The following is a 71,875-nucleotide window of genomic DNA, read 5'->3' on the forward strand; positions in this document are numbered from 1 at the left end:
TATAACTTCAATCATATCCCCGCTCAGACATCTCCTCTCCAAACTAAAGAGTCCCAAACGCTGCAGCCTCTCCTCATAAGGAAGGTGCTCCAATCCTTCAATCATCCTCGTTGCCCTTCTCTGCACTTTTTCTATCTCTTCGATATCTTTTTTGAGATGTGGCGACCAGAACTGAACACAGTACTCCAAGTGCGGTCGCACCACAGCTTTATATAAGGGCATGACAATCCTTGCAGTTTTATTATCAACTCCTTTCCTAATTATCCCCAGCATAGAGTTTGCCTTTTTCACATAGAGTTTGCCTTTTCTGTGCAACTCTTCAACTGTGTCCTTGAAAGTCTGTGATGCTTACTCAGATCAAGATATCAGCAGAACAAGTCAGTAGGGAAGACTACATGAGTACAATTATTCCTTTAAATATAGTTTGCTTTCTCATGGAGGTTTTGCTCTGGACAAGTGGGACATCTATGAAATACTTTCATCGCCAGTAATTACTTCCTTTGCTCTCCTGAGCATGTTTTCATTCATACATGAGACTTAAGTAGTCTTTTTGGAGCTATTTTTGAATATGTGATCCTTGTTAAGGCCTGAGAGCAAGTAGGGAGAAATGCTCCTGTAATACCGAGTCACACCCTGGCTTGCATGGTACTATAGCCACATTATGAACCAATTCCAGAGACGTTAGTTCACTGCAGTCAAAATATCAAAGAGTCTTGTAGCGCTGTACCTTAACAGCATTATGCTTAGGAATAGCAGGAATCCATGCAGGTCTCTCTCTGGGGGAAGAAAAACATGTAACGCTTCATCCAAAGCCCTCCATTGGTGCTGAATAAAGGAGAATGGCAGCCATGGAGGCTAATGGTCCCAGTGTAGGCACAACCTTTGAAAAGTGAACATCTTCCCATCCACCCAGTTTGCAACGGTGAATTACAATCCTTCCAGAAAGACTGGACCCCAAACCAAATTTGGGAAATATTGCAGCAAAACTGGGGAATATCTGAGAAGTGGACAAGCTCGTGTGGAGGCTTTACAAAATGTTCCAGTGTAGATGCCAAACGGGAGCAACACCTCCATGAGGAAGCAAACTATTTTTAAAGGGATAATTGTACTTGTGCAGTCTTCCCTGCTGACTTGTCCTGCTAATATCTTGATCTGAGTAGGCATCACAGACTTTCAAGGACAGTGTTGCACAGAACTCTTGCAGCACTGGCGCTAACTCATTCATTGTGGCGTCTGCCTTTGTGAGCCAGACCTTGCTATTCTCTGATTTACTCAACAACTTCTCCAAGCATCACAATGGAACTTGTCACAGTCTTTACAAGAGGCTCCACAGCTGAGAACGGGTGAGTGTTGTTTCAAATAAAGCTTTCGATACCATAATAGAAGAGTTAGCCTGGGCAAGGAAGGGGAGGGGCATGGATGAGAGATCCAGTTCCCTTCAGCAGAAGCACTACCTTGACAAAATACATCTGGATCCCTCAGAACAGCTGATAAAAACTGGGCCATTATTGTCCTGGAATAAATCTTCTGGAAAAAGCCTGCTGTGTGAAACTTTTCGTGGCCCCAAACAGCTGCCAAGCAGGGGTGGGGTACTTGAGAAATGAAGATTCTGGAGCAGATCTGGGTTTCTCTCTGCATAGTGTATGAGGTTGAAGCTTGTTCACGATGCTCTGCACTGGAACCTTTACATCAAATAAGGTACTTTGCCGTAAGCCCCACTATTGCAACTGAGTGTCAACAACTTCCACCTGAATTGCATCAGTTAATTGCAAGTTTGCAGAAGGCAATCTGGGTTGGAGTACATATACGTATATTTCAGAATTGGAACTCCTGACATATTGGGAACTCTCCCAAATGTTCAGATTAAATCTAGCTCAGAAAGTATAATTAAGAGAAGGAGTAAAATAACAGGTTGTAAGCACAGATGAAGATCAGTTCAGCTGCTGGAGTTATGCACAAGGAAACCACAGCCAGGGTTTGCCAACCCCAGGTAGGACCTGGAGATCCCATGGAATGACAACTAATTTCCAGACTTCAGAAATCAGTTACATCCTGCTAAGTCCCCTCCCATTCCCAAACCCTGCCACCAGGCTCAGCCTCCAAGTCTCCAAAAATTTCCCAACCCAGAGCTTGCCGCCTGCCAGGGCCCACCTTTGAAAATGGAGGTCCACAGACACCCACTTAAGATTGTGTTTCTCACTTGAATTTCATCAGTTGACTATGAGCTTGTGAAAATCAGCACTGGAATTTCAGAACTGGAACTACCCGCCGATTTGGATTTCCCCCAAATATTCATGCTAACATGCAGTAAGGAGGCATTTGACCTGGGTTTCAAAGTTGAAAAGGCCGGGGGGCTGGGGGAGGGAAGGGTTAGATTTAGACTCCTGGTCATTTTTTTTGGCATTTGGTACGTTTTGCATCTTGTTTTCGTGTTTTCATGTGTTGTCCTTTTTTAAACATTTGTCATGACCAGGGGCCTCAAATACTAGAAGGGACCTCTGGATCTCTGAGAAGTACCAAATACAATGTAGAGCCTCAGATTACGAGGATTCTGTAAAGACAAAAAATGACTAAATTTGTAAAGTTACTTTTTTGGGGGTGGGGGAATAATATAATCTCAGTTGAAGGTGTCAGTATATCTTAATCTATCTAGGTTTAACACCCTCCAGTTAACCTGGAGTTCTCCCAGAATTACAGTTGATCTCCAGACCATAATATTGGTTCCTCTTGAGAAAATGGCAGCTCTGGAAGTGGCGCTTTTTGTCAATATACCTGGCTAAGGTTCCTCCCCTCCTCAAAGCCCCCACTTCCCAATCTCCACCCCCAAACATTCCACAATTTCCCAACCTAGAAATAGTAACTCTAATTGTATGACATCATCTCATCTGAGTCCATTCATCTCCCTAAACTGTGCTCTACCACAAGTTCCACCTCTGGATTTGTAGGAATTTCCCAGTTTGTAGGCAACTGTACCTCTGATGAATTCCCAACTATCTGTCCCACTTCTCAACATTTTGTCACATTCCAGTTTGCCCAAGAAACGAGAATGTGGCGAGGCTACATAGATAGGAACAGGCTCAGTTCTCAGTGTTTGGTGATACTAGCGCCCCCCCCCCCCAGCATTCCCTGTCCTTACATGATTGGCATTGACTCAGGCGGAAAGTAAAATACTATCCCTTGGGGACAGCTGCAGTCAGACACAGTTGCAGTCTAACTGACCTGGTTCTCGCTGAAAGGGATATTGTAGGGCTGAGTCTTTTGGGTGTCTGCCTTTGTCCACACACATTCTGCCTGTCGTAATGCTGGAGATTGTCTTAATTCAAAAGACAGACAAAAGGCTTTCCCATGAACACCTTTAGAAAAACAGTCACCCAGCATACGTGCAATACAGAGACATTCTCCAAGCCATGCACACAGGCTAACTGAATGCATAACTTTATTAAATAAATGCTTTGTCATGAGAAAAGACAAAGATCAAAGAGTAACATAAATTATAAGTTGAATAAATAGTATACAGCAATCTTCACCTTTTAATAAAATGTGAGATTCTTTTTTTTCTTAAAGTACAAAAGGCTAAACAGAGCATTACACTCCTCATCCATTGTCAGTTTTTCACAAACTGCCTTTTCCCCCCACCGGTAAGAGTATGAATATTCTTGTTTACTGCAAGAGGAAAAGAAATATCCACAGAGCTACTGAATGTACGTAAAGCTATTAAAAGCTACTGTAAAATGTGTTGTGAGTATTTTGCGTAATGATAAAAAACCAGGCAGGAAACTCGGAATCTTGTTTGTCGTTAATTGTGCTAGCGTGGGTGGTCACTCCATTGCAGAAGAGCAGTCCCAGTGGTGGGGTGGGGCTTAGAGTGGGCGGAGTTGGAAATGGAGCGATGGGAGGCATCCTGGCCATTAGCCAAGATGCTCATACCGGGAAGGGTAACCTGGGACAGCAGTGGCCTGTCAACTGCGTAAATATAGACGCTCTGTTAAAAGAGGAGGGGAGAGGGAGAGAGAAACAGACAGGAGATGAAGTGGAGAAATAGTGCAATATGCTCTTGTACTAGTGGTTTCAAAATAAAACTGCCCACTGCGGCACTGCCAAGGAACATCTCAGCCTGGAAGGAGGTCTTTGCTTTTCAGGATACTGTTTTTCATAGGGAACATAAGCCACAGCGAGGCCCCCTTGAGATCTCCATATGCTCTTGATTCCCACCTGTGTCTCAAAACTTTGAAAAGCGAAAGCTGGGACAGAGAATGGAGCTCACTAATGCTTTCTTCAGCATTTTCCAACATGTCTCCTCTTTCTGCCCCAGATCCAGGCCCTGAAGGGAGTTTCCCCACTGCTTTGTCATCAGTTTTTTCCCCCTCGTTGCCCTCTACCGTGATTGACTACACTGGCAGAAAGGCTCCTGACTGGAAGGAAATAACCTGCCTCCAGTGAACCTTTGGGCAACAATGGAAAGACTCTCCTGAGCACTTTTGAACTTAGGCAATGGGCAGCCCAATCCAGATGCGGGGTGGGGGGGGGAGGTTGGGCTGTGGGAGCAGCAGAGGGCTGCACCAATGCATTTGCCTCCTTTGCTGGCGTTAGGGGCACATATGTCAGCAGAGAGAGCAAAAACACCAGCGTCAGGCTCCTTGGCGGGCTTCTACCACCATTCCAGCCCCAAAACACCACTCCCCAGTCCGGCAGACTTACGCTGCACAAAAATGTGGTGTAAGCCTATTTATTCTATGGGGTGATTTGGACAGCCAGAGGGATTTCAACTTTCCCTTATTTCCATCCCACCTGAAGCCCCCTGGGGAGGCAGCATGACCATCACCACGCTGTCCCCATCTGCCACAGTACCCCCACCCCCAAAACTGGATTGCACTCTTAGGTTCTCCTGGGGAGAACGGCAGCGCAGAAGGAATTTTAAGTGCCTGTTGGCCAACCAGAGGCAAAGAGGGAAGGCTGTTTGAACTAAAGCACATTTACAGTGCTGATGGCATTGAGTTTCAACATAATTTTTATATATAGCATTGAGTGACACAACAGGGACTAACATTGATATCTTTAAGAATGGATTGCTAGATGCTAATATATCAGAAGACATTCATGGACTTGGCGAAAAAGTACTGGTAGGTAGGTAAAGATTTTAAAAAGTCATTCTAATGTTTGATTTCCTCATGTGAGAAGTTTCAGAACTTTTACTTGCTTGAATTCAAGCATGATTATTCTCAATAGACTCTTACATTATTACTTCTAAAACTACATGTTAGGAAATGGGTCTCTCATGTAGTCATAAATACCTGGATAATTGCGATCAGAGCTCAAGTTCTGTTTTAGCAGGGCATCAAAATGGCCCAGCCGGGCCTCTGGGCCTTGATTCTGGACATTCCTGGCTGCAAGTGGCTGTCCAGGAAATTGGATCTGGACCTTCTGCAGGCAAAACAGAGGCTCCTTCACTAAGCCACTGCTTCTCCCCAACCCAGTCTGCCATCACTGATTTCTAGCTTGAGTTCTAGCTGTAATTGCATCTCCTGCAGCCTTTGCTCCCAGGATTCTCACAAGCCTTATTTCTAAACAGTCTGACGGTGATCACATTCTGCACAGGTCATGCCGGCGGTCCGCTTGAATCCTCTTAATGGCATCAAAGGCTGCTATCCTGTTTCACAACCTTTCTGCTGGCATGGTCCCTACTCTCCACTGGAAGCAAACAATTCTTAGGCTTTGAAAGATGGCATATGCTTTCCTGGTCAACTGTGCAAGAATGATCTTCTTGACAAGGGGATTTTTTTAAAAAAGCTCCAGAATCGTGGCAGTTTTTCAGGAGGTTTAGATAGGACAGGAGTCCTATCTTTCAGGTGAGACTTTTTAAGTGCTGATGTAAGCAATCTAGATGAGTTTGTTTTCTAATGGCCAAAGACTGTGGCCCTTTCCCCACTTTCCTTAAGCCCCGCGCTACTCTCCTAAAGTAGCGCGGGGTTCAGCTGCCCTCCCCACTTCAGGGGCGGCGAGAACACAGCCACCCCAAAGCTGCTTCTCTCGCGCCCCCTCGACGCGCGGAATTTCTGGCGCCTTTCGACGACACCGCGCAGAGCCTCGGGCAAAGGTGAGTGGGGAAAGGGCCACAGAGGTTTTGTCTGCATTGTCCCCAGAGGTTTTGAGCCTTTGAGAAAAACCCTTGCAAGCAAGCCTGCAAATGGGCTGCCAGATGGTAATATTCCCTTGCAGCCATTCCTCCTGATTACAATACCTAGACTCCACGTGCACCCCCAGGGATGGGAAGTCAAAGGGCTTTCCTTGTCCTGAAGGTCTCTTAACTTTCTATGCAGGGAAAAGTTTTCAAGTTTCAGGAAACAACAGCAACGACAAAAAGACACATAAAGAAAGAAAATGCATTTTGGGGAGGGGTGTGTGTGGAAATCAGGGAAAATGTTATTTAAAAAGGAAAGAAATGAATTCAAGATGGTTTTGATGAAACCAGTCCAAAAGTACCAAGATACTATCTCTATCATTTATGGGAAAAGGGGGCTTTTTAGCAGAAACTTTTAATTGCATGCAATTCAGGGCATAGCTACAGCAAAAACTAATAATGATTCCATAGTGACTTCCTGTTTCTAGAAATCCTGGAAACTGTCATTTTTTGAGGGGACCTAGGAGTGTCTACCATTAAATTCTCAGCACCTCACCAAAACGAAACCCCCAAGATTTTTTGGAGAAAGCATGTCAATTAAACTAGTATAAATCCATTAACTTGTGCCCTGTTTCTTTTCCCCATGTGTCCAGCATTGCTCCTGCCCTTTTGTATGCTATATAGATTTTATGTGCCTCTCCCTCTGCTTCTTCCTTTCAATCTATTTTGGACAATAGGGGTGTGCGGGCATGTGTTTGTTTCTGAAATCACAAGCTATGAAATTTCTCTGCCTCTCCCCAGTCCCAAATTATTCTGTCTTGGAAATGTCCCACATATCCTCTAGAGACAAAGCGTGCTACCAGCCCTTGAGTGAGCAAAGCAGTTCCAATCCTCTTTTTGGCAAACAAAGGACATGGGCGGGGGGGGGGGGGGGGGGGGGCTTGCCTCTCACTGTGCACTACCTGTTCCAAGGAGCTTAGCTTAGCTAAAAGGTTCTGGTTATTAGGACAGTTCATTTTTGGCATGCCCAAGCTACTCTAGTAGAAATTAGAGTAGCAATTTTGGTGGTCTCTCCTTCTCAGACTGGCCATTATCCCAGAATATAAGAGATATATGAATGCCATTTGAGGTGTCCCCATGATCCATGGGGAAGGAAAGAAGTATTTTTCCTAGTATCAATTTCTGGTCAAGTAATCTGTCCACTCACAGACATTAACTATGTTGAAAGTGGTGGGCAGAGATGAAATCCTTAAATGATTTTTCCCCCTTTAGTGGACTGTATGGATCGCCCAGATACTGGACATGGGTCACAGATGTCAGGATTATGGCAAAAACACATCTCAGATCCCCAACAGCAAAACCCCTTCCACCAGTGCTAAGAGTCCACACCTTTCCTCCACCTTTTAGTGGCAGAGAATCCCATTCAGAAACCTTTATAGTACAGAATCCCTAAAAGGGACAGTGATACCTACTCCTCCTGTCCTAAAAGCATTTTTGATTGACATAGGTGGTCATTATTGTTACCTTAGAAGATCTGTTAGGCATGAGTGGAGCAGGAGGGACTTGGCAAAGGTTGTTGTTCTGATTATATGAGCACAGTTTCCCCAAGGATTTTTCCAGAGGCATGGAAAGGCACTACTAAATAATCAAACCAACCTGCACCCAAATGCATGAAGTAAACAAAGCACTTTTCACCTTTCCATGTCCTAAATAGAATTGGGAACAAATCCAGCTGTTTTGGTATCAAACGTCTCACTCAAAGCTTAGTCCTGGCTTTGGACACAGATTTGCATATCCTGAATGGTCAGGAGGAAAGATAAATGTTCATCACTGCTGCTAAAGTCCCACTGAGGATGGGATATTGAATAGTGCTATACAAATTTCTTGAAATCCAAAAGCAAGCAGATATTATTGATTCCATTTGTAAGAGACAAATCAAAAGACAGAATAGGTTTTGTTTAGATTGCTGAAATTTGGGTTCAATCTACTCAAATTATTGAATTTGAAAAGAGTCCCCCCCCCCGTTCTTCACAAAAGGATGGTATTTGCACACCCAAATGTGGCAAAATCTCATCCCTTCTAAATTTTGATACAAATATCCAGATTTCCAGCCATGAACCCCTCACATCCCTTGGAAGTCCAGATATTGGTGGTTTTAACCTTATTTGGAGGCCAGTTGGACAGTATTAGTAGTGAAGGGGCAGGAGCAAAACCCACCAGTCATTTTCATACACAGCAACCATTCTGCCAGAAAGATTCCTTATTTCCCATTTAACTGTGCTATGGTGTTGTGTGTTGTGATTAACCTTCCGGTTCTGCTAACAGCTCTCTTTCCGCACGCTCAGCAGGCAGCAAGTCTTCTCTGTCCGCCTACAATGAAGAAACTCCCCCTCTCTCCATGCTTCTGATCAGCACGTTGTCTGGTAGTGCTTGCAGTCAGCCACACCAGTGCTCTTGAGTCCTTTGGAGTCCTTCTCCAGGAGGGAATGATCACCAAGGGTTTCATTTCTTTTTCACCCGCAGGTGGATTGCAATGTCCCGTGGCTGCCTCACGGCTACTATTTCACCAGTTCCTCCAACTCAAGGGACTTCAATGGGCAACATTCCTTTCGTGGTTTGTTTTCTTGTTTTCTCATTCATTGTTATGGGCATAAGAAAGACCCTTGTCATTAGCGTATCCATGGGCAAAACATTTTCACGAAAAGGCTTTTGTAGTCTGCCCAAGTTTGAATGTGAAAATTGTCAAATTAATGGTTTTGGCCACCTGTTTATTGAGAGTTATCACAGGGGTTTTTGTTTTTTTTCCCTGACAGAGGCAATGTTATAAGCACAACAGCCAGAAATTCAACAAGTAATTGTTTTTCCACAACACGGTAATGAGAAGCTCACATGCTAAATTTCTGTACACCATACAGATGCTGAAGAGAACCTCTGTCAGGAAAAATCTAGAGTGACAGCTCTACTTGCAATCAGTTACTCAAGTATACTCTCTCTACAGAGACTCTCAGATATTTTTAGATATCAGGTAGTTTTTTTTTTGTGGGACAGGTTTGCATCTACGTTTCAGGGGTACAATTAATTCTGAGCTATCTTCTTCAGATTTTCCTGAGCAGGGTACCTATTTAGGATACTTGAGAATGAAATATGGTTAGCATTTTTCATCCTTTTTCTTGCAGTAAAAAATAGATATGACAGAAATTTCTAACCCACTTGGGTGTAGTTGTCTACCAGTTCATTTTCAAAAACAATAATGTTTCATATATTTGCAGGGGACATAGGACTCCCTGTTGTTTCAGCCAGGGTCCCAATCCTGCAAATGGGTGATTTTGACCATCTTATACTAATAAATGCAAAGAGGTCTGAGGGATTTCTTGCAGAATTAAGGTCAAATGGCTCTGCTTGTACAAACTGGGCCATGTTCAACAAAAAAAAAATAAATGCATTTAGATCTGTATTTACATAGAACAGGGATGCACAATGACACCTCAATTACTCAAGTCAAACCTCTTGCCTACCGCCCAGGGAAAAAGTCCCAGTGGGAATGGAAAGCGTTTTGCTTCAATTTGTCCTGACTGCTGTACATTCTTTTGTGCTCTGACCCACTTGCTTTTTATTAAACAAAAATGTGAGTGAGTGAGAGACAGAGAGTAGCTAAAGTTCAGTCTGTGATGGGAGAGAGGGAACTAAACATGAATGCATCATTTAACCACCCCACCCGCTACCCAATGAAGCAGAATACCAAAAAGGACTGAATAGTGTCAGGCCTTCTTGTGCTAGGATTCTGTTTGCAAAACGACCTTGTGTGAAGTGACATGTAAATGTTTTATACCCACAACGTTAAAGAAACAATAAAACATAATTCAAGTGCATCTGAGAACTTCCCACATGGGTGCTGTCAGGGAGGCCTTGGTGTTGTTTGCAAGTAAGGTGGCCTGTGGGATTCTTGAGGGCCTTGTCCTAAGGGAGCTGGCTGGCTTGGCATCCTTGTCTTTATCTTTTCTTTTAGTTTTTGGCTTAACATGTCGTTTTTTCTTTTTTTAGTCTTTTTTCTTTTTTGCTGTTAAGAGGAGTAGATATGTGCTGTAGATTCCGAGGTCCTCAGATTCTTAAATGAGATTAAAGGAATCAGTCTCCTGGGCAGTCGTGAGGTGAAGGTTGGGGACAGAGAAAGGCTCTGGCAGAGAGAGGCAAGAGGGGCATTCACTCAGTGTTGCCGCTGTCAAAGCTGTGGCATTGGAGGTCTCCGGTGACATAATCACTTCCTGGCAGCTTCAGTCCATACTTGTCCACACACCAGCAGAGCCCACGTTTTCGACCCTTGGATGGTTTGCACTAGAGAGGGAATGAAAGTGACAACAGAGAGAAAAAGACAGCATAAACTTGAGCTGGGGACAGTGGTAGCATCTTCTTCCTTGGGAGAAGACATATAGTTCAGAAGAAATTAACCTGGGACATCTATAGACCTGGAGAATAATTCACCAAGTAAACATGTACCCATAATGAACAGGAGTGGCCTAAAGACCAGAAATGGCCTAGATTTCATGGAAATCTAACCAAAGTTACACTCTTCTAAGCCTTTGGAGTTCAATATACTTAGAAGAGGATAACTCTGTTTAGGATTGTATTGCTACTCCCTTACTGTTAAACAAGGATAACAATTCTTTCTGACTCTTAGGCCCCTTCCGCACACGCAGAATAATGCATTTTCAAACCACTTTCACAACTGTTTGCAAGTGGATTTTGCTATTCCACACAGCTTCAAAGAGCATTGAAAGCAGTTTGAAAGTGCATTATTCTGTATGTGCGGAAAGAGCCTTACATTCAGGCAGCAGATCTCAACTAAAGTAAATTCTATTGTACTGTCTTTAAACGGGCCTCCTGTGGTATTTCTTCAGAGAAAATGGTTAGAGGAACTCAAGTTGTGGGATTTTTCATATGTCACATTCCTAAAATAATATTGGCTATTTCTAGAGACATCCCACCACAGTAAAACACTTAAATATGTCCTAAAATCAATTTGCATATATTTAAAATTCTCAATGAGTTTGGACCATTGTGGGCACTGTTGCTTTTTCAAATGTATGGCAAGACTGCTATGAAATCATAGAATATGCCCCAAACACTGTATCTATTTCCTTGATAGTGTTGTATGCAGAGGCGTACCTAGGCAAACTGGAACCCTGGGCAAAACCTGAGTTTGATGCCCCCCCATGGTCAGCCGCCCTCCCCCAGCGTGACCAAGCAATGATTTTTTACACCAGATCATTTCAAAGTCACCATCACATTATAGAACATCCCCAAACTCACAAATCTGAACACAGCAATGGGCCATGCCACACAGCAGAAATAATTTTTGGAAAACATTTTCAGAATGCTTTCAAAATGTTTTATTACTACTATGAAAACATTTTTGGTGTTGCATCCAGTCCCTCTAATTTGGGGAAACAGCATCACTTTCAATGTTATTTAAACTGGGAACCCCAGATTCTCCCTTTAATTTCAGAGTATCTTTGTGATACCCTACTGATACCACCCAGGTTTGGTGAAGTTTGGTTCAGGGGGTCCAAAGTTATGGACCCTCAAAGGTGCAGCCCCCATCTCCTATTAGCTCCCATTGGAAAAATGGGGGATGGGGGCACTCCCTTTGGGAGTCCATAACTTTGGACTCCCTAAACCAAACCTCACCAAACATGGGTCATATCATCAGGAGAGTCTCCCAAAAAACCCTGAAATGTTGGTGCTGCTAGCCTAAAATATGCACCCCCTGCAGGCCAAAAATGGAAAAAACACTGAAAATACAAAATCCCCCACAAACGAACCTGCAATTTTGTCACCCACCACAAGGTGGCGCCCTGGGCAGCTGCCCACTTTGCCCAATGGGAGGAACGCCTCTGGTTGTATTTTAAAGCATTCTGGACAAGTGCAACCCCCCCTCCCCCCAGCTGCTTGATTGTGTCTGAAGTCTTCCTCCAGTTTTAGGGCCTTCCTGTAACGGAAGTGGCTCTTCCATCAGCAGAAGACGTCTCAGACTGGAAGAGGGTTCCCAGCGTTGCTCAGCAGAGTAGTAGGATACAAGGCACAGTCCTATTAGATGGTTGGGATCATTAATTCCAAAGTAAATGAAAGAAAAGACTTCCCATTACTTGTCCTCAGTTGGTAATGTGTATCTTGATTTAGATGGTGCTTATACCTGTTTTCTTTTGTAGAATCCTTTCCTGTCACAGTTGGGAAGGTGCACAGCTCGGGGGATCATTCGCTGGCTAGATTTCAACTCCTGCAGGGATGCTTCCATCTGTCTACGGCAAGGGCCCTGAAAATAAGGAGCAGAAAGAGAGAAGAGAAAAACAGTCAGGTACTGAAAGTAGATGGTATCCAGAGACCCTGTAATAAACAAGATGAAAGACTGAGTTCCCAAGAAGGTTAGGTGAAGCAGAATGTTAAATATACTGCTGAGCAGAGCACAGCCAATTGGGAATGTCCTAGTTTATCTGAGACAGTGAAGTATGCCTAGGCTAATGCCTGAGCTTACTGCTTCTAAAATTTCTCACAGTTAGTCACATGACAGGGAAGAAGCAGCCATGTTTCAGACCGATGAAGAAATGTTAAAATATTGGTAGTCTTCCTGTCACCATGAAATGCAGAATGACTCTGTTCCATATACGCCAGGAGATTTCAATTGTAAGATTAGTACAATGGGCAGAGGAAGTCTGCTTTGATTTATGCTTCCTTACGACTGCTTCTTTAGGCTTTCTTCAGGGTTAGTGGGCAGAAGAAACTATTTTAAAGATGTTTTATGGGTCTCTTCCTAGCCTGGGGACTGTCATATGTCATATTCATACCATTTTAGACTGTATTGTTGTATACACTTTTAGGTCCTACATTGCTTTTATTGGCCATTTTTATTAGCATTGTTATCTATGTTGATTCTTTAATTGATATTTTTATTGGTATAATTATTGTTGTTTTTACTCTTTGCTTCAGTTTGTTTTATTGTTTTGAGCTGTGTGAAGCAGATCTGGAGAGGCAATAGACAATTTTTCTAAATAACAACTTTATGGCTGCCATGACATTCCAGGGAAGTCTGGTTCAGAAACACACCTGAAAACTCAGAATTACTTCTGAATGTTTAACTTGGGCTTCATTTTACAACAAACAGTGTGTGTAATTTTTGTCCTTGTGGTTTAGTGAATTCTGCTTCTTTATGACTACCACACATAGTCCATCAGGCACTGTGGTAACCACTGATAGCTCAGTATATCTCCTTTTCTTCTCCCGGTTTCAAACAATGGAGTTGTGACGCACCTGCCACAATATAACATGTGACTGATGGGTTGTTTTTAGCTTCATTTTCACATGCCTGACCTAGGCCAATAGTACTGTTAAGTCTGAGAGATTTTTGGCCATCAAAGCGTTGTCTCCAGTATAAACCTGATTTCAGATTATGGGTCTGCACTAATTTACACAGATTTAACGTCTTCACAGTCTAGATGCTATTCAGCCATCTATCCCAGGCGTACCAACAGATGGATACCCTTCTATGAGGCAATCCAAGAGACTTTTAACAGCCCAACTGGGGTGGGTGGGTGAAGCAAACTGAGTCTTGGAAGCAGTGTGGGGTTGTGCTCACATGAATGCCCACTCCACCAGTGTAAGTGACAAGCATGGTGGTGAAGAGGGCAAGCATGCAGGAGGGTGGGTGCTACACAGCTCTGTGGTGTCTGAACCTGGAACTGCCCACCACCTCACATCTCCAAAGGCATGCAAGGCTACACCAGCACAGTGAAGAGTGGGCTGGGGTATTCCCAGGAGTGGGGGTTTAGTTGGCTTCTACTGGGCTTTCAGCCAAGGAAGCCCCTCTCCGCAGCTGCAGACTTATGCCACCAGACAGTGTGATGTAAGTCATTTTGAGCATTGGTTTTTTTTTCAAATGGCCTTTTTTGGCCTTTCTGAACTGCGTAAAACCCCTTTGAGGTGGCACAGCAGTGTTGAAGCGGCACCATCTTTGGCCACTGCGCACTCTGGATTGGGCTGCTAGATTATTTTGTTTTATTCTGATTGTATGAGATGCACTCATCTATGGAAAAATACACCCTACAGACACATACTGGCTTGTTCTACTGGTTTCTCTGTTATGGCTCCGCTTCCCCAAAGAATCCTAATAGCAGTATTACAGTTGCTGAGAATTCTGTTCAAAATACCCCAGAGAACAATACAGCCTCTTAAGGCAAGAAAATCATGTTTAAGCTTATTTAAATGTTTGTAGATTTACACTCAGAAGTAATTCACACCATGTAGAGGACCCATAAGTCACCATGCAGAGGACCTTCTATATACCATGCGACTGAGGCAGTTCCCCTCCTCTTCCAGCTCAGGTTAGTATTTTGATCCCTTGGAGTAACATGGAAGAAACTGGTGAGCTGCTAAACTCAAGGAGATTTCTACACACCAACCATCACCACAAGGACCGCTTTAAAGCAGTAGTGACATGGGTACTGCCTGCAAATCTCATCATACAACAGTACATGTCCTTTTTCTCGCCTCATTCTGTAACTTTCAGTGGCCAATTGCCCACAGCCGGCTCTATCCTGCCCTTGTCCCCCCCAGCACAAAAGTCACAACAGAAGCGCTCTTGCTTTCCATGGGGAAAGTAAAAGACACAGGTGGGGCAAGAAGAAGTGAGTTGGGACAAGAAATCTTACCCGGATGCACTTCCTTTCTCAGGGCACGGCAGGAAAGAACTGTGTCAGGACAAGATTTTTTGTCCCAACGTGCTTCGACTCCCAGCACACGCCAGGGAAGAAGTGTGTCAGGACAACATTTCTTGTCCTCATGCGCTTAAGCTGCCCATGCGCGGCAGCTGTCCCATGGGTAATCAGCCAGTGGCATGACAACAATCAAGGGGGAAGAAGAGTAAAACACAAAAGTGGGTGCCAGGAGCTAATGGGAAAGAAGGAAACCCATTGTTTAGCACAGAGAGGAGCCAACTTACCAGTTCAAATTCTGGTCTCAGCTCAGGGGCAGTTGCCCGAGGGTGTGCTGTGTTCTCTGCCCCACCAACAAACTTGGATAAAGTTAGCTTCTTTCTGCGGTCCTTCTTCAGGGCTTCAACCTTCAGATCAGAGAGGCGCCCATGGGACTTGCTCCTGTATATCTTAGACGAGTAGGTCTCCTCTGCCATCTCTGATGTGGTTGGCTCCTCATGTTCACGGGATTCCCTTTCTGGATGGAAAAAAAATAACACAAAAGATAATTTCAAAACAAGTTTTAACATCATTTTTGAATGTTTACTTGATCCACAGTATTCTTTTTTGGTAACATGGCGGAGATACACCCAGACTTATTCCAGATCTATAAGTGTGGAAATATGAGCCCATATTCTGAGCATGTTTACATGATTACCTGCAGTCACTGGAATGTTATTAATTTCCCTTGAGACTAAATTGACATTTTAAAGCGTTTCCAAAGATATAAAATCCCTTCTGTTTTTTCCTGTGATGGTTGTGAACTGAATTTACCATAATACCAAGCTAGGGCATTATTGCTTGGTTCTGATGCTACAAAGCATTAGATGACACTGGCCCCAGGGGCTCCCTAATGCTGTCAGAGAGCAGAACTGTGTTAGCACAGAAAATACCCAAGCTATGCCATTCCTTCTCAAACTACTGCAAAGTGCTCAGGAGCATGGCTTAATAAAGGTGCCCTGGGCTAGCCTGTGGCCTGTGCCGCCCCACCCACAGATGTGCCCTGCCCCGAACTCCCCGCCCGGGAGGTTTGAGTCCTCAGTTGAGGTCAGCGAGCAGAGCTCGCCTCACCCCCAATCTCCATGTGGAAATGAGAAGTGGGGCCAGCTGGACTCACCCTGCCATCATCTTCACATGGAGGTTGGAAATGGAGCCAGCTGGCTCTCCATCCCCAATCCCCATGTGGAGGTTGAGAGTGGCAAACACCAGTTTGAGCCTGGCTTGTGCTATAAGCTGCAGGCTTGGGTGAGGCCACCCCTACTGGTCACATTCAACTGTGCCCCTGAGCTCAGTGGGGAGTTTGGGGAACTAGTGCAGTTACCCAGGTCTGCAATTGGACCCCCCCCCCCATCAGGAGTGGCACCCGGAGCTCGAACTCCTCCAGGGCCCCTTAGCTACACCACTGAAAGTGCTGAAAATGGACTAAGCTGTGTAACATATGGGAACAGCTGGCTACAGTGACAGCATATCAAACCTAATCTCTACAGTGGCTATTAGTGGCTTCTGACACCAGTACAAAGAACTGTGGATAACCTTTGAAGCCCTAAACAGCTTGGGTCTAAGGTATCCAGTGGACTACATCCATCTTCCAGCTCGTGCTCAGGTTGGCCAAAGGAGCCCATCTGTGGTAACCTCTGGCCAAAGACATTTCATCAATAGTAACCTGTGCCAGAGCTTTCTTCTTGGCTTGCCCTGCTTAATGGAACTCACCTCTCCTCTATCTGCATGGGTGAGTACTGTATTTTCTTCTCTAGAGGCCTTCTGGAGCTAGTTGAAAACTTTCTCATTCCAGAAGGCCTTTCCATTAATTTCTCTCTTCTGGTACTTCAAAATTTTTAGTGGCTTCTGTCCATTATCTGTTTTTACACTGCTTTTGTATGGGGTCATCCTGGTGGCTATCAGTAGAATTGATCCACATAATTATATGAGGATTTAGCCACAGTACTGGTTTTCATGGAATATGTTTTGAGAACCGCAGGTGCTGCTTGGCACCACATACTGTCTGGAAATCACTCACAATGGTTTTCATCTGAGTATCACTGTGGAAAAGTGAGTCGGCCATCAAAAGAGGTGCTTGTTATAGGTCATGAAATGTCAAAACAGATACTGTGAGGGATAGCGGTCTCTTTCTTGAGGCTTGGGAAGAGCTCTCAGTGAGGGTTGGCAGCAGATTTACTAGCAGGGAAGAACTCCAGGTTACCCTTTTAAGCCACAGGCTGGAAGACTGTCAGTTGGGAAGGATCCATTTCTTACTGGTAGAACACATGGTTTGCATTCAGAAGTTCCATGGTTCAATCCCTGGCCTCTCCAGTTAAAGGATATCAGGTAGCAGGTGATGGGAAGGACCTTTCAGGGCTGGAGACCTTAGAGAACAGCTGCTAGACAGTGCAGACAGCACCACATGAGATGGGCCAATGGTTCATCTCCACAGAAGGCAGCTTTGTATATTCAACTGATTCCACTATAGCAAATTAATTCATCAGTGACTTGTTCAGCCTACGACAATGTAATTAATCAGGTCGTTAGCAAACATCAGTTTTTGTAGTCTCCTTATACTCAGACATATTAGTCTCCTGACCCTCCAGAAACTAAAGACAAATTCTATCAAAGAAATAGCCACCTGCACCAGCTTTTTGAGATCTTTGTACTAAGTCGGTCAGTTTGGTCAAGTCTTTTAGAGCATCAGACTACCCTGCGAGAGATCTAGGCTCAGATGTAATCCTTCACAGAACTGATGCAAACATAAAGTGGAGAAAGGAAGAGCCATCTATGCCACCCTGAGCTTCTTGGAGGAAGGAAGGGATAAAAATGCACCCAAATCCCCCCGTTTATGAATTCACAGTACTATTAATTTTCCTGCGATGCTGGTTTTGAACCGAGTGTTGGTTTAAATATATAGCCAGCCTTATCCACAATGTTGAGCAACATGCATTCCAACCAGCTAGCTGCCCCAGCATCTTCACAAACAGGCAAAAATGCCAGCCTCTATCCCCTTTGTCTAGAGTTTGATCAAGGTATAGCTTTCTAGCTATCCTGGCTGGTAGTTGCTGATGGTTGTTTAATGTAATTGTTTAATTCTTTTAATGTAGTTATTAAATTGTTTATATATTTTTATTCAGAGTTCCAAGTAACCCTATCAGTCCAAAGAAAAACCCAGAACCCAAACCCAAGGGTTGCCTTTTGTTAAGACCAATAAAAACGACGCTATGCAAAATTTTTGAGCATTCCAGAACTTTTTATGCAGCTGGATGTTTAAAGGGGAGGGAAAACAGTTTCAGACTACAATCTTGAGGCCATAGGTCAGTGATGGCGAACCTTTTCGAGACTGAGTGCCCAAATTGGAACCCAAAACCCACTTATTTATCGCAAAGTGCCAACACAGCAATTTAACCTGAATAACCCCCTCGAGCAGGGGCCAGCCTGCTGTAGCCTCCAGCAAGTCCCACATGTGCCGCTCTGCGCCTCTCTAGCATCTCTGCCGCCTCTGCCCCCCCACCCCCCGGGGCAGCAGCCACCTGGAGCACAGGCACCAGGCCCGCCAGCCAAGTCCTCCCTGCTCGCTGAGGTGCACACATATCAAGTCCAGCAGCCAAGGCCAGCCTAGATGTGTGTGTGTGGGGGGAGGGTGATTTCCCACACATATGACGAACTCTGTGCTCACGTGCCCACAGAGAGGGCTCTGAGTGCCACCCCTGGCACCAGTGCCATAGGTTCATCACCACTGCCATAGGTTCTCACTGCTCCCCCCCCCCCCGGCTTTTCCCCTCAAGGCTCACCTGCCAGTGCTTCCTAAGCATGCAGGACTCTCTAACACAGTGGTTCTCAACCTTTCTAATGCCGTGACCCTTTAATACAGTTCCTCGTGTTGTGGTGATCCCCAACCCTAATATTTATCCATTTTACAGATGGAGAACACTGATGCAGAGGGTCTTAGGGGACCCCTGTAAAAGGGTCATTCGACCCCCAAAGGGGTCGCAACCCACAGGTTGAGAACCGCTGCTCTAACAGGAGCAGATTAATAGCCTCAGGATCATGGTCTGGCCCCCTTCCCCCACCCCTTAACACCCGGCGTGATGAAGCATTCTGGAGAACTCCAAAGTTTCCCCATAGTGTTAATTATTCCAGAGGCCATCGTCACTCCTTCTAGCTGTGGTGAATTCCTCCAAGGAGAAACAACACACTGTTTCCTAAGCTCTTTGCTTCTATATTCACACTGTCTGTTTTTGCCCAATATGATCTTATTAACAGATGGTCGTTTTCAGAAAGGGTTATATATAGGAGCAACTTGGTGACAGCCTATACTTAGCTAACTTGTGACCTTTAATGCGGCCCTCAGAACAGAAGAGGGTTATTTTTGGTTCTAGATTTGAATTAAGTTCTAGCCCTGGCCCCAGTGGCTACAGAATCCTGCACTACTAGACTTCACAGTTAGCGCTCAGGCAGCTGAGAGCTGCTATTGGGGGGGCGGGATCTTGAAGAGTGCTATGGATGGGAAGCACATGGCCTTGCTCCCAGCCTCCATTCCTCAAATCCCCGCAGAATCCCAGCAGTCACAGCTGACCCAATTTGCACTAAGAGTGCCTTGGCAAAGCTTACTGGAGAGGATAATCTACCTTTGCTCATTTCCAAGAAGATCTTTTCTCCATTTAATTTAGAATCTTTCTCTCTCTTTCTGGGCTAGTTCTCTGATGCAGTTGGAGACAGCTGCATACGCACACCTACACAACTGAACTGCTCACCATCCCCTTCCTCCTTACTGGAGTCCTGCTAGGGAAAGGAAGTGCAGGAGACACCTGTTCAAGTCCAATGAGCAGGATCTGTGAAGGAGTCACAGCTGTCTGATCTCCTGTTGCACCCGAGAATGTAAAGGCATAGACATGTTCTCTGGGCTGCAGTCTAGCCAGCCAGAGTGGTATAGAAGTCAGGGTGTCAGACTAGAAGGTTCAAATCCCCTGCTCCGCAATGGAGTTTGCACCAGTCATTCTGTCTCAGTCTAACCTACCCCACAGTGTTGTTGTGAGGATAAAATGCAGGACAAAAATTTTTTGTATAGCACACTGAACTCTTTGAAGAAACAGTATGATAAAAAACTACTAAATAAATAAATAAATCCATTTTCACCCCAGAGGCTTAGACTGTTCATTTCACTTTACGTACTTACAAATATAAGTATATTCTTTATACTTATTTCAAATTCTGTCCCCAGAATTTAAAAGATGATCTGATCAGCTCTTTCAAAATCGGCGTAAGATCATCTCTTAAACTGGATTATTTCATGCAGATAGTTATCACATATAGATCTATTTTCACAACTTCTCATAGGGATTCAAAACGCTGGGGCACATAAGCAAGCAAGAGATGAGTGGTAAAACAACATGTACACATCTTTCTCCAATTAGAATCCTAAGGATAGGGGAAAAACCTTTGAGGACAGGATGAGTAAAGTATACTGAGCTATTATCATGCATTACAGGAGGTTGGAAGGTCTCTCATGATGAAAGAAGAGTTGTGGCAATATAGCTCTGACTAAAGCTGTCATAGGGCCTTTCCCCACTTACCTTAAGCCCTGCGCTACTCTCCTCAAGTAGCGCGGGGTCCCCTGGCACTCCCCACGACAGGGGCGGTGACAGCTGCCACCCACCCACTAACGCTTTAAAAGTCGCTGTCCTTGCCCCCCCCTCAGCTGCTAGGCATCCCTGGCTTCTTGTAAAGGGCCTTTTGATGACACTTCAGCAGAGAATGCAGGGAATTAGGTAAGGGGATGCCCGGGCGCTGCTGCCAGGGATTCCTTCAGCGACTGCAATGGGGGGGATCCTGGAGAGTGGGGAAACACCCATAGTGTAGTGGTCAGAATGCTGGGGGATGGTCTGAGAGACCCAGGTTCAAATCTTTAGTTCTCTTGCCATGTACTGGGCGACCTCTGGCTAGTCAGCCTAATTCACCTCGCAGAGTCATCAGAAGAGGGGAAAGAAACAAATACCCTTCTGTGAGCTCCTTGATGGAACGATGGTATAAAAGGGCATTAAACAAATAAAAATAAAGCAACCGTAGAGCTCGCTTCTCTAGGATGAAAAAATGATGCCATGCTACAGGCCTCTGAACGTCCTCCCCACCCCCACACCCCTTGCTGGCGGTTTTCTTCTATTTTAATGGCTTTATTGTGTTTTTGTTATCTGTATTTTTAAATTTTGACTTGCTAGCCATCCAGGGGGCCAGTGAGAAAGGAAAAGCAACATATAAATGTGTGAGATAATTAAAACATACTCTCTAGTATGCTGAAAGGAACCTATATTGTAAATTTCAGTCAGTGTGATAAATCTAGGTCATTATAAAGCTTCAATGTTTTCTGTTTTTTCCCCCCTTTCCAGTACTGTTAACAAAAGCTTCGCACACAGAAATCTAGCAAACATAGCTGTTCTATACATCAAAGAAAGTGGTGTTTTACTTGCTAGGTTACTGGTTAAAAGCACACAAGCTGAACCAATCAAAAGCTGGCAATCCAGTGCAACCTGAAGGGAACACCCTGGCCATAAAAAAGACCCTGGTGTGACAGTGGGTGTTTGCTCCACAGTGCCTAGACTATCTCCACACTGGATTCTTCCGATGGTGATTAGTGATCATACGGAAAAAGTTCATATTGCCCTTTACCGCACATAATTATATTTAAATGCAATTATTTGTTCGATTGTGTGAAGCCCTCCCCACTCGAGCAGTTGCCTCCTTCCCAATTCTTTCCAGCAACACAAGTGCTTTGGAATAGTGAGTAGTGCTGAGTAGTTTGATCTCTAGGGCTGACAGACTAGCTGTTAGTCTGTCACAGAGTCATAGAGCAAGGTAAACAGATTTCTGTTACTGGACTCATATCACAGAGCTCCTTTTCAGCTTAAAATGAAAAGGCAAGAACGAGTGTTGACCTGCTTCTGTTCTCTTTAATCCAGTGTCTTCAGTATGTTCTCCATGACTATTACCCCAGCAGTTAACACTGCTTTAGTTCAATGGAAAGCAGTTTGTCCCTATGCAGTCACATGAATCTGCTTTATTCTATTGGTTTTTCAAGGACTACAGGGTCTCAGATAGAGGCATTTCATATCAACTACCCTCTGGTTGATTCCCCACTGCAGAGTCGACTAGATTCGACCCGGTTCCCAGAAAAGGAACTGACCTAGGTCAACTCCATTGTTACTCCCCACAGCAGCCGAGTTCGTCCCACCAGAGCTGAGGTCAGAGGGCGGGATCACCTCAGCGCCTCTTCTGCCTCTTTTGTTCCTGATTGTTCCCATCACGTCGTATTTACCATGCGAGGAACGCTGGAATCGCAGGTAATCCTTTTTTTTTTTTTTTACATATACGCGGCAACATAGCCACAAATCCAGTGCCTCTATGTAGCCCAGCTAAAAAGTAGCGCGGTGATAATAGCGTGTGCTGTTTATGCATGTATGGCCATGCGCTTCATATACAAGAAGCGCGATTTTTTTTAAAAAGGGCGCGCTTTTCCCCACTGCGTAAGTCTTTTGTTGCTGAGAGCAGCATGCCCAAAACACTGAACTGTGATTGGCTGACCAGAGGGAACAGTTCCTCGATGATTCCCCACTTTACCGGCTTCGACCTGAGTTCGACCTAGGTTCGCTGAAAAAGTTGTACCTTCCTGATGGAGTCGGAATTTGACGAAGTTTGAGGGGGGGGGGTAGAAGCTGGTTGGACCAGAACCAGAGTGTCGAACTCCAGCTGGGCTGCAATGGGAGAATGCTCCTACTAAGTCAAACCTAGGTTGAACCTAGGTCAAACCTGCCAGTGGGGAATCAACCTCTGATGCTTTTAACAGGAAGTGCCAGGGATTAAACCTGTGACTTTCTGCATGCAAAGGAGATGCTCTACCACAAAGCCATGGTCCTACCCCTTCCACTTCACTCAATAAGAATTTCTTCCAAGTATGAACACATAAGGGCGGCTTGCAACTGTAGTGCTTTGGGTTGTTGTTTTTTTGTGGAACAGTGATAATGCCAGAAGCATGTTAGTAAAGCAATGCAACCCTTTCCCAACATATTGGACAGGCAGCACAGCTGCAAAGGAATTTTGGAGCATAGGTTACAAATAAAAAACAAAACAAAAACCCCTGAAGCCTCAGAATAAAAAGAGTTGTCAGCAAGTTTGCTAAATCACAACAGATGTATCCCACTTTAGTAAAAATGATGTGCATTTTGAACTTTATTCTGTTCCATTCTGCACTGCATCAGAATCCTTCCTCACTGCTCTGTGAGCAAACCTCCACTCAGTTGGATAATTCTTAAGAGTGCACCTTAGAAGAAGAAGAGTTTGGATTTATATCCCCCCTTTCTCTCCTGCAGGAGACTCAAAGGGGCTTACAACCTCCTTGCCCTTCCCCCCTCACAACAAACACCCTGTGAGGTAGGTGGGGCTGAGAGAGCTCCAAAGAACTGTGACTATCCCAAGGTCACCCAGCTGGCGTGTGTGGGAGTGCACAGGCTAATCTGAATTCCCCAGATAAGCCTCCACAGCTCAGGCAGCAGAGCTGGGAATCAAACTCTTAACCTCCTACGCCACTGCTGCTCCTACCATTATTACTCAGTTTTTCCTCCATAGAAACAAATGCTTTTCAAGTGGAGATGCCAGTCTCCTGGAGGACATCTCCACTCTAGACAACTGAGATCAGTTCCTCTGGAGAAAATGGCTGCTTTGGAGGGCGGGCTCCATGGCACTGTACCCTACTGAGGTCCCTGTCCTGCTCAGGCTTCACTCCCAAATATCAATGAGTTTCCCAGTTTGGATCATGCAACCCTCCCTCCCCTCTCCCACCACCCACTGCCAGTGGTCAGGGGGGATCCTGAAACCCTACTTTCAAAAACCCATACATTGACTTGTTTCTTCCCAGATCTCCCTAATCTAATAAAATAAAAAATTAAGATGATGCATGCTCGTGGAATATTAATCAAGTAGGTCAGGATGGATACCTTAATTCACCTCACAAAAACTTGGTGAGGTAGGTTAGGTGGAGAGAAAATGGGTGGCCCAAGGTCCACCCGTGATCCTTCTGGTTGGGTTAAGATTTTAACTTCAGTCTCCTTAGACCAATGTTCTAACCACTACATCACATTTGTTTCCTGTCTTTTATTTTTTGTCCCAGGTAGTGCTTCTGTAAGAAAAAAAAATCCCCCATGCCCAATAGGGTATGTTACAAGAATCAATGCTTCCATGCAGGAGGGTGTTAAATGTCCCACTGCTTCCTAAAGCAATTTTCTCTCTCTTTGTTAAACTACTGTCAAATCACTTCTGACTAAAGGCGACCCTATGAATGAATGAAGTACTTTTCTAGTTCTTGAAAATCTCATTTTGGGTGCAATATAACAATATGACCTGGAGAGGGCTCCAATGACATACCTATGAACCAAGGAAATATAATTTGGGCATATAAACACTACATAAGTTATAAATTTCAGAAAGCATAAACATTTCTTTGAACCAGGAATTTGACAGCAAACCAAGGCAGGAAAGTGCTGGGCAAATTCTAATTCCTCTTGCTAATCAGAATCAGGGGCAAATCTACAGAAAATGGCACCCAGGGCAAACTCTCAAACTATGCCTCCTCCCTCAGCTTTTTCTGATCTGGATATTATGCTTCAATTGATATACCCCAAGACTGCATTAGCCCTTTTTGTCACTGCATCACACTGGTTGTTCATATTTAACTTACAGTCCACATGTATCCCGAGTTCTTATTACTACTCAGTAGTGTATCCTCCATCCAGACAGAAGGGGGGAAGAGAGAGAAAGGGGGAGAGAGGGGGGGGGGAGAGAGGAATGGGGGAGAAAGAGGAAGGGGAGAAAGGGGGAAAGAGAGCTCTGGTCACGGTGGGAAATGTCACCCACGTCCCACCGCAGGAAAAGCCTCTGGTTGCTTTAAAATTAAGGTTAGCTTACTTCTAGGTGAGTGGCAGCTGGGAGGAGACTAAGGGTGGGGACAAGGCCAGAGAAAGAATGCCCTCCCTGGCTTGTCCCCACTACAAGTATCCTCCCAGTTGCAGCACCACTAGCCTAAGAGAAACTTAATTTTAAAGAAACCAGGTTTGGTTTTTTGTTTTTGCAGTGGTGGGGTCGATGGCCAGGGCACCCCTGGGCACCTGAGGGAAAGGCAGCCTAGAAGTCAAATAAAACAAACTTGTCATTCCAACTAAACTACAACCCCCAAGATTCTTCAGGAAAGTTGTGACTTTGCTGTGAATTGGTCAGGCTGCTTTGTTGCACCAGAGAATGGAAAGCAACAGTTTGCAACAATCTGATCAAGGTGACTTTGGGCCCTGAATGAGAACACTGAATTGCATGAGAGTTTGTAACTGCTATAGACTGGTGAATGTATGCATCCACCTGAAATCAGTTTTCAGTTTTGACCTTTTTCTTGCATCCTGCAGAAAAGCACTATTGTAGTTATCCATGCAACTAGTGGGGGAAGGGGAAAAAAGAGAAATTGAAGCAAAAGATGATCTGATAAACCTTTTGGGCTGATCTCTGAAGCTGCATGGATATTCTTAGAAATCTGGTTTGGAAAAAAAAAAGCAAACCCAGCCAGGTGACAGTCTTAGCTGGCAAACTGGTCAGACTGGTTGAACTGTTATCTAGTAGCAAACCTTGGTGGTCCAAATCTGCAGAAAAACCAACAACATATCCAGCTTAACTTCTGTCTTTCATGGTGCGAATGGGGAGGGGAAAGGAGATCCAGATATCAACGGCTGCTTTAGAGTTGAAGGAACAGGGTGGAGAGGACTGGAATTTTGAAGGGCAGAGGTCTCTCCTGCTTTCCACTCCCTGCACAGAAGCTTGGTGGGATTACACAGGGATCAGGTGTCCTTGGGCTAGAATGCAGAGGAGCGGGCTGCATCCGGTGGAGTGCACATACTCAGCCTGGGCTTGTTACTGATATCACATCACACTGCGACCTGATCCCCACAACTGATTCCTGAGACTGAAACAGCCTGAACCTTAGCTGCCTGCTTGGCTGGGCTTTAGCCTCTCCTTGCTTGATGCAATCAGAAACCACCACCTAATTCAACCATACATGAGTGGATCTAAACAGCCTGAGCTTCCATCTTAGCCCTTATCTGCTAACATCCAGGTTGACTCCGACCGATGCAGTTTAAGTTGGGAAAAAAGTTGAGAATTACAGGGGCATGTCTGCCACAGATTACAGCAAGAATGAATGCAGCCTGCACCTTCTTATTAGAAGCTGGGGACAAATAATGGGACAGTATAATCTGTGTTGGCTGGAGCAGCTGGTTGAGAAAGAATGGTAGCCTCTAATGGACTTTTGGTCTAAGTCAGCAAAATAATGTTTATATTAATCTAAACTGCACTAAATTAAGTTAATGCAGAACAAGTGCAAGAATTCTTGAAGAAAAGAGCTCTGAGTAATGAGTGACAGGGTGTGACTCACTCCTATGCATACATACTATGCTCACAGTTGTCCATCTGGAGGCTGACACCTCATTTCTCCCAGCATGTCCATGCCACCATCTAAGGGCATACTGTGTAGTCTGCAGTCAGATTAGAACCATTGTCAGCCTTCCACACTGGGATCATTTCCAGGTAGTGCCAGGCTGTCCCCAGATAATATTCTTGAGGGGAGAGCAAGGGCGGAGTGAGGGGGAACTGCGGCCAGGGCACATGCATGCCTTGCGCCCCTGCCACGCCTCTGCCTCGGAATGCCCCTGGAATACCCCTGCCACATCCCTGCCCTGGCGTGTGCACGGGGCATTGCACCCCCTGTCCCATTGGCGCTACGCCACTGGGGGTGAGTGTGTGCAATATTAATACTTTTCCAGCTTAAAACACCCATCCTTTATTGCAGGCTGGGAAGCTGAAATGGCCCTGGGAAAAGCCAAGAAGAGTAGCAGTGCTACATGACAGTTGTCTATTCCTCACAGCACAAAAAAGATGTCTGTGGGAACATCTTGAAAGGAGGCAACTTCTTCCTTTTACTCCACACACACAAAATAAGGGGACATCTTTTAAAAAAGCCACCTCCCATGTTTGTTCCAGACAGCAGAGGCATCAGAGGAGAAAAGAGGCTGTTTCCCACCTGACCATTAAACTCTCTGGTCAGTTTCCTCCTCAGATTTGCTTGACATTTTGTGTGCCTTTTAGCCTGAAGAGTACATAGCTGTGCTTAGCTCAGTTTTCTGTGCAGCAAAAAACAAACAACCCCCCCCCCCCCCAGTCCTTGAAGGGCAGGTCTACCTACTGCTTTTCAATGAGCTGAGTGGCTAAGATTGTCGTATTCATGTCTGCGTATCCTCCAAGAGCAAGCGTCCTGGGGTAACCTTCAGCAAATGGAGGCAGAGAGAATCCCTTCACCAGCACACAAAATGTTGGGTGCAAGCTGAGGAGGAAACTGGCCAGAGAGCTTAACAATCAGGTGGGAAAATAAGATGCCTCCAGAGCTCCTGAACTCTGCACAGCCAGGCAGGAAACGTCTTGCAGATGACTAGAAGAAAAAATGTTCTCCTTCTAGCATCTTCAAAATAACATGGTGTAGGGCGGCTGAAGTAAGGTGTCCTGCGAAGGTCTTGGGGAAAACGCTGTGTGGAAGTCCTCCAGAAGACGCCTTTTTTTTTTTTTGGATCCTCAGGATGTCTTATTTGTGCTGTGCAGAATGGACCAGTGCTGCAGGACAACTCAGCTAAGCGGCACTAACGGCGGGCATTAACTCACCCATACCTTTCTCCTGCAGTTGGTGAGCTGATTGCTATCATCATTGTTGTTGATGGGTCTGGGGCAAGTGGTTTCTAGAACTTGGCGCTGCTTGGTCCTGTCCAACAGCCCCCTAGGGAATTTTCATGTATGTTAAATGGGCAGCCCACCCTGTTGCCCCTTACCTCCTTTAAGTAACTTGCCATGCCCACAGGTATAGTAGCTACAAGTTTTTTTAAAGAACTTTCCTGTTGTGAAGTACTCTTGAATCCTCTGGCATGGTTTCTCTTTTACTTCTTGTCAGCCAGTGTGAAAGCTTTCCTCTGCTGCACGACTTTCTTCTTCTGCTCATAGCTGACCATTGCAAGATTAGTGTTTTCAAGGAGTCCTTAAACATGCAGAACAGCTAGTGCAGAGGAAGAAGGCACTGGAGTGGAGAAAAACCACTGCTGTGGCTGGAGGAAACACGACATAGGATCCAAGCCAAGGGCTTATTGTTAAATGGAAAAGGAAACTCTAACTCATGAAAGCTCATGCTGGAATTAGTGTTGTTGAACTTTAAGATGGAGATCTGGTTTAGCTCACAAAAATTAAAAAAAAAACCCTTTTTAAAGTCTTAACTGGGGAAGAACAGTGTCCAAGGTGGGGCAGTACAGCTGCTTATCCCATCCTGACTACAGCCCTGAATAGGAGTCAAACTTTTGGTCAATGTGTGTCTGTGTGTAAGTAAAGTATTGTTAAGTCACAGCTAACTGAAGGTCATTCCATAGAGGTTTCAATGCAAGAGCCAAACATAGGTGGTTTGTCATTGCCTGTCTCCAAAAGAAAAGGTAATTGCTTTATTTAAACTCCGGGGTATTTATTTATTCGATTGATTTGTACTCTACCTTTCTTTCCAAAACGGACCCAAAGTAGCTTACATCATTTAAAAGCTCCATGTACCAAGAATGCTGAAATGGGTTACAGACATACTTTAAAAAAAATGGAAGTCAGAAAATCTATTACACATATTGTTATAATGTTATATTGATATGATGCGGTTCAGTTGCTGATTTTTTAAACTGGAAAAGTCCCAGTGGCTTGGGTGGAAGGGGGATGGCTGGGGAACTTTGGACAGGGAAATGACAGAGAAACTTGCAACATGGAAGCCCTGTTGCCGCTGTGCTGTGTCGGCAGCTGTTCCCAATTGGCAGAGTCATCCTGGCCCTGCTTATTTTATGCTTTCTGGAAAAATTACAGGGGTGATCCAGGGCAAAACAAAAAGTCCTCAAATCAAGCCTCCAGATATGTCTGGAGAAGAGTTTGGATTTATATCCCCCCTTTCTCTCCTGCAGGAGATTCAAAGGGGCTTACAATCTCCTTGCCCTTCCCCCCTCACAACAAACACCCTGTGAGGTGGGTGGAGCTGAGAGAACTCCGAAAAGCTGTGACTAGCCCAAGGTCACCCAGCTGGCATGTGTGGGAGTGTACAGGCTAATCTGAATTCCCCAGATAAGCCTCCACAGCTCAGGTGGCAGAGCTGGGAATCAAACCTGGTTCCTCCAGATTATATACACGAGCTCTTAACCTCCTATGCCACTGCTGCTCCTTACCAACAGTCTCTACATGTTAGGTATTACCAACACCCATGTTTTGTGCACAAATAATGCCAGAAGTGCTCACAGGTATTTATGATGCTATATCTTGGAAACAGTCAGTCGGCTTCAGCTAAAAGCAATTTGGCTGATACATGCAAATCCATGCACAGCCTCCAAGAGGTTTTCCTTGCCTCTATCAATTAAGGGAGTTTGCACTGCAATCAAGGAGGTTGCACTAGGATTGTTGTAGGATTATTCCCATGTCTGTGTATACTGCCATGTGTGCTTGGCTTACTTTGCCATGCATTGGCAACTTTTAGTCCAATCATGGCTTTCTATTAAATGTGAACATGTTAAATTCTTCCACGTGTATAAATTTCAGAAGCCTCTCGTCTCAAAGAATTCAATTCAAGAGGCTCAGAAAAATAAGGGCCAAACTCTAAAAATAAACAATGGAAATAATGTAGATTTGGACACATGGAGGCAATGTATGTAGAGATATAAGGAAAAGCTTGCAGGCCATTTTCTTGTTAAAGAAGCAAACTTGTTCCTGTCTTCTAATATTCTGGTCAATGAGTACAAACTGAGGAGTACTAGGTGTTTAAGAACATATTCTCTCTAGAAAACTAGGCATCAATGTTCCCTATATTGATCCTCTCCCCTTTACTCTTCTCTGGAGCCTCCATAGTGTGATGCCAATAAAGGCTATGGAATGGAATGGAATGGAATGTCTATAGCACGTAATTTCTGGCTGTAGTGCTGTTAATGACCCAGCAAAGCATGAATCAGCTGACTGCTGAAGTCATGCTGTACATTAACCTCCGCCTTGACAGAAATGATAGTTGTGGCTAAATGAATTTTTTTTAAAAAAACTATGATTTTTCTGCTGGTTGAATTATTGATTTAGGGCTTTCTGAAGTTTTGCATTTGTGCATAAGCCTCTTTTCTAAGCAGGTCATCAGTTTCACCAGCTCATAGATATCCTTTGCTTCTTGTTTGCTTCTTGTGGTCAATAGGATTATTTATAAAGTAAACTGCTTGGATGACCTATTAGAAGATATTTTTTCTACATGCATCCACCCACAAGAATCCCTCCAAGTACCATGGAGTTGGTGCAAAATATCACACCGTCTGTTCCAGTGCTAAGGTAATGGAGATGTGACTTGTTTTTCTTGGATGGGCAGAAGCCATCAGCTCCAGCCAGTTCAGTCTGGATTACCAACTATGGCCATCTAGTAAAAGGTCCTTCACCCTATTACCACCTCCCCAGCCAGTTTATCCTCAATTGCCTATGAGGGAAGTGTCAGAGATTTTTTTTTTAAAAAAAACTTTTGTCCTTGAGTTAGTTGGAATGCAGAACGAGTGATGGAATTTGCAGCCCTTTCAGATGCCAAGAAAAAGAGTTTTTACAGCCAGATAATAACACCTTTGAACAAAAGGTCCCATCCTAGAAAATCTGGGAAGCAGGAGAAAACCTTAAAGGTAGCAAGGGTGTGAAGCAAGGATCCCAGTTGTCATTCAGCTGGAGGAGAGAGAAAGCCAGGAGGAAAGATAGAGGTGGCTGAGTATGGATAAGTTGGAACATGAAGGACTGTCACATCTTATGCCTTCAGATCAGTGCTTGGGATCCACACCCTGATGATGTTAGCTGGTGATGTCACTGCCTCTGCAATTTATAAAGAGCATCAGTGTCAGCTTCCAGCTCCCTGTGCCAAGGGTGAACTCACCACCAAACGATAACTCATCACGCCAGAGAATGAGCTGTGGTCAAGTGCAAACAACCTTTGCCATTTGGGAAACAGCAGCAGCCAGCATACAACAGACAAGAAAAGGCTAGACAAAAGCGTTGGTTTCGCTTGACCCAGGTTTAGAGTCATATATTGCTCCTAGACATACACACTGCCCAGCGTGGTCAGGGAAAGGGCATGTAGATGATACAGGCATCTGTGAATATGGGCAGTAAGGGGGCAAGTAAGAGAATGAAAGAGGGATACACAGGTATGTGGATTGGTGGCATGAGCAGAGGCATGGGCAGAAGAGGGGAGGGGGCCTCCCAAAAACTGGAACTAGCCTTACTGCAAAAGGTCAAAAACAGTGCTTAAGCTACTGAGAACCAATATGATGTGGTGTCTAGTACACTGGACTTTTCTTGAGGAGACACAAGTTCAGTGCTGTACTCTGCCAAAACCACTCCATGAGTATCCCAAGGCCAGTTAATGTTATTGTGAAGATAAAGCTGAAGAAGGCAACCGGTATGCTGCAATAGATAAGTTCAGGACTCGGAATGGTTCGTAACCACATCATAACAAAAACTTAAATTCAGTAACAATCTGCCAAGTACTAAAACTGTGTCATTCAGATTTCTCAATAAGGAACTGGACAAAATTCTAGGGCCCGCGATCAACCTGGAAGCCTGCAGAATTGGGCGAGTCCCTGTGATTTTCTTCATATAAAATTTGAGTTAGGTCTGGATGACATGAGGGGGAGCCCAGAAGGCATTTAATCTGTGGGCCTATGGTGGCCCTCAGCAGCTCTGGCCATCCCCATTATACCCTTCCTCATTATCTGTACAATGTTTCATTAGTTTCACAAAGTTAAAATAAAGCCTGCATTTCTCTCCCCTTCCACCAATCTACATTCTTTGGTGCAAAAGACACTTTAGGTTGTCAACATCTGTCTAGAGTTTAAGTGGGGATTCCACAGCATGAGATCTCCGTTAGAAACGTCCTCCTTCCAGCTAAACATGGTGTCCAGCACAGAGGCAGACATGCATGTCTAGAATCATCTCTGAAGGATGGTAACTGGAGAGGGATCTTTTGCTTCTGAAACTCTGAACTGGGCACCCGGCCATGCGAGTGGTGAGTGAAAGCTGTTATCGTCCGACAGCTGTTTGGTGCTCAGTTCAGGGAAAAAAGGCTATAAGAATTCATCACAGTTCAGTTCCTAGAGGTCAAGTCTCTGCGCAAGAAACCACATCACAGCTAATGCATTTTAGTTCTGTCCCTTATCAGAAAGGCCAGCTAATGCATTTTAGGTCTGTCCCTTATCAGAAAGTTTGAAAGATCCTTGGAGACAAATATGCTATCTTAAGAACATTGATCTCTCAATCAATGCAGAAGTGCAAATGGAGTAAAGGCAAAATACTTGGGATAAGCCTGGCACTTTTTTTTAAATTCTGAGGATGCTTGTTTTGATGTAGCTGATCCCTGTGACTCTGGAAATTCCTGGAGATTTGGGCAGTGGTGAAGCTACAAGGGGACCGTGGGGGTGTGCATGTTGCACCAGGTGCGTGCATGGGGGGCGTGAAAATCACCCCTGACCCCCATCCCTTCTTGCCTCGCCCCACCAGCCTGGCCTGTTTTCAGCTGGCAGAAAGCTATATTCTGCCAGCTGTAAAAGGTAAGTGTGGGGGGGCAAGGGGGGCACAGGGGGGCAGAGAATAGGGAGTGCACCCCAGGAGCACTTCTGCCCAGCTACGCTTCTGGGTTTGGGGGTGGTGCCTGGAGCAGGAGAAGTTTGGGGAGGAAGCTAAGAAAGATGTGATGCCAGAGAAGTCTGCCCTCCAAAGCTGCCATTTTCTCCAGGGCAACTGATCTTTGTTATTCAGTCGTAATCCCAGGAAAACTCCAGGTTCTTTCCTGGCCCCAAAAGTTAGTGGAAATGTTGGCAACTTATAGTTGCCTTCATCCAGCCCACAGAATCCAGCAGAATAACATAAAGAAATAATTAACATGCAAAATGGAGAAGGCGTATGTGAGGGACAGAAAAGAATGAGCTGCAGCTTTACAAAAGCATGCAGCGATATGAGGATCTGTTATACAGGTAAGTAGACATGCAGCTTAATGATTTCTGACATCAAACTCTGAAGCTGGAAGGCCTACATCCTTCTTTTTGGGAGGCTTGTACATAGAAACAGTTACCTGGAAGTACCTAGCTGGAAAGCATCTACCTAGTCTTTGAGAGCACCTTTACCTGTCAGACCACCAACTTTTCCTGTAAAACTCCAAGCAGTAAAAGCCAGCGACCTTTTTAGAATGCTTACTCAGTGGCAAATATTGCAGAAATATTGCTAAATGCTTGTAAAAACCTTTACCTTCCTGAAGAAACTTGTAATGATCATCACACTAACTAGTGTAGAAGAGACTCCACACAACCTTTAACTGAAGATTTCTAATCTAGTCACACTAAACTAATATAAGGAACAGTTATATTTGAGTCCAGTAGCACCTTGGAGACCAGACCAAGATTTCAGGGTATAAGCTTCTGAGAGTCAAATAGCAAACCAGAGGCCAAGGTGGCCGGGGTTGGATGTGCTGCCTTTGCCTCCAGAGTCCTTCCTGGCTTTCTGGCGACCTGGGGAGGCAAAAAAAAATCATCCCTCCCCATCACTGGAAAGCCCTCCTTGGGACTTAATGGACTTATGCCACCTTAAAGGGTGGCATAAGTCCACACCTTGGGCCACAGTATAACTGGCTGTAAACCCAGGATGGAAGCTGACTATCATTGGCTCCACCCTGGGACACCTCTGGCACACTTCTGCTGCACAGATGGGGCTGGGGGTGGCATGGGAGCACTGATGCAGTGCCCAGTGCTGCTTCTGGGCATCCTGAATGACCATAGCATCCACTTGCCACCATGTTTGCCCCTCTTCCAGAGTAAGTGTCCCATGGAGGGCAAATATACTGGCACTGGCCTGTGTCGGCTCCATGAGTGGATTCATTCGACCACCCTCTGGATTAGGCCAAAAGCTCCTTTCATCAACCTACTTGCGTCTAACTAAAGGAGCTTTGACTCTCAAAAGCTTCTCTTGAGGTACTACTGGATTCAAATCTAACTGTTCTGCTGAGGACCAACAGGGGTACTCTCTGAAAATATTGACATAACGAAGAACCAGAGCTCAAACAAAGTATGTATGTGAGATATTTCTGGCCCAAAGCGTGGGGAACATAAAGTTAAACCCAAAATGTATTTGTTTAAATTTTCATACTACAGAACAAAAGAAAACAATTTCCATTAGGGAAACATTTGTTTTATCTGTCTTGAATTTTTGCTCGTCATTCAACTGTTGAATAGGTGTGGTTCCCGCAGCATGGAGATGCGGCGCTGGAGAAAGTTGCTACCATTGATTCTTCCCACCCCCAACTAATGCAGCTGTTCAAGGCACAGAGCCTCTCAGGGGGTGGGGAACAGTGACCCAATTATGATAAATCAAAGTCAGTTAAACAAATCCCAGAATGCATTTCACTGCCTCTTCACCATGCTATATTGAGTACCGAAAGCGTTCATGGCATTCTAAGGGGACCGTTTAGGCTCTGAAGCACCTGCTTGGATTATGCTGAGTCACTTCTGTCTGTTGTGAAGAATGCAATGTGTGAAGTGTAGGGTTGCCAACTTCTCTCTGTGTGTCTTTTTGGCAGGGCTCCTGTGATGTTAACAGCTATGTGACAAGCAGAAGTGCATCAGATAACACTTCTCTTCCCATTGAATCTTGTGTTATCAAGAAAGATTATCAAGAAATGTTTCTTCTCTTGCCATGGAGAAGAACACACCTTACCATGAAATGCTTCTGAAGATGCCAGCCACAGATGCGGGTGCAATGTGAGGAGCTTAAACCACCCAACCAAGGCCTACAGCCCAGAAAATTCACACCAGCCACAAGAAAAAATGAATTTGCTGAATTTCTGATACACATTAAAAAAAAAACATTTTCTATGCCCCAAACATGGCAGCCTGAATGAAATAGTAACCCAAAGATCACAACCTAACTCAGAGCCCTACATTTCAAAACTGGAAAGCCATATGTAAACTAGCCGACCACAGCCCATAGAAAATAAACACAGTGTTGGGTGATGAAGGGTGCCATAGTACAAATTAACAATAAAGCTGCAGCATGTGCAGTAAGTGGAGGATATTATGGTCTATCAGTCAAATCTCTAGTGATTAAGGCAATCTACCCAATTGGTGGGCATCAATCCACAAGCTCCTGGATGAAATGGGATTGTGCAATTGCTTGGTAATTGTTCTTTCCGGCTTTCCTATATTAAGAGTTATGCTACAGTACTGAGGTTGTTATTAAGGCTACCAGCCTAAAGCATCATTGGGAGGGCATTTGATGAAGGCTGTGCTGGCTCATGACTGCTTCTGCCACAGGACATTTATTCATTTGTATGTAAGCACAAGATGCTTTGTTGTTTTGGCTGCAGTAGACGAATAAGATTGCCTCTTTGGAATTTGTGACTAAGGAATAAATCCCTTTGAGCCCAGTGGAACTTTCTTTTTTTAAAAAAAATGTGTCTAGGATCAGTCTGTACAATTCTCCATAATTATCATTAACCCTCCCCCATCCCAGTTGAATCAATTATTTTGTAAATGTGACAACCATGTCCATTGTTTTTGTAACATCTCTTATTCCAAGCAAAGAGCAGCTTTAAATCAGCTTTTAATTCTGCTGCCTCCCTCAGTAACTGCTACATAAGTTTCATTCTCCACCTTCTGTGGCAAACCCAGACTGGCTGTCTCCACTAGCCATTGTAGAGCTAAAACAACTCAACAAACAGATCCAAGCAACACATTCCCAATGGCACAAGATTTCGGAGCTCCTTCCCTCTTTTGGAAATGGGTTCTTGGTAGCAAGCAGGATTGACCCTCCCCACACAGCCGCTTGGAAGATACGCACCTGGTGACTTGGAGAAACCCATTCACAGAGTATTTGCTCTGTTTGTTTACACAGTGTATTTCTGTTCCCGTGTTTTGGCTGAAAAGGGGATTTCAACAAGACCGATGAAAGGCAGATACTGGAAAGGAATGGGGGGGAGCCTGAGTTGAGTGATAGGTGGGGACTTGAAACAGTGAACTCCTTAGAAAGCATAAATTGCTCTCAAGGGAACTGGAGTATTATTTCTTCAATTCTGCCCACTTGAAAACTGAGGGATTGTTGATTCACCAAGCATAGAAGGGGGTAAATGGGAACTAGCCAGGTTTTTCAAACCATCAATTCAATCTGAAATTGATTGGGCTAAAAGCATTACTTGATTAATCAGCACAATTAACCTATCAAAGGCTCAGTGGCATTTACTAGTTGGATTTGTCAGGACTAACCATCTGGTCATATTGCCATTAAAGCATGGGTCCCTAGGATGTGTTTAGCAGGCATTCTCAGCAGGGGTAGGTAGGTGTGTAGACTGTAGAACGCTTAGAACATTTTTTGACCTTGGGTCTCCTAAACTCAATCTCTTTTTTTTGGTCTTCTGTCCAAGTACCATTCATCAGTTTCATGGATCAGTGCAAGGAAATCAGGTTTGTAACCAGTGGTGGGATCCAAAAAATTTAATAACAGGTTCCTATTGTGGTGGGATTCAAACAGTGGCGCCGCCGCACACACGCACTTCCAGTCCCTATTGGGCAGGGAGGTTGCTTTAGTAACCCCTTCTCGGCACTCAGAAAAAATTAGTAACCACTTCTAGAGAAGTGGTGAGAACTGGTTGGATCCCTCCTCTGTTTGTAACCTCCTCTGTTTGCAAAGAACTTTGTATTAGAGGCATGAGTCAACCACTGGTATGAGAAGAGCAGAATATTATTTAGTGGAAAAATGAAAATGACTGCTTTCAAAGGATGGATAAACATAAAGTTGGCCAAAGTTTCTTCTAGATTAAGAAGAAAACTCTCTGAAGAGATATACTGGTGGAAGGAACTTATTTCGTCAATTTTGTGTTCAATTTTAAAATAAAAACACCCTACTGTTGGGGTGCTCTCTGGGTATCAAAGAGAACAGATGTTATTTGGATGATATGGGAATTTTCAGAAAGATTCCAAACTTCTTTTTACCACCCCCTTCCCTTTCAACCTTTCCCTATTACCGGGGCCTTTTTGGACTGGGCAGCACAAAAGGCTCTAGAACAGGGGTAGGGAACCTGCGGCTCTCCAGATGTTCAGGAACTACAATTCCCATCAGCCTCTGTCAGCATGGCCAATTGGCCATGCTGGTAGGGGCTGATGGGAATTGTAGTTCCTGAACATCTGGAGAGCCACAGGTTCCCTACCCCTGCTCTAGAATAATTAACCCCAGCAGATCTCAGACTTGATTGCCACATTCCTGGAAAGCAAGAGGAAGAGAACAGAACTCAGTACTATGACAGAGCGAATGACAAGGATGGTATTGCTCTTTTATTCCCCAGTACAACTTCCAAAGCAGCACAGCAGACAGAAAATACTAGGTTATTTTTTTTACCCCATTAATTGGAACTCTATGCTTGAAAAGCTTCAGGTGTTATATTACTCATGCCAGTTAGCTCAGCAGTTAGCAATGTAGTGTTTCTGTCCATAAAATGTTATGCACTGAATGAATGCTCAGGTGGCTGTGGTCAGTGCTTTTTTTAAAACGTGCACTGATTTGTATCAGTTTTCCCCAAAGGTGCTCGTATCCATATGGGTGAGTCATGCCAAAAAATTAAATTGCATTAAATTAATTTTGTTTAAAAGCTCCAATATGCTTCATCACAGAGCTGTTATAGCTTTCTCAGTGGAGATCTTGGCCTGCAGAAGAGTGCTGGACATTTTACCTATTGGTTATAGTTACAGTCTACAATGGATGCTTTCTTTTCCTTGAGACTTGCCCTGCAAGCTGTTACAGTCCAATCCAGGGGCAGGGGCAGTTTGGCAGCATTCAAGTATGGCACCTCCAAAGGAGTTTTCGGTGGTGCAACAAGCAGTGGGAAAATAGGCAACCTGCTGCCGCCAGGAGGACTCCATAGAAAAAAGTGACTTAATGCTACATGTTTTCATGGCGTAAGTGACTTAACGCTACATGTTTTCATGGCGTAAGTGACTTAATGCTACATGTTTTCATGGCATAAGTGACTTAACGCTACATGTTTTCATGTAAGTCACAGGACTGCATTGGGAGCATTCCTGGGCTAAAAGACCTTTGGAAGCTGGCTACAGTTAGCTTCTCTCCCAGGAATGCCTCTAGACCACCCCCAGCTGTTCCGGGGTGCCTTATCTGGGGTGGCAGCCTGCCGGCATGTTTGTCCTCTCTGCCAGCATATTTGCCCCTTATTTTGGCAGGGTGGGCAAATATGCCAGTGCAGGCCCACACAGCTTCCACTGCTCCTTCCCTTCCCCGCCCCTGGATTTGGCTGCCCAAAGTGTTGGTTTTATCTCTTCTGCCTTTCAATATGTATGGCAGGTGAGGAAGGAAGATCCTTTGGAAAACTTCAGGGGGCACCATCAGTATGATGACATCTAAGGATGCTGCAGCCTGGAGATTAATTTATGACATATTTATTTTAAATATGTATGCTGTGCTTTTCAATCAAGTCATCTTCCAACATATGAAGTCAATATAAGAAATTAATTAGAGCCGCAGAAATTATGTGAGCTGGTTTGGGTCTCCACTGAGGAGTCAAGTGTGGTATAAATTAAATAAGTAAACTTCACATGGAATTTGGCTCCTGGCTCATCTCTTAGTGGTGGAGCAGTGGAGAATAAACAAACAAACAAATGAAATGCAGCAGCTCATTACATTGAAGCATCTCCTGTATGTTTGAGAGCCGGCATGAAGTAGTGGTTAAGAGCAGGTGGACTCTAATCTGGAGAACTGGTTTCCCACTCCTCCACATGAGTGACTGACTCTTATCTAGTAACTGGATTTGCTTCCCTGCTCCTACACATGAAGTCTGCTGGGTGACCTTGGGCTAGCCACAGTTAATTCAGAACTCTCTCAGTCCCACCTACCTCACAAAGTGTTTGTTGTGGGGAGAGGAAGTGAAAGGAGTTGGTAAACTGCCTTGAATCTTCTTACAGGACTTAGAAAGGCAGGGTATACATCCAAACTCTTCCTCCAGCTTGGAAATTGGGGGTGGAGCCTAGGGGGGTGGAGCCTAGGAAAAGGAAGGACCTCAGTGGTGTATGCCATGGTGTTTACCCTCCAAAGCAGCCATTTTTTTCCAGGTAAGCGGATCTCTTTAGTCTGGTGATTTATTATAATATTTTGGGAGGTCCCCAGGCCCCACATGGAAGCTGGAATGCTACAGTTGGGAGGGTGGAGTTTGGAACACAGTTTGGGATGGGAGTTCAGCAGGGATGTAGAGTCCAACCTCAGAAGCTGCCATTTTCTTCAAAGGAACTGGTCTCTATAGTTACCATGATAAACACACATGAGAAGTTCAGAATTAAGCCTTCTGTGCCTGCCTTGGTCTTTTTGACTTTCCTAGCAAATACAATCTCTAGCCCATGAGCTGAGAAACTTCAGGCATGTATTTCTGTTCGCCTTGCTCTTGGCAATCCTGGGTTACAAAGAGCGGTAAGTTCAATTAAGCAAATGCAGATGGATCTTCTAAACATATCATGCCACAAAGTAAACAGGAAGGATGGCCTGAGAAAGTGCAAATCCTAGGATATTGTGTTTAGCAGTAAATAAAACAGGAATAGTGGTTAGAGTTACAGCTGCCAAGCCTGCTTTTAGCCTTGAGCTGCCAATAATGTCCGTGTCAGAATGCCATAATTAGCTGAATAAGAACCATCTATTAGATCCATCTCAAAGACATGAATGCTCTACACATTTATACTACTTTCAAAGGTGTTTAAATACTGTAGCTGAAATCACATAGGCATTGCTAAGGACTGAAATATGATTATAATTTATCCTTTTGGCACGGCCATCAGTTGTCTCTAAAACTTGACACAAGAACATGTAAAACTAACTTTCCACTATTCTTCCAACGGGATGTGGGGGGGGGGGGAGTGCTTTAAGTGGCACCTGTGAATTCAACCCTCAACAAACATGCTAAGGAAAAGCACAAGTGTGAATGTATGTGAAGCTTTCTGAGAGCCAGTATGATGTGGTGGTTCGGGTGTCTAATTAGAATCCAGCAGAACTGGGTCCAAACCTGAACTCTGCCACTGAAGCTTGCTGGATGATCTTAGGCCAGTCCTATATTCTCATAGGAAGGAAAGAGAATGATGTTTTAAATTGTGTTTGGTCCTCACTGGTGAGAAAAGTAGAAGTGGAAATAAAAATAAATGTCTCTGGTTAATGCCTGCAGATCCAGTCTCTGTGATAACAGCTTGCTGTAAGGTTCTTCTTTGAAAGGCATGTCCAGGACTGGCAGTCATAAGTACTCTTAAACTTGGGTCATTAAGCCATTCTTTGCTGCAGTCATGGAATGGTTGTGACAAATGAATGGCATAAACTGAGTCCATGCTTCTCATGCTATAGTAGTGGCCCAGTTGAGAAGATCATTGCCCTGGCTCTGTCACAAAACCCATAAGAAGTGTATGAGTGTTTATAATGAAAGCTCAATGTTCATTCAGAGAGATAATTAGCTCTGGGTTGGCAGCCGTGTCCTGCAGAATTCCCATGTTGGCTCTGTCACTGGGTATGGAATACACCTTGTCAGAATCCTGGAATACCGGGTTTGCAAGGTGGTGATCCATAGTTATATGTTGTAGGAAAACCCCAAACAATAGAAACACCCAGACAGCTTGTTAGGGAACAAGTGAACTGGCACAGTTGCACAGAGCACAGATGATTCCCAGGTTGAATAGAGGCAGAATGGCATCAGAAAAGTGGGCAGGTAAGCACAGAAAAGAGGAAGTCTGTCTAATCCAGGGTGTCAAACTTATTTTTTACAAGGGTGGATAGGACATAAATGTGATTAGGTTGAGCCAGGCCCGGTGTGTGTGTGTGTGTGTGTGGCTGCCTCAGCTGGTGAGCACCCAGCTGGCTCACCAGTCCAGATCAGCACTTTGGGGAGGGGGGGGGGGGCTGCCACAGCTCGCAAGTCTGCATTAGGGTGGGTGGCAGCCTCAGCTGGACGGTCTGTAATGGGCTCTCCAGGCCAGCTTGGGAACAGAGTGGGTGGGGTGGCTGCCTGGACTGGTAAACCCGCAGTGTGGTGAAAGGGCTGTCTGGACTGGCAAGCCCATCAGGCCAGATTGGTAGCAGAATGGGTAGGTGCCTGGACTGGTGAGGCTGCAGCAGGGTGTGGAGTCTACCTGGACTGGCAAGCCCGCTGCAGCCTCTCCAAGCCAGATCAGGAGTAGGGGATGAGGCGGCTGTCTGGACTGGTGAAGCTGCAGTGAGCTCGCCAGGCCAGATTGGGAGCAGGCTGGGTGGGTGCCTGGATTGGGTGTGAGGGAGGAGGATTGCTTCAGCTGGCTTGTGGGCCTGATAAGCACTCTCAAGGGGCTGGATCAGCCCCCCAGGCCTTATGTTTGACAAATCTGATCTATATAATCAATTTATTTTTGCAGATGAAATTGCTGTTAAAAACATAGCTACAGGGGCTAGTTGAAAAACTGGCAAGCTTTGACCTGAATGGCAGTAAACTGAGTAGAATATGCCTGATCAGGCCAGATAAAACAGTTTCCTCATTTTTGTGTGTGTGTTGGATTAGAATAGCAATACTAGGCTACATTGAGGGGGGCAACACTCCTGCCCCTTTGAAAATTGCATAATAGACAAATTCAGCAGGTAGATTGATGCAACTGCACGATGTGTAAAAATCTTCTCCTGCTGAAATGTGCTTATCACACAGTTCTTAAAAGCTCTCTCTCACACACCCAAACCCTCACGTTCTCACAGGATGGCTTGCCTACGTGATTGAACCATGAATTCAAACACTGCAGACAGAACTTCCACGTGACCATTTTAGTGGAATCAGATGCAAGTTAGCAGTTCAGCAAGCTGGTAATGAGAGACATGCATATGGAAGAAGTGACCCAGAGTTTCTCATACAAACTGTCACACATTATAAAAAGCAGTTTCTGCATGCACCACCTTTTCGCTTTAATACAAATGTAATGGGATATTATTTACCAGATTATGTTATTTTCCTTGATGCCATTAAAGGTTCAGCCACCTATTTCCACATACTATAAGGTACCATTAAAGCACAAATGTCAAAAGGTCAATTTTAGCTGCCCCCCCCCCCCCCTGTTAGGAGCTTGATGGATTGCTTTTCTGGTGCCATTATACTTTATGAACATCTTAGACTTGGACACATGTAGTAGGTGGTACCACCTGCACACACACCCCCCACTCTTCAGTATGGCATGGTATTGTTGCTCTTACATGTTCCAACACTTCCACCCCCTCTTTTATAAGCTTAGTTGCAGTGAACCTAGATGCTTGACATCCATTCCTTAAACCTATTCCGCCTTCAGAAGCCCCACTGTCTTTCTACAGACATAAAGTCAACTTTCTTGCTCAGACCTGATGGATTAAACTACTCACTCCCCCCTCCCCTATCTCTTAAGATAAAAAAGAATGGAGTTTTTCCTGTTTCTGAGAGCCACAGGCCTGTTGCTACTAGCCCCTGGCTTTAACATTTAGAAAAATCTCAAAACTGTCTTGGCTTCACCCAGAGCAAGAAGTGTACACAAAGGATCGCCAGTTACAGGGCAGACAGGCAGCACATTTTGGCAAATGTAGAAGGCATACATCTTGCTGCTCCTATGCCCTTTGCCCCAACTCTAACCCCAATTCACCCTGAGCCTCCACTCCTATGCACCTGCCTCCACCCCCAAATCCCAGACACTCCATTGCAGCTGTTGGGTGTCTGTTAGATCCAACTCCCATGTTAAACTCATTTGAGCACAGCGTTTGAGGGGAACTATGTCAAAGGAATGATAAAATATTAAATCCACGACTAGCTGCAGGAAACTCAAGTCACTGCTTCTCTCCAGTCTTGTGAAAGCTGATACCGCAAAACCATTACTTTTTTAAAAGCTATATTCAAGACGCTCTCCTTCCTAGCAACAGTTATTGTTGGCTCAGCATCTCATCTTCAAAAGAAAAAGGGGGTCTGCGGAAGGGAGATCACTTATTGGTAATACCTGGTTTCTAGCAACATTTTTCTCCTTTCAGTGGGGATTGGACTACCAGACTCCACATTTGGCCCTTAGGGCTGCAGCTGTGTGTGTGCATCTACTTTTCAGGAAGCTGTATGTGTGTTTGACTACTCGGGAGACAAATATATTTGGGGTTGGTTGCAGTTCCGCAAGCAAGGCATGCAAAACATACTGCTGGAAACTGTCTCAGCTTCCTGAGTGAGCAGGATATTTATTGGGATCTGTTCCCCAAATAGTCGTGTTTCATTAAAAATAAGCTCAGGAATGTTCCAGGCCTTTTTTGATTGTAGAGGAAATCACCTGGCCAATATGATTCCCCTTAGGTAAGGTTTCTTCACTGCAATTGCTGTTACAGCATGTGACCACCAGAGGATGCTCCTGCCTTTGCTGCACATCTTTAAGAACCCCCCCCCCCCCCCCGCACTCCTCTCAGGTAAGAGTATGAAGGTGTGTCTGTCATAGTAATATGTTCAGTCAGATCATGTAGGAAAGCTCTTCTGGGGTTGTACCACCAGAGAATCAAATAACTCTTTGCATCCTCCCCATGTCAAAATCCTGCTATCCTTAAGAAAGAGTCAACTTTACATAGAACGAGAAAATACTAATTTTAAAAGGAAAAGTATATAATCTCCAGCCCAGTTCAGAGATGGGTTAGTCCCAGGAGGGGAATGTCATAATTTTACACTCACAGAAGGACTGTCTGCATCACAAGAAAAACACTTGCAGGCTGAAGTAGAGCCTGTCTACCAGAATATTACCAAATAAAGGAAGGGGCTGAAAGGTGTGTAGGGAAATGGCTTAAAGGAGTCACATCATCAGTGTGTAAAAAAGTTGTGTGTTCTGCTTAGCAATTGGCACAAGTTTAGCATGCCGCTGGTGACTGGAAGACAAAGACAATAAATGCCTTGGGCAGCAGATGACGCAAGACTTGACAAGAACTCAGCATCAACTCTAGCATGACATGACAATGACAAACAGGGGCTACTAAATATTTTAGTAGACTTGTCAATGTTGTATTCTGTCTGTGTGGCAGTTGGGACATTCATCTCAGAGCATAGACAAACTGAGGCATAAAAACTGACCTCTGTGTCAAACAGATTATTGATCTACGATTCACAGTCCCAAACTATGGTACCTATCCTGTGAAGAAACCAGAGGGGGACCTTTTTTATAACTCAGTAAGTTCAGACACATTTTCAAGACCATGAAGTAATAAACATCTCTCACCAACAATGTTCACTTTATTATACATATAGTACTGATTCCCTACCCCTCCACTTCCTGTTCTGGACCAATTTTGGTCATGGATAGACCACAACCGGGACTGGCTTCTTGAATACTCATTCCTTGGATTGCTGGCCAACCTGGCAAAAACCTTCAAGTTCAAGTCAGATTTCATTTTTTCCCCTTCAGAAGTTGCTTAGAAACATGCCTATGAAAATATACTTCTCCGTTCTCACACTCTACTGTTCTGGTGCCAAGAGTTTTATTTTCCCTGTGCCTTGCCCTCAGAAATTCCTGTTTTGTTTTGTTTGTTTTTTAAATCTTGCAAGCATAACGTTCTGCCCAACTCATCTATTCCTAACACACTTAAGCCATCTTCAGTTTTCAGAGAAAGGTGGCTTTGTTATTTGCATCAGCTCCTTTAATATTATTGTGAGGAGCAAAGATGCTTCTAGAAATTAACTTGCAGACTAAGGAAGTGAGAGAGGCCACTGCCAAGTGAAATGGCCAGATGTCCTCTGTTCTGAAGGGTTGCCCAGAACATGAAAGCACCTTAGAACATGACAGAACTGTCTGAAATATTTCAAAGGGATGCTGGATATCCATGGCACTCATTATGTTTGAAACTTTCCCCCTAGAGGTAAAGAATGAGGCTAAATTATGCCAACAAGTCATTTTAATATGATAAACAATCAAGATGAGTCTGTCTTTGTTCAGCATCTGCCTTCTAAATCTAGAGTCCTCACAAGACTTGCAGGCCTCAGGCACAACAATGTCTAGAGCCCTACAACCCACAAACTGCTCACAGCTAATCTATTGACATAATTGTGTGTCCATTTTTATGTTTTGAGGGAGTGCAACTGGAGGACTTCAAATGAACGTACACATGCACAAGCCCCCCCCCCCCCCGCCTTCATAAAATGCAGCTCAACCATACAACCATTTTCACTGCTGGCCTCCAAAAGGTCCGCCATATTTCAATTCAAGGCACAATGAAGTCCTCCCATTTCACATAGCCAACAAGAAAAGAGTTTTGAAAGATTCCTCATTTTGTTACATAATTCTTCAGACTGTTTATGAAACATGACCATCAATCGCTGCTCTGAGATTTCATGACAGAACCCGACCAGATGTTGTGAGGAGTGTTGATGTGTGCTGCAAAAGAGACGTCCAGCCCAAGACTGCTGCCTAAAGAGTAGAGAGGCCCTGTGAGTGCAAAATTTGCCTATCCCTGACTGGAGAGACCTCCTCAGCACACCTGCTGTACAGCTGGAGCGTGACAGAAGGGGTAAGGGAGGAGAAAGGGAGAGAAAAGAGAAAAGGTTCAGGCTTGTTCAGACTCAGTCCAAGTGCTGCTGGTCTCATCCGTCTGTAAGTGGCACTGTTGTTATTTCAAATGATGCAGAAGAGGAGCGGAGTTTGCTCCTTTGCATACTGTTGCATTTGCCTCTAGCCATATTGTTCATATTACTGAACAAACTGCTGAACCTTCTCTTGCTCTCTCCATGCACAGAGAAAAACTTGGTGCAAGGGGAGAAGAAGTACTGTAGATGTTCTGCAGGGAAGAGATTTCATGGAACTTCAGTGGAAGCTGATTGTTAACAGTTTACTGGGTTATGAGACAGGAAACTAAGTCATATATCTCCTCCTCCTCCTCCTCACATAACAGAGCAGATCCCACATACAGAATTACCCAAGCCATCGTCTTTGCCTTTAGCTCCTTCCAAAGGCAGCACCTGAAATTTTGAAATTTGTATTTGTTTTTGAAAGGAACTTTCCCTCTGCCAGAGGAAATGACAACCAAACGGAGCCAATGCCTGCAAGTGGCAGAAGAGGGTAAAGAAAAAAGGCAAGATTTATTGGTGTTGGGAAAGAGAAACTGTAGCTGCAAATCTCTGCTCCATGGACACAATGAGCAGTTTGGCAGAAAGCAAATTATGATGATGAGAGGGACAGGAATTATTGCTGGCGGGGGGGAGGGAGGAGGAGGTTTTTGAGCCAAGGTGTGAATAACGATGAAGAAATGGTCCAGCTGGAATAAAGGACAGTGGATACAGCATCTGATTTTTTTTTTTTTTACTAATGCAAAATAGAAATGCTGATCATAGTTTGGCTTTTTTTTCCCAAAAAATATTTTTCATTCTTCTGTTGCACCTGCGAAAGTGACCTAGGCGAGGATGACTGCCAGTGATACCCCGAGAAAATCCAATTCTGGGATTTGGTACAGAATAGGATGGGCCTGTTGAGCTGTGGACACAGGTATGGAGGCTGGCCTGCATGAAACTGGGTGGTGGTCTGTGGGTGGAGGGTCTCCTGTGCTGTGGCCACATGGCTGCAAAGCACACAGCATTGACTGACAAATGCCGAAGAAGATAGATTTGCTGTGGGACAGTGAAGCTACCATGTGGGGGGGGGGGCAGGATTTAAATAAAGGTGTATGAAAAGGGAACGAGAGAGAATGAGAGAGACAGTTAGTGAAGGCCAGTGAGGAGCCTGGTCGGGATCCAACATGTGGTGAGGAAAATTAATTAGCGTTTGAAACCAGGTTTGCGATAACGATAGGAAAAAATATGAAACAGGAGAGAAGGCAAAGAGTGACCTCAGGCTAGTAAAGGTGGGTAAAGCTGATGAAGCAAGGCTGATGCCCTCTAGGCAAAAGAAATATTGTGCGGGGGTTACATGGGTTTTACACAGTAAGGGAAATGAGGGTAAGAGAGAAGCAAAGGGGAAGGGGAGGAATGACTTGCTCATAATAGGATTGAAAAGATGGCCTGATGGGATAGGTGGCACCTCTAGGAACTAGGGAAAGAGCAGCAGAGTGTGGTTAGCGCATGACAGGCAATAGGCAGAGATGCTACAAAGCAACATGCGCAAAGAGCAACATAGAACGACCCCCCACCCTTGAATCCAAACCAAGGCCCAGGATAGGACTCACCATTCTTGGCTTGCTCCCTGTAGCTCTTTTCATTAAGGCAGGCCCCTCGACCATGGAGCAGCGCGTGCAAGGGCTTCTCCTCGCCTTGGCGTGGCAGGCAGCGCAAGCCTTGAGCGCATCGCTCCGTGTATACTCCGCACGACTGCCCTTCTGCGAGGGCACAGGTCATGCAGCATCCGCAGCCAGGCTCCTTCACCAGCTCGCAGCCCACAGGGCTGGGAGGGCACATGGAGTGTGCTTTTTCATCGCAAGGTTCACAGTGCACAAAAGAGCCCAAGCCCTGCGAAAGCCCCAGGCACAGGCAGAAGAGGAAAACCTGCCTTAAGAGCATCTTCAGGGCACTCAGAGGCGCAGCGTCGCTGGCAACCAAGGCAGTGTTGAGTGTCTTTTTAAAGAGAACGAGTTTTTTTTAAAGTTGCTCCTTCCTTAGGTTCTGGGGGGAAAAAAAGCTTTTCCACTTCGAAACGATTCAAAAAGAATAAGAAAAATTCCAACAGGCTTTCGAAATCTGCCGCCACAAAAAAAATTGCAGATGCAACAGGTTGGAGGGGTTTTTTTGTTACCCCTGCCCAAAAAGTCACTGAACAGGCAGGAGGGGCAAAAAAGAACAAGGACAGCTGTGGTGAGGCTGCACAGAGACGTACACAATAATCCACACGCCCCACTCCAGAGCAAGGTTTGCAAGAGCAGAGCCTGAAGAGGCAGCAAAGTAGGGACCGAGCTTCTCTTGACTGTCCTGATATTATCTGCAGCAAATTAAAAACGGCTAGAGGAGCATGGAAGCAGGTAGAGCTGGGCTTTGTCGAGCAGCGACTGAGCTTGGGTCGGGACTGGCTGGGTTTTCCCCCCTACCCTCGTCTTCCTAGATTGGGTTAAGAACAACAAAGAGGTTTTCTGTAAAGTTGGAGGATTTTTACCAAATCGGCAAGAGAGAGAGAGAGAGAGAGAGTGAGAGAGAGAGTGAAGGGGGGAAAAAGGGGGGGAAAAAGAATTCCACTTTGTAGATCTCCCAACACTTTTCCCCTGGAGAAGTTTCTAAAGAGACTGAATAATGCCGAGCAGGCATGTCTTTTAAATAGACTGCCCCTGGCTGCCTGCCAGCCCCTCGCTGCAATCTGAGATCCCAGTGACACCTCAGCCTGAATGGGTGCCAGTAACCAGGGCAAGATCAGTGCACACTCCAAATGTGTGTGGGGGTGGGGTGTGCAGCTTCTGACTTCTAGGCTTCCAAAGCCCTGGCAAGGATCAGCAACATTATTGTAGCAGGGACACAGACACACACACACACAAAAGCCACCCCCAAGGCATCCGTCTTCTCTTTCAGGCAAGATCAGAAGGCATGAAGTTCTGCTGACTTTATACTGCAGGGAATATTTCAAAACTTTTTAAATTCTATTTTAAATTCTATTTTAAATTCTATTTTATTCACATTTACCTGGAGAGTGGCTTCATTGGATACTGAGAGTTACTTACAAAAGAGTGAAACACAGGCAGTTTGGCCAACTTAAAAAACAAAGCAAAACTTTTTGCTCCTCTGCCTTTAACAGCACTAGCAGGTGCTAAATGCTTATCTTCTTGCACTGCAAAGTTTCATTTGCTGATTTCTCCAGATCATTCTGCTGTTAAAGGCATAGGAACAGGTCAGGACATTATTGTTCTTGGTCAGCTGGCAACTGGTCAGGGTCTCGGCTGTTATCTTGTTGCCAGTGTTTGCCAAAGAGTGTTTACTGAATCAGCCAGATATGCAACACCCCAGTTTCAATTTAGCAAGGCTGTATTAGCATACAACTGTGTTTGCCGTGCAGAAACGTTCCAAAGAGTTATTTGCTGGGTGAGAGTCCCAGTGCCATATGTACCATACCTGCAGCTAGCATGATAATCCTCACGGCTTTGTAGGTGTATGACGTGTTTGATTAGAGTGTACTTTGATGGCGTGAGGTTAGCAAAAAGCAACTTGCCTATCAAACACAAACAGCTTAAATCCAATGCATGAACTCAGCCAAAAGGCACGATGGGTCCAAACAGGACTGCAGAGAACAAGTCAGCTATGTCGCAAGATGATTTTTTTTTGTCATGTAAAGCACACCTCGTGGATTGCAAAGACATCCTTGGCCACCCTGCTCAGTGCTCTTCCAAACCCACACCTGGAATAGAGCTGGAAAATGTCCTAGTTCTGGAAATATTTTTTTTTGCCTCTCTAGCATTCCTGAACAACAAGAGAGAGAGATAAGGGCATATAGTTTCATGCTGTACCACATTATATTTTAAAGGGAGGCTGACCATATAGGTGAAAGCAGGAGTACATGTTGATCAGCGGTCCTCCCAGGACATTAAAACCCAAACATAGCTATAGAAGAAATACAGTACATCTTGAACTGCAGCACTCTGAAATTCTTCCTTCCACAAATAACCAATAAGCAGTCCGTGTTACCTTCAAGCAAAAGGGGAGGGCACTGAAAGCAATCTGGCACTTTTGAGATAGATGCCCCAGCAGTGACTTCGCTCTTCCCGTTCAGCATGGACCCCAACTCTTTCATCTGTCTTCAGTGTGCCTGCATTGCATAGCTTTTGCCGCTAGAATGCACCCTTATCTATGATAAGTCTTTGGGCCAGCTGCTTGAAAATTTTAACCCCTTTCTGCCTTCCATGAACTCTCTTTATGCTGGCTACTTCAATGTCTTAACTTCTCTTTTGCGCTAATGCTGCTTGAATAGTGGAAAAGCACAAGAGATCTGTTTTCTTAGAAGCATGATCACAAAAGGCCAAGGGCTGATTTTTTTGGTATCTTTTCTATTCATTATAAATTCAATCGTTGTTGTTATTATTTTACTATTCATTACATGTTTATCCTACCTGCCCTCCGAGGAGCTCAGTGTGACACATGGGGTTTGCTTCTCTTCCATTTTTGTTTCCTGACAAGTCTATGGAGGAGGTTAGGCTGAGAACAAATAGCTGGCTCCAAGAAGGGTTGCCAGCCTCCAGGTGGGGCCTGAAGATCTCCTGGAATAACAGCTGATCTCCACACTACAGCAGTCAGATCCCCTGGAGAACATGGGTGCTTTGCAGGGTGGACTGTATAGAGTTATCCGCTGCTGAGATCCCTCCCTCCCTCACCCGACCCTGCCCTCCCAAATTTTCAGGAGTTCCTCAATATGGACTTGCCCACCTTAACTTCAAGTTATGTAATGAGTTTCACATCAAGCAGGGATTTGAACCTTGGTCTCTGTCCTAGTCCAGTGCCTTAACCACTGCACTGTACATGTCTGTCCTGCACATTTATCCTGTGCACAGGATCTCCAGGGTGGGAACAGAATTCAGGAATGAGCCAATAAAAAGCTAGCAACCCTGTCTGCATCTCTGTTCCAAGCCTTTACAGTGTGTGATCCATCAAACAAAATCCTGCCTGTCCATAACGTGTGCTAGCTCATTTTGATCAAAAAGGCCTCTCAACAGCAGAGAAGAAATAATTGCACTTCAAAGTGATGCCTACAAGAAAAGAGTTTGCAATTGATGAGCTGCTCCCAGCACAAACTGCTCCCAGCCAAGATCACATTTTCCCTCCCAGGTTGTCCCTTTTTATTGTTTTTAAGAATGGAGGAGTCCTCGCTAATATCTGAAAAACGATGCCAATGTCTTATTATATTCAGCACATAAAGGGCTGTTGGATGACCCCCAGCCCTTTCTCCCCTTTCACTCAACTCACCTGTCTGATCTTGAGGACACCACCATTCATGTCATGAAATACTGTTCAAACATAGCCAAATCCAATATATGAAGGGTCAGATTGTATGCTAGATTTACAGATTTTACTAGGGAGACTGAACCTGTGTATACTGGTTTGACACCCTTTGAACATTAGCCAACTTCATATGCCCGGGGGAGGGGGGGACATGCAAGAGGCTGGCAATAGCAAAGGTCTTTCCCTCATGAAGAAGAAGAGTTGGATTTATATTCTCCCCTTTCTCTCCTATAGGAAACTCAAAGGGGTTTACAAACTCCTTTCCCATCCCTTCTCACAACAAACACCCTGTGAGGTAGGTGCGGCTGAGAGAGCTCAGAAGAACTGTGACTAGCCCAAGGTGACCCAGCTGGCGTGTGTGGGGGTGCACAGGCTAATCTGAATTCCCCAGATAATCCTCCACAGCTCAGGCAGCAGAGTGGGGAATCAAACCTGGTTCCTCCAGATTAGAGTACACCTGCTCTTAACCACTACGCCACTGCTGCTTAAATGTTATATAACATTTCTTGCTGCCAAATGGTATATTTCTCCACTTTTAATTCCACACATTTTTTCCTCAGTTGGGTTTCAGAAATGTTTTCCTTTCATTTTTCCTTACTTATTTTTCCAAGCATTTTATCACAGTTTGTTTTAATCTGTTTCTGAGCCAGCTTTCATTGAGCGAGTGATCATGTTGAAACAGTGTTTGTTTCTCTGCCCTACCAAACAACTGCCCCTTATCTACGCCCCTGTGTAGTTTTCAACTTCCCTTTCAGTCATTTTCTTCTCCTCCTTAATCTCCATTTTCAAAAAGATTTTTTTTAAAAAAAGAAAATCACTTTGTCATATCACGTAAGCAATGTAATGTGAGGGCATAGGCACAAGCCTGGTCAATTGTATCAGCTGTGTCAATTTCATCTCAAATTAGGAGTGTAATTATAAAGCAAAGATACACTGTCTCCAGTTAGGAGCAAGTGAAATTGACAAGGAAAGTTACTTTTTTAAGAAGAAATTTACTAAAAGAATGCTGTAGTTATGAGTTATAGCAGTTCAAATTTGGCCAAAGAAATTGGGGAGGGTTTTTTGCCAGGGTGGGGATGGCCTACACATTTCTCTTCCTCCAGATATTGGTGCCTGCTCCAGTACGGGGGGGGGGGGGGGTTGCTTCCATTTTGTGCAAACACTTGGCCCTTTTCCACAGTTGCCCTGGTGGAGGGGCAAAACTACTGTGTGTGTGTGGCTGCCACAGCCTTCCCCAGCGCTGAGACCACCAACATAGTGAGGGAGGGACAGGGCTCCCTCCTGATCATTCAGCACATTAGCCAGCAGTCAGGAATGCAGACTTAACCCACTCTTGTGGGTAGCATAAGTCTGTTAAACCCAGTGGGGGCTTCTTGGAGGCTTTCACACTTGCAAAGGCTCCCTGTGCTACTAGGAAGTCTTGGGGGGGGGGCAGGCATGGCACCACAGCTGGGCTCCTGGCTCTTGGATGGGGCTGTGAGGCAGAGATACAAACTAGCATGGTCAATTGGTTTAGCTTTGTCAATTTCACAAAAACATATGAACGTTCAGGCAGAGATAAAAACTAGCATGACTGATTGGATCAGCTTTGTCAATTGCATGTTGAATTGTTGATGTAAGGTTAGGACAGAGAACAGTTTTGAAGCTGGGGGTGATTGAAAAGGGCACTAGGAGTAATTTCTGCATGTAATCATGGACTGTTACAGTAACAACCATGCATTACTATGAATAAAATTTGATTGGAAATGTGGTTCTTTTTGGGGACTATGTGTTTCAATTTCTTCAGGTAATGCTCTTACTCCAGGAATTATTTCAGCTTCTCTTTTGGGTTGGTAGTGGAAATGAAGGCTGAAACATTGTTGAATTGCCGCAGGAAAAAAAGGGGGGGGGGATGTTATTCTTCTGCATTGCAGGTGACATCCAACCACCATCAGGAATAACATTTCAGCAGTAGCATGTGGAATAAAAGCAACTGAAGGGACAATGGGGGAAAAATCCCAAAACAACAGGAGGAAAGGAGGTCTGTGGAATGATTTCCAGAAGATGTTTTCAAGAGACAAATTTTGACCACCGAGAGAATCTGTGGTAAGCTGTGGTGCGGAAAAGGCCTGTGTGTTAAGTTTGAGCATTGTCCAAACAGGCTCAGAATCTTTATTTCTATTTGCATCATTTAATATGTTTCCATCACAAAATGTATGTTGTGTTGGAAGGTTGCCATTTTTTAAAAAGTGGCTGTGCCTTTATTAGCACAAAGAAATTTAGCTTGTGAAGCTTTTCTCAGCACTATTCCAAGAAAAGCTCCACTATCTTGATTTCTGAATGTCTTTTAGAAGCACAGGGGAATGACTGGTAAAAAAAATATGGCCAACTTAATATGAGGGACTATCTTGAAGTCTGCAAAGTAAATTGCAATATGCCTTCTTAATTTTAACTTTGTTTTGGATTTATATCCTGCCCTACCTTGGCAAGCCCATGGATACCTGTGCACCTGTGCCCAGTGTCAGCACTTGTACAAGGAGCCCATGGACAGCTGTGCCTACTGTCAGCATTTATGCAATACTTACCCACATTATTTATCTTGGTCTGCGCTGGAATGGAGTGACATGTAGCATTCCAAGGTCTGAGGATCTCAGTGGACCTTGGATCTATACCAAAATGAAGATCAGGAGTTCAGTGAGGGGTTGCTTGGCAAGGGTGCCACATGGGAATCCAAGCAAAGTTTCAGACAATAACCCTATAATTGAGAATCCAGACCTACGTGGAGTAGGAATGAGAGGCAGCAAGAGTGATATTCTTGGGAGCACACAGGCAATTTCAAGTCTGAGCATGAATTAGAACGACAAAGGCAGTTCTTATTAAAGAGGTCAGGAATAAAAGAAACAAAAGGTTGAATATTGTGGTACTGTAGGGAAGCAGAGACATCTGAAGTAAACCTCTGGCAGGGCTAAAAGGATGGGGGGGGGGACTTGAGGTGAGGAGGAGAAATTGGCAACGAATCCACAAAGCAGAAAGCTTTCTAAATAAGAGACAATTATAAAGGAGTTAGAGCATCACTGCACTCAGGGCTTCCAATATTGCTATGGCAAATTTTGAGGGCAGTGTCTGAGGAGGTTAGAGTGTGGGGAGGATGTAACCTCTCTTCCAGGTGATATTTTATGAATCTCCCCTAATATGTATGGCAAAGACCCCAGAGACATGAAGGGATAGAGCAGGGGTCTGCAACCTGTGGCTCTCCAGATGTTCATGGACTACTGGCAGGGGCTGATGGGAATTGTAGTTCATGAACATCTGGAGAGCCACAGGTTGCAGACCCCTAGGATAGAGGATCATGATGGAAGCTATTTTCCAGCCCATTTTCTCCCACCCCTTCATTTCTTATCAGTATAGATTTCTCTAATTCCAAATTAGCTGTCTTGGAAGGTCCTGCTTGCTATGCCAACAACCGGGCATAGTGCTTTGATAGCACTGAAACTTCCTAAAACAATCACTATGGAGCTTAGGCTTCACCTCTTCATGGCCAAGTAAGCAAATCATTATATTCTGTGATTGATATTTAGCCGTGCAATTGCAGTCCCTTCCTGCTTTTCTTTTCTTTTTTTTTGGGGGGGGGGGAGCTAACATTTTTTATATTATATACACATGCCTTCCAACTGTTATTAACCCAACCTTTCTAATAAAATGGTAGACAAAGATAAGCAAGATGTTATGTCAGCAGAAGGGTCAGATATCAATTGATGGGTAGGGTTTGTTTCGGGAAGAGAGAAATGCAAGAGCAGTGAAGATGGTCACATCCATATAACCAAGCTGTTCTGTTGAACAACCAACCAATCTTCAGTTCTTTTTCAGGTGAAGCATGCAAGCAAAATGGTGGTGGACCACTTTGAAATACTCTTGAATGAAAGTCTAGACTCATTTCAAATTGCCTTCCAATCCAGTGTTGAAACTGAAATTGCCTTGATCTCTCTGATGGATGACTTAAAACAGGAGTCAGACTAACCTATGCCAGCTTTTGCCTTCTGCTGCAGAAGAAAGCTCTTACTATCATCACCCTTGCCTTGATAACTTCCACATGAGATAACAAAGTGCATGATTTGGGACTGCCTTTGAAAGACATTCAGAAATGACAGCTGGTCAGAAATGCAGCAGCCAAGTTGTTAATCAGGACTTGCCTAGTATTGTCCCAAGGCTTCAAGTTGGTTGTTGGTTTCTGGCCACACTTCAACACTTCTTTGTTTCGGTTCTGTTTTTTAGACTTCTGGTTGGATCTACAGCCCAAATTCTATTTCATTATTTAGTGAATGGCCCATCTTGTTTGTTTTGACTCACTCTGTTTAGTCTGCCACCAGTCCCAAAGAGAAAGGGGGACCATAAACCACATAAATAAAGAGCTGGTGCTGATTTTTAGAGTTTTATGGGCTCTGTGACCAGGACACCAAAACGGCACGACTCTCAGGTGAATCTGCCTATGAATTGAGAGCCTGCTTTGGGAGTTGCCTATGTAGAATACCCTCCCAGAAAAGCTCCGTCTCACTCATCTCCAGGTTTTTAAAGCTTTCTGTCAGAGGAAAGAGATAGATGGCATTAGGAAATTATTGTAGATTTCTGAATTTTGATCTTTTGTATGTTGGTTGGTGTTTTATTTCTTTATATTTTTTTAAAAAGGAAAAATAATCTATAAGTGTTATAAAGAGCCCCTTGGGGATAGGACGGTATAAAAAATTAAGAAATAAATAAATAAAAATAAAACAAATATCATTTTTTAAAAAATTGGTTAATGATGTTTTTACGTTTATCGAATTTTCTGTATTCTATTGTTCAGTCATTATTCTTCAGGAAAGCTTTGAATTTAGTTTTCAAGTATTTTATGGTCAGACATGATTAGCAACAATTGGGTAGCTAAAGAAAACCATAATGTTAAGACTTGTGTTTTATGTGGAGTGAGCAGCTGTCTACCAAGAAGCACTGCTGACCCTTGTGAAAACCTCAGTTCAAGGAACACAGTTTTCTATGATATTCAGTAATATATTTACTGTCCAGTCCAAATGTGTGTGTGTGTGTGTGTGTGTGTGTGTGTGTGAGAAGGCTCATTGGAAGTAGTGGAATGGTTGCATAAGCAGCTGTGCCTCCAGTTGTGCTAAGTGCCATGGATGCTGGCGCAGAGGATCTTACCTTGGTGGCTGACTGCCACAGTGCCCAGACTTGAAAGCTGAGCACTTAGGTATGTAATAGGTATACAGGAAAGAAGAGATTAAGTCTGATTCAGTATTGGTCCTTTTTAAAATGAGGCAATCAAAGTTAACCTGAATTCTACCCTAAAAACAAGTTCAAAAGAATTTTAATGTGAACTGAAACTACCCGAACCAAAAATATCTTTACTCCCTTGAACCTGAACCTAGTTCCAGTTTAAGTTCAAGACAACCAGAAATTCTAGGTCTAGGTTCAGTCTTCTTTTACAACATAACCACTCTGAACTGAGTTTTTTTGGGGTGGGGGGGTGGGGGGATATGATTCAAATAAAGTTCAACTCCCTATGTTAAAAAGCGCACCCGGTTTGGACCGGGGCGCCCGTTGCGGCAGGGAAGGATTGTTTTAGGAAGTCTGCCCACTTCCCCGTTAGGCCAAGAACGGTGGTCATGTGACTGTTCCACCGTCACATGACAGGGGAGCCGGGAGGCTATAAAAGCCTGTGCCTGGCTCAGCTCGGCCTCTTCGCAAGGCCAGGGGCAAACAGACCCACCCACCCTCCCTAGGGTTATTAGGGGTTGTTGCATGTTTTTTTTTACTTATTTGTCGCAGTCTGGGCGGTTTTTTGGGCATAGGGGCACATCCTTTATTGGGGAGGCAGGCTTGCAGGCCAGACCTCCCTGCGGCGGGGGCCTCAATAAGAGGTCTGGGGGTAGTGGAGGGCTTGATGGCACAGGCCTGGAGGTCATGTTTCGGGCTCGCTACCCCTGGCAGGAGGGGGTGTCACGAATGGATATGCATCCAAGTGGCACCCAGTAACCTCCTGCCCCGGTCCCCATGGGGGACGGTGCCAGGCCAGCGGTTTGCTTCCCGAAGGGCCAGGAGGTGTCAGCTTTGGGGCTGGCCGTGGGCCAGGTTCAGCGGTTCGCTGCCTGGTGGCCAGGATGTCTCCCATATGCTTGCCCAGCTTCCAACTGTTATTATTGTTGCTGTTATTGTTAATGTTAATAAACCGGGCTGCGGCCATTTCATTTCCAAAGAAATAAATATTTCTCTGTGGTTATTGGGTAAAGTGTAATCCGAACATCTGCACGCAAATCACATTAATTTCTCATTAGGCCTTAAGCCCATTTTCTACCCAAATGTCTGAACTGAACCATTTGCCTCCCAAGTTCAAATTTCTATGAAGATCCACATAGGTGATATCCTCACTTTTAATTCTGGGCAATTAATCCTGGGGTGTCACCTGAAATATCCAGGTTCCCTCAAGATCTCCTCACAGCCGAACCGTGGAACACAGATGAGTCCTGTTTCTGGCGCTTCCCCCCCCCCCCCCCGCCTTATCATGGGATTTTCCTGGACCTGCTTGTATATGCACCTTTTTGAAAAAACACTCCAATGGGAGCTAATAGGAAATGGGGGCTACACATTTGAGGGTCCATAACTTTGGCCCCCATAAACCAAACTTCACCAAACCTGGGTGGTATCATCAGGAGGGTCTCTTAAAGATACTCTGAAATTTTGGTGCTGCTAGCTTAACAGCTGCACCCCTGACAGCAGGCACCCCCCCCCCCCCGGGGCAGGCCTTGATGTCTTCACTAGAAACATGCTGCAGTGAGGATGTTGGAACCTGGATGAAAAGGTGCCGTTTCTTTTGAAACTTGGTTGTATCTAGATTAAATTTTCAGTGGGAATTCGGCCATAGTCCTGAATTACATCCAGAAATCTGTCCATGTGAAGGAACTGGGAGCTACTCTGTGGACAAAGATTGTAGGTAGACAAGCTGATCGCTCAGGAGGAAAAATACCAGAACAAGAGTTGGTTAATGTTCATTTATTAAGACTAATTAAATTGTTACAAAATATAAAGCACAAATATGTATCCACAGCCACAGAGTCTAGAAATGTATTTGTTTTTTCCATATAATTTTTGTGTGTGTATAAAATAGACTTAATCTGAGGCAGTATACCGGCAGTATACCTAGAATTCTGAGGCAGTATACCGGATTCTGTATTCATTGACAGATTCTGCACCTTACAGGGCCATCCGCAGTTCTCTTCACATCCTGGATTGTTGTTTGTTATGGGTGAATGGCTGCTGTTCAGTTACATCTCATCTGCTCCATGACTAGCTTCAGGCTACAATGCATAAAAGCTCTAACTTTCCAAGCCGAGATGAAGGGATAGAGCATATGTCTTCAAGATTGTTTGACCTCATGTGAGTATTTTGGTGCCACTTGACACATCAGACTTGGACAGTGCATCCAGAAAGGCTATTGGATGACTCATGGATAAGAACTTAGTTTATCTGGAAGGGATTCTGTCCGGTTAGCTTGGTAAAAAGGAAAAAATAATAATAAATATTTTTAAAGGGCTTTTCTGAGGAAACTTAAGTTTTACAAGCCTGAAAAAAAGAGGGAAATATTTTCATGCCATTAAAAAGGAGGCCAAGGACTGAAGTTCCTTGGGGATTTAAATATCTCCACCCTGAAATGCCAGGAGACAAGGCCCATGAGTGAGGGTAAAAGTGGTGGTGGTGAGAGAGGGGGAGCAAGAAAAGAGGTTGGTCAGCCAAAACTTGATAGATGAGCAATCAAACGGCCAATCAAATGGCATTAAGTGTCTCACATCCCTTTAAGTTTGGGTCTATCAATCGGTTCAAAGTGCTATGCCTGAAGCTGCTATATACCATCAAACCACTAGATCATTTATCTTAGTCTACTCTGACTGGTATCAGCAGAGAGAGGTCTTTCCGAAACCTAAATCTGGACCCTTCCAAAGCCATGTATTCTAACACTGAGGCACAGCCTTTCCCCACTTTGGACAAATCTCCCTTCTTACCAGTAAATATACAAGTAAGCAATTGAACTAATGGGAAGTGTATTCAGTCCAGGTGATCTTTACAAGTATGAAACAAAGACAACTGATTCTTCTCACCAAGGAACACCAACAAATCACTTATTGTTTGAAAGGTCATTAGAGGCAGCATATGGGTAATTATTTCTACAGAGTACTGAGAACAATACTGCTGCTATGGCATTAGAACTGATCTAGCATTGGTAGTTCTGTAATTATACAAACATGGCATAAAAGATGTTACAAGGGGGAATCCTGTATACTTTGTTTTCCTAATTAAGACATTTCTGTAAATCTTACACAAATCAAAGGACTGGTGAAATTAATTAGACCAGCTCAGAAGCGGCTTCGGCCTTAATCAATTTCACTCCTATGAGAAAGCTTTTTTAAAAAACTTAAATGGTGGGCATGGTAGAGATGGAGAGACAGCTTTTCACTATTTTTATTTTTTCCTCTCTCTCTTGACAGGACTTTCTTGAGTGTGTTGTCGAAGGCTTTCACAGTCAGAATCAACTGGTGTTGTGGATTTTCGGGCTGTGTGTCTGTGGTCTGGTAGTTTTTGCTCCTAACGTTCTGCCCACATCTGTGGCTCACATCTTCAGAGGCAGCTGTAGATGCTGTCAAATGTCAGGAGCAAAAACTATCAGACCATAGCCACACAGCCTGAAAAACCCACAACATCCACTTTCTTGAGTCTTTATGGAATAGACACCCATCATAATGCATGCAGTCCAACAGGATCGCATAATTGTCATTTTAAAAAGTGCAAACATTTATTTAAAGAATGTTGGTCATGCTTTTTGGGTATTACTTCCCACTTTTTTGGGAATAGCTGAAATGCTACAATAACTTGCAAAACGAGTTTGATTAGAGACTATAAACTATTTGTGAATGTGTATGTCATCAGTAATGTCAGCTCTACAACACTGGCTCAAAATCTCTACTGATGCTGTTATAAGTTGTTTAAAAACAAATAACTGTAATCCAGTCTAGTGACAGTAATGAATGGAGTTCCTGGGAAAGTTTAGCCTTGCAGTGGGTGACAATAGCATTGAATATAGTAACTGGGGGAAGAGTTCCATTTTCTGAGGTAAACAAAGATGAAAAGCATCCAAATGGAATGTAAGGAAGATATCTGAACACTGAATTGTATTTATTGCACCAAAAACTGATTCTTTATTTAAAGCATTTATTAGCCACTTCTCTATCTTGTGGCACTCAGGGCAGCTTACAAAGTTTAAGGTGGCAGATGTAGTGAGTCCTGTGGTACAGAGTGGTAAGCTACAGTACAGTAGACAAAGCTTGGCTTTTGACCTGAATTTGATCCTGATGGAGATTGGCTTCAGGAAGCCAGCTAAAGGTTAACTTAGCCTTCCTTCCTTCTGAGGTTGGTGAAATGATTAATCAGCTTGCTGGGGGTAAAGTGCAGATGATTGGGAAGGCTATGGCAAACTACCCCGTAAGCTTAGTCTGCCTGGTAAATGTTGTGATGTGATGTCACCCCATGGGTCAGTAATGACCCAGTGCTTGCACAGGGGACTACCTTTATCTTTTTATCTTAAAGTGCATTCTGTGAATCACAGAGACTCATATATATATTGGCAAAGATCCAAAGATGAACAGGTTTCTGAAGTGTATGCAAAGGTCCATGTGAGAGAGGGATTTCCCTGTTTTTGATATGCACACTCATGCCCATTTTGTTTTGGAATGTGTCCTGACACTGAAAAGAAGGAGGAAAGTTCCTAATAGCAAGAAGAGCAGTATATGGAGCCTGCACGATTGGAGTCATGTTGAAAGAATATGGTCAACTTTTTTGAAGTGAAAATATTGATGACAATAAGTTTTCAAAAATCTACACTTTAGATCTGGGATCAATATGCTGGTTACATTATAGAGATGTCTCGATTGACCGTCTTAAAGGGGGAAAAACATTTTTCCTCTCAAGCATACAATTTTATTTGCTGTCTTTTAAAATAAGCATTCATGTGTCTACTAATCTTAAAAACACTTGAAGAAAGCTTCTGTCTTTCACTGTGGTTTTATGCCTGAAGGGAACAAAAGAAGAGCTGCATGATGCAAGCATTCTCTCCATAGCCCAGAAGTATTAAGGACTACCTTGGTGCAGTTGTGATCACGAGGGCTAGGGGGCGTACTGGATTCACAACTGCTGCAGCTGCAGATCCTTTGGTATCCAGCCTCCTGCTCTGGCGAATCCAATTATTCCTTTGCAAGCTGCATTCTGCATGACTACAAGCAAATACAGCAAATCGTGACGACAGCAATAGTGTTTGGGTTACTAATGTGTCTCATGGGGGGTATCAGTTTTACTGCATGCATAATTACAATTCCCCAATACTAGATCGATGTCTACACTGACATTTGTGGTTACTAACAGAGCTATAAATGTTCCATGTGATCCCTACACCCACCATTCGCTGTGCAATTCATTTTAAATGACAGAGAGGTTTTTATTTCCCTTTTGTCAAATTCATAGAGCAAAGAAGGATAGAAAGTCATGATTTTTCTGGCTGAGCTGTCTTTTTGTCAGATGCAGCATATGCTTCATTGAGAAAACAGAAGCCATGATTGCTCGTCCTTAGACTCTCGTAGATACAGTGCACCTTCTTTAACAGGTTGCTGTTGCTCAGTACATCCATTCCTGGAACTCCCCCCCCCCCCCCCCCCGTTTATGTGCTCTTGCTGGACACTGTGATGTGCGCTCTTACTGGACATGATGATCTAGAATGCCCAGGTGCAATTCACAAAATATTTCTAAGCAGCAGCCTTGCCTAGCCAGTCTTGCCTAGCAGTTAAAATGGCCTGAGGAACTACAGTTTCCAGGAGACCTTGGGGCTCACAAGGTCTCCTGGGAAGTATAGTTCCCATCAGGCTGTTTTTACTGAGAACAGGCCTTTTGCAGCCTGAAAAAGTTCTGAAAAAGGAAAGGAACTAAGGTAAGTGGGGGAAGGGGGGCGCTGCGGGGGGCATGGGGGGCGGAAAATATAGAATGCGCACTGAGTGCAGTTTGGCCCAGTTACGCCTCTGCTTCTCATGCTGAAATATATATAAAGGGGAAAAAACATACAGAGGATTCAGAAGGGAAGAAATTGCAAAGAGCGGCCAGAAACCTCAACATTACAAGATATAGGTATGTTAAAATTATGTTGCAGAGAACAGTTGAAAACAAGATCAAATCAAAATAATAAATATGCTCGGACCACTTCCAACTGTTAATGAATTAGCCATGTAAGATGAATATCTCACATAAATCTGAAATGGTGGGATAGAATTACTTTCTGTAGTCAGGTAGTGGTTCCCAGATCAGGGCCAGATCTATATGTTTTTGGAGTAAAATTACAAAATGACATCCCTGATAAATTACATACATTTTTTCTTTATATATATACATATGTACACTTTATATATTTTTACATTATTTTATCTATCAATAATGTTCGACTATTCCTTCAACTGCTCTGCACACATAAAAATTCAACCCAAGGAGAAAGTTTTTCAGCCTAACCTTTTCCTGGACATTTTAAAAAATACAACACCCATAATTTTGCACAGGAAATAACCAGACACACCTCTCGCTCCTTTGCAGCTTCATAAAAATACAGTTCAAGAAAAAAGTTTTCTGATAGTTATGCTGCTAAAAGCTAAAATGACTAAACTAAAACTATTGTACTTTAGTCACTGAGAAAGACTCATTGGAAGAGACAATAATGCTGGGAAATGTTGAAGACAGTTAAAAAGGAGGAAGGCCCACCATGAGATGGACTGACTAATTGAAGGATGCTACTGCCCTCAGTTTGCATGACCAGAGCAAGGCTGTTAAGAGGATGTTCTGGAAGTCATTGACGTATAAGTCAGAAGTGACTTGATGGCACATAATGCACATTGTTCCCCTCCCCATTCCCAAGGTATAACATCAGGCTGTTTGGAAATGCCAAGCCTATCAAATGAGGGGGCAAGTCTACTCATGGCATAACACAGCTCCCAGTTTAAAAGCAGTGTGTGTGTGTGTGTGTGTGTGTGTGTGTGTGTGTGTGTGTGCGTGAGAGAGAGAGAGAGAGAGAGAGAGAGAGAGACCATCTTCTTCCTGCTTGCACATCAGACATTCTAAACCATTAACAGTCAACAGGCCCCCAAACCCTTTCCCCCCGTGAGTGTTTAGAACATGCCCTAAGACACTTCCCCCCAAAGTCTCGCATGCTCAATGTCTACCATGGCTCCTGGCAATGTGCGGTCCTTCAAATGGTGGTTGGAAAGACAAGGAATTGGAACTGCAAGTGGAAGAGTGGAGGATGACTTGGCTGGGGAAAGGAGAGCGATTAGTGAGGCCAAAAAAGGTTACCTGGGGGTCAAGGTCTTTCCACCTGACATCTTTGAACCTCTCCCCAGGAACCTTCAACCCCTCTCCTCTTTGCTTGCTATAATCTCACCTGACTAACAGCTGCAGCTTCTGTCTTACCAAGGGCTGTCTTACTCCCCTTTGAGGCCTGGGGTTTCCCTCTCCCTTCCCCCCACCTCCTAGCAGCAGCTTAATCAGGGGAACAGGGTACATTTGCTGCAGAACAAGTCATCTCTTTCAGGAAATTGAGCCTCTCACCTTCTGTCTGCCGCCTAGGGCACCTGCTCCCCTTGCCCCCCTAGATCTAGCCTTAGGTTCTGTTGACTAATAATGTCAAATCTGCACAGAAGTTTCAACATAGCAGCTCGTAGCTGAAAGCATCCTTTCAAACTCTTCCGTTGAAGTATTGCAACCTTTCCGTTTATTGCTGAATAGCTAGGGAGAGTGAAATGTTTTCATACCATGTCAGGGCTTGTATTTCCATGAATGTCTGATTGTGTACATTTATTCTCTTGCATGGGAACAACCCAGTTTGGCCAAAGTCAATGGCAGGAGAGAATTTCTGGCACATGACATGACATAAAAGTTTTTGACAAATTTCACAAGAATGCTCTTGCTTGCAAGCCTCTTTCATAAGGTACTTCTGTATCCAGGAGGAACCGCCAGACTTCAAGTGGTGAAACTCTTCCCATGAATCTGTGTTCTCAGGACAATGAGCTGATCTCAGCTTCTCTGAATAAGGTGACTAAAGTCACCACTGTAGTCCCTCGACAGAGATCCTTATTTCAGTGACGTTCCACAGTTTATTTTCACCATTACAGAATGTTCTATGCTACGAGTTTGGTTTTGACTGTAAAATGTATAGTGAGGCAGACCTAAGTGCAACCCACATGATATATGATAGCTTTCATATAAGAGCTCAGCATGAACCTTTCCCCATCAGGATCTACATTTTGAGCCAAAGCAGTATGTAAGACTCTAAGAAGATGTCTCAGCATTGTTTTGTTGAAAAAAAAAGGATGATCTTGCACATTATCAGTGTGGGGCCAGGACCGCGTTTCTGGTCCTACACAGCCGAATTAGTTTAAGAAAAACTTAAAGTTAGAAAACACCCAAGAAACAATTTTGAAACAGAAGATAATTTTACTGGACAGCATAAGTATCTGACCAGGGTGTCCCCTTAAAGGTAAGAGGCACACACACTTCATACAAAGGACCAATTTTTATAGACACAGAATTTAGAAAGTTACAGAAGGTGACCCTCCCGGGTGGCTCTCGAAAGAGACACACCCTCCATATGAAAGACCCCAGTCTTTATAGATGCAGAATACAGACGTCATACAATCATCATCATAAGAGTTACATACATGATCCATACCTCTTTCACGTGCTACAAGCATGTCCCTTAAAAATCTCATTGGATAGAACTGTCCCCTGGTCACATGAAGACAGCCTCTTATTCTACGTATTACATTCCTTTTGTTCATGCTGTTAGCGCGTGTACCTCTCTCTGCGCATATGCAAAGGGCTGTAATAAAACTAACTTCTGCTTCCAAGAAAAACCTGTTTTTCTGTTTTTCTCCCAGAGAGAGATATGTCCTTAAGCTATGCAGCATTCTAACATTCCTTTAGGATCATAAAACTTTCCTTTCTCCCAACATGAAATGATTTAAAACATTTAAAAGATTTTACAAATATTGATTCTAACAACAATTATACCTTCAATTCTAAGACAATAGAATTATGTTCAAATACAAGTAAATATGAATCACTCATTATCATTTCTGTGTTCATTTAACATAAATAGAAAAACACTTATTAATTTAACTAATCACATTCATGTCTAACCCAAAAACAAAGTCATAAAATGCATATGTCTGCTGTCACGTTGGCCCTCAGTGACAAGATACTAAAGATGTTATCTCTTCTTGCCTGCATAATCACTAGCAAGCTGGTAACATTCCTTTTGACCTACTGCAAACATGCAGGCTTCTGGTCACTCATACAGAAGCTCCCATTTTGATTCTTCAGATCCTTGGTTCTTGCAACTTCCATGTTTCTTGATTAAATACAAATTTATACACATTCTGGCCCGTTCCCACATCAGAAATGCTAATTTAAGGAGGGAGCACAAGGGGTGGGGGTGGGGGTCACTCTTTTTGCACTTCTGTGTAATGTGCATAGAACTTTGTGTCCAAAATAATTTTTTCTAACTAGGGTGGACTTGTAATAAATCTTTAAAAATTGGATACAAATACATTCAGTAATCCGGAAGATCTTAAAGAATAGTATACAAATGAAACCAGTGACTTACCTTCTGGGTCTTATGGACAGACAGTTTGAAAAAAAAGTGATGGAATTCTTTTGATATTTGACATTGGGAGCAAGGATATTTTGTGAGTAAAAATGAAAAACTTCATCTGTACCCCCAATAGAAGAAAAGTTTGTGAAGACATTGGACTTGACTGAGATGACTAAACTTATTTAGTCATCTAAATGACTAAATGGTGCGGCGGCTGCAGTTGCGCTTACGGGCGGAGCAACGGGAGCCGGACGCTGCACCCAAGGAGAGCTGGGTGCGAGAGCCGGGTCGACCCCCTTCCTTGTCGTTGGGCGCCGCACCCAAGGAGAGCTGGGTGCGAGAGCCGGGTCGACCCCCTTCCCTGCCGTTGGACGCCGCACCCAAGGAGAGCTGGGTGCGAGAGCCGGGTCGACCCCCTTCCCTGCCGTTGGGCCCCGCACCCCAGGAGAGCTGGGTGCGAGAGCCGGGTCGACCTCCTGCCGCGTTGACGCCGCATCTGCGAGTTGGGCGCGAGTCTGGTTTTAATTTCCTGCCGTTGGACGCCGCACTCCAAGGAGAGTTGGGTACGAGAGCAACTTCCTTCCCTGCCGGGCTAGACGTTTTAATTCCAAGGAGAGAGCTGGGTGCTAGAGTTGGATCGAATCCTTTCCCTGCCGCTGCTGGAATTACTGGTGCTACTGATTTGGTGGTGGCATTTTGCTGCCATTAAAGATCAATGCTTGAATGATTCGGCCCCCACAGTGCAAACACAACCACAGGGGGTGTGGGCAACGGGACTGGAGCCTGGTTACATGCGAGGAGTGGTGGCTGGCTACGGGACAAACGACACAACCCGAAGCAAAACGATCTGCTGCGTTTAAGAGGACATTGGCTGATTTTGACGGCGACAGGTTGGCTGTGAGAGCCATGCAGGTCGCAGTTTAAGGAACATATTGGAATTAATACACGGGAGACTTGTTTGGGTGGTGTGCTTATTGTTAATATTCTTAGTGAAGTTAGTGACTAACCTAGGCCCACGTGTTGTGGAGTCCTGAGCGATTTGATAGAAGGGAGATAGAGGGATGGGGGCACCATTCATGGGGCCAGGGATTCCAGTTATAATGGGCACGCAATTATGACGAAGTGCAGAAATTTTATAAGAGAAGACGGACGAGATACGGTTATGCTCGTTCGCCTTCTGACCTCCGTCCTATCCCGAGGAATGAGAGTGGTTGGGTTCAGAGAGAATACCCTGCTTCGCCCCTGGTGCTGCTTAATGCCAGGTCTATCAATAATAAGACCGCTGTTCTCCTCGCGGACTATCTTCGGAGATCAACAGATGGGACCTTGCTTTTGTATCAATCGAAACCCTAAAGTGACGGTGAGACTGCCAGCTTTAAATAGGTCGCGCCACCAGGTTTCGCGTGTCTCCACCGGGCTCGAACACAGGGCCGGGGGGGCGGTGTGGCGATGTTCATCCGTGACTCTATTCCCTTCAGGGCTGTTACTGTTCCGGAGATCACCGGCATGGAGTGTGTCGGTCTAGAGTGGTTGGGTTTGGAGAGGTTGGCTGTCCTTTTGGTGTACCGGTCGCCTAGCGCACTGGGACGCGCCTGCCGCTGCTGCTGGAGTGCGTGGTGGGCTTCGACTGGGCATTGTGGCCTCTCGACTCTATTGTCTTGGGTGACTTCAACGCCCATGTCGACACCGGGCCTGTGCATGGCCGCAGACCTAGTGTCATCCATGGCGACGCTTAGGCCTCTCCTTAGTACCTTCTGGCCCCACTCATGAGGCCGGGTCAATAGCCACCGGATTTGGGTCTTCGGGTCGGGAAACGCTTTTGTCGTATCCTCTATTGATAGAGTGCCATGGTCCCGACCATTTTGCCCTGAAGGTTCGGGTGGACTCTGCCGCCGCTAACCCCGTCTAGGTGACGGGTTGATTTGTTCCTGCCCGCGGAGACTCATGGATCCAATTGGTTTCCTTGAATGCTCTTGCGGGATCCTGAACCTGCCGGCACACTTGATGAGCAGGTGGAGGATTGGAATTCCCGACTCTCCGATGGCATCGATGTTGTTGCTCTCGCCCTTCTTCTGCGTCCCCGTTCGCTCGGCGGGCTCCGTGGTATACTGGGGAGCTCCGCGAATATGTTTGAAACATTTCAGACGCCTGGGAGCCGCAGTGGAGTGAAATTGCGTGACGAAGTGGCGCGAGCTATCTTATAGGATGTTTATGAAAGCCTATGAGATGGCTAATTTTAAGGAGGCTTAAGAGGATTTTCTTCTCCTCCTCTCAAGCATCGGCTAGTTTCCTCGCTCGGCACAACCGTTCCGTAGCCCGGTCCCTGACCTCCTTTGTCGGAGAGTGCCCTGTAAATTCCCAATTGACTATTGGCTGTGAGGCATTTTATGAGCTTTTGGCGGATAAAATTACGCCACTCCGCCAGGACCTTCCTTCACTCTTTTATTCACAATTAGCTTAACTGGAGGCTCCCCTTGCCGCCTTTCTTCAGGCCCATAAGTCTCGCCCAGTTTTCCCTGCTCGTCCGAAGCCGCTGCTGAAAATTTCGCCGCCAGACCGTCTACCTGTCCTCTGGATCTGTGCCCCTCATGGCTTGTTAAGCTTTTGCTGGGAGGAGTTACGACTTCTACCTGTTGAAGATCATCACCGGCTCCCTTTGAGCAAGGAGTCTTTCCAGGTGGGTTGGAAGGGAGGCAGTGGTCAGCCCACTCTTGAAAAGACCATCCTTAGATCCTGGCGATCTGGCCACTTACCGCCTGCTTCGAATCTTTCGCTTCTGGGGAAGGTAATTGAGAGAGTGGTGTTGGAGCAGCTTCTGTGTTTCCTGGATGAAGCATCGGCGCTCGGGATCCCTTCCTAGTCCGGCCTCCGTAAGGGGCAGCACGGACGGAGACCGTTCTTGTTGGGCCGTCGCAGATACATTCTCCGTATGCAGCTTCTGACCGAGGCGGATCGGCGCTGTTGCTATTGTTGGGGACCTGACCGGGCAGCTGTGCTGATATGGTCGCATCACGATCTTTTGACCCACCGCCTGGCTGCTCTCGAGTGCGGGGCACTGTCCTTCAATGGATTGCCCTCGTTCGCTCGAGGAATCGAGTCAGCAAGTGTGGTGTGGGGACAAGCGCTTCCGGCAAGTGCCCGCTTCATTGTGGAGGTGCCTCAGGGAGCGCTACTGTCCTCGGGCTGTTATTTAATAATATCTACATGCGACCCCTTTAGCGCTTGCTCATCGCTGGTGCGGAGCTATGGGCTGATCTGTCATCAGTATGCTGATGATACTCAGCTCATTCTGTTGATGGAGGGGGGAGCGGTCACCGCACCCTGCAGCTCTTCAGCATTGTTTGGTGCTGCTGGTTGCTGGTTGGTTGCAACAGAGCAGGTTAAAACTTAATCCATGCGAAGACGGAGGAATCGCTTTGGCTTGGTCGTGCGTGGGGAGGGTGGGAATTTTCCAGCCGCCCGGTGTGGGAGGGAAATTTGCCTTATTGGCGCCCGGCCCCTCGGGTCCGCAACCTGGGGGGTCCACCTGGATTCGCCTCTTTCAATGGAGACCCAGGTGGCCCATATAACTCGGAGTTGCGTTTTTTTCATCTTCGGCAGGCCCGGGCGGTTGGTTCCCTTCCTCTCCCACGCAGACCTGGCCACGTTGATCCGCATGCAACGGTCACCTCCAGGCTGGACTATTAACTTCGCTCTACTGGCGGGCCTGCCCTTGCGGTTGATCCGGAGGTTACAACTGGTCCAAAATGCCACAGCCCGGCTGCTCACGGGAAACGCCTTCCGTGACTACATATTCAACCAATACTGCGCTGGCTTCGCATTGGCTCCCGGTCGAAGTTCCGGATCATCTTCAAGGTATGGGTACTTACCTTTAAGGCCTTCGACAGCGGCCTGGGACCCTCATACGCTTCCGGGACCAAGCATTACCCCGCCATGTCCTACTTCAGGCCTCTGCGTTCAGCAGAGGCCAATCTGCTGGTAGTGCCTGGCCCCTCAATGATGCGGCTGGCCTCCACGCCCGGGCCAGGACGCTTACAGCCCTGGTCCCTGCCTGGTGGGAAACACTCTTCCTCCAACTGTCCGGGCTCCTGCGGGATCTTGGTGAGTTCCGCGAGGGCCGCCTGCAGACTAAGAGATTGTTCCGGCTGGACCCTTTGGAGTGCCCAGCCGCTGATGGGTGCCCCCCGCCTCCCCCCCTTGGGCCCACGACCATCTATGGGCCACTCCTCTTCTCCCTTTGGGAGAGTTTAGTTTAGTAGGAATTGTTTTGGGCACTGCTGTCTATTGTTTATTAACTGCTGCATTTTAACTTAAATTTATTTATAGTTTATTTTGTACCTGTTATTTTAATGCTGTTCACCGCCCAGAGCCCTTCGGGGGTTGGGCGGTCTATAAGACCAATAAATAAATAAATAAATAAATAAATGAATGAATAAATAAATAAATATTACCATGATTACAGAAAATGGAAAACTTGGGAGTCCTTTTTACCAGAGTGCAGCTCTTTTCTGGGTATACTTTTAGTTATTTGTTTTCAAAAATCTAAATAAAATTATTTTGAAAGGGTAATTTTCACAGAGGGAAATAGCATATATGCTCCAAGTAGAGTTGCCAGCTACCTGGAGAAAAAAAGTCCTGGTTTTATGGCATGTTACTTATCAGGTGCTGTTATTTACCTGTATTTACCTTCAGCTGCCCATTTCTACACATTACGTCTCCAGTAAAGGGACTGGACATTTTCGTCTAGTCCTTTTGGCAACCCTAACTTCATGGGCAGATGCATGTGCTTCCAACACCAAGATCACTACAATACATGACTCCTTCTCTTGTTACCATGGGAATACAAACAAAGCAAAGCAAGAAAAAGTGTACCTTGTTTGCACTGTCTGGATGTAATATGCAAAAGAACTATCAATACTTCTGGAAACTGTTGAAAGGTTGGCACAAGACTGCCTTAAATGTCTGTGGGTTGATGGCTTTTTGCCACAGCTTTGTGATGGTCTTTCTCTTGCTATGTTCATTATTGTTAACTTTAATAGCGTGATACCTGCACAGTCATAAACACTGAGTCCAATTCCATAGTGGAAGTTCTCGGGCTAACTTTGTAGGGTCCCAGCCTCCAGGTAAGGCCTTGAAATCTCCCAGAATTACACCCATCTCCAGACTACAGAGATCAGTTCTTCTAGAGAAAATTAGATGCTTTGAAGGGTGGATCCTGAAGTTCCTCCCTTCCTCCAGGAATATCCCTACCTGGAGTTGGCTGGCTACCTCAAGCTGAAATGGTGCCTCTATGACTGGGAAGGGGGTTGCGCTGTTTTTAACCTTGCCAGAAAATTGTTCTGAAAAATGAGATCATGAGCCAGGATACTGAAACTAACAGCATCAAGCTGCATTCATTTTGCATGAAGTGTTCTGCATTGTGCAGGGTTGCCAGCTCCAGATTGGGAAATACCCAGAAGTTTTTCAGGGCAGAATTTGGAGAGGGAAGGACTTCAATGGGGCATAATGCCATAAAGTCCACCTTTCACTGTTTGTTTTCTCCAAGAGAACTGATCTCTGTCACCTGGAGATCAGTTGTAATCCCAGGAGATCTCCAGCTACCTCCTGGAGTTTGTGTACACATGGTTCCAATTCAGTCACTAAATCAGCTGCCCTTTTATCTTTAGTTATAGCCCTTATCTTGATCACTGCTAAGAACTCATTTTTAGCCTGGCCTTTATCCTGTACTTCCCTTCTCCACCAATCCTGAGCCTGGTTTAGGATAGTAGTGTGATGTTTTTAAAACTCTGAATGTGTCAGCTTTCTTAGAGGAGACCTGAAAACCTGTGACCAACTGTGCACAGTCACTATTCATTGATTTTTAATCAATACATTACAATATTTATAGTGCAGAGTTTGGGGAGGGACTTTGCTGAATGCTATCCTAAACAGAATTACACCCTCCAAAGCCCATTAGGTTAAATAGAGGTAGACTGGTGTAACTATGTTTAGGCTTGCACTATTAGGCCGGTAGCAAAAGCCTTAAGAAGTTAATCAAGACCCTGTATGGATGATTACATGATGAGCTGCCAAATTTGGGATGGGAAATTCCTGGTGATTTGAGGGTGGAACCTGGGACATTTGGGGTTTGGGGAGGGAGTTTCTGTAGTATGGAGATCAGTTGTAGTTCTGGGAGATCTCCAGGCCTTACCTGAAGGTTGACAACTCAAAGCCACTAGCATTGTATTGTTTTCCAGTCTATTTCAAAACTTGTGTGATGGTGCTCTTAAAATTTCAAATCTGTGTTCTTCAAGATG

General features: G+C 44.7%; 1 protein-coding gene and 1 long non-coding RNA gene across 3 annotated transcripts; one reads left to right on the forward strand and one right to left on the reverse strand.

Moving 5' to 3' along the window:
- Positions 1-3,419: 3,419 nt before the first annotated feature.
- Positions 3,420-49,681, reverse strand: IGFBP5 (insulin like growth factor binding protein 5). 2 transcript variants are annotated; one of them, XM_048484229.1, is made up of 4 exons: positions 49,577-49,681; positions 15,108-15,337; positions 12,309-12,428; positions 3,420-10,450 (listed from the first exon to the last, which is right to left on the reverse strand). In XM_048484229.1, exons 1-4 carry the CDS (start codon positions 49,662-49,664, stop codon positions 10,319-10,321), a joined length of 570 nt encoding a protein of 189 aa, XP_048340186.1. In that variant the 5' UTR covers positions 49,665-49,681; the 3' UTR covers positions 3,420-10,318. The 2 variants fall into 2 exon arrangements, with proteins under 2 accessions (XP_048340186.1, XP_048340185.1); XM_048484228.1 differs by lacking the exon at positions 49,577-49,681 and adding an exon at positions 47,146-48,199.
- On the forward strand, positions 46,220-56,691 carry LOC125426093. The gene is made up of 3 exons (XR_007243498.1): positions 46,220-46,469; positions 52,798-52,969; positions 54,731-56,691. It is a non-coding gene; the product is annotated as an uncharacterized LOC125426093 (long non-coding RNA).
- The last annotated feature ends 15,184 nt before the right edge of the window (positions 56,692-71,875 follow it).

This window comes from Sphaerodactylus townsendi, linkage group LG02, assembly GCF_021028975.2.
Source record: "Sphaerodactylus townsendi isolate TG3544 linkage group LG02, MPM_Stown_v2.3, whole genome shotgun sequence".
In the NCBI taxonomy this organism is placed as follows: domain Eukaryota; kingdom Metazoa; phylum Chordata; class Lepidosauria; order Squamata; family Sphaerodactylidae; genus Sphaerodactylus; species Sphaerodactylus townsendi.

Coding starts and splice junctions, on each gene's coding strand:
- IGFBP5 (XM_048484228.1), bottom strand. CDS start 47,476: ATGCTCTTAAGGCAGGTTTTCCTCTTCTGCCTGTGCCTGGGGCTTTCG. Junction 15,338..47,145: donor CAGGGAGCAAGCCAAGAATG/GTGAGTCCTATC, acceptor TTTTCCATCCAG/AAAGGGAATCCCGTGAACAT. Junction 10,451..12,308: donor GATTCTACAAAAGAAAACAG/GTATAAGCACCA, acceptor TTCCCTCTCTAG/TGCAAACCATCCAAGGGTCG.